The 72,089-nt window shown below is 38.4% G+C and overlaps 2 protein-coding genes and 1 long non-coding RNA gene across 3 annotated transcripts; all 3 read left to right on the top strand.

The window, feature by feature from the left end:
* Positions 1-29,909: 29,909 nt before the first annotated feature.
* Positions 29,910-52,377, top strand: LOC126607090 (diacylglycerol kinase 7-like). The gene is made up of 12 exons (XM_050274528.1): positions 29,910-30,349; positions 31,253-31,375; positions 31,494-31,631; positions 31,716-31,801; positions 32,642-32,732; positions 40,106-40,181; positions 40,649-40,731; positions 41,116-41,186; positions 41,794-41,871; positions 50,065-50,152; positions 50,729-50,845; positions 51,861-52,377. Exons 1-12 carry the CDS (start codon positions 29,996-29,998, stop codon positions 52,023-52,025), a joined length of 1,470 nt encoding a protein of 489 aa, XP_050130485.1. The 5' UTR covers positions 29,910-29,995; the 3' UTR covers positions 52,026-52,377.
* Positions 52,378-52,524: 147 nt separating this feature from the next.
* Positions 52,525-60,203, top strand: LOC126607091 (uncharacterized). Its single transcript, XM_050274529.1, has 2 exons — positions 52,525-53,913; positions 58,320-60,203. The coding sequence occupies exons 1-2, from the start codon at positions 53,050-53,052 to the stop codon at positions 58,425-58,427; spliced, it is 972 nt and encodes a 323-aa protein (XP_050130486.1). The 5' UTR covers positions 52,525-53,049; the 3' UTR covers positions 58,428-60,203.
* A 1,508-nt stretch (positions 60,204-61,711) lies between these two features.
* LOC126606725 (uncharacterized) lies at positions 61,712-68,497 on the top strand. The gene is made up of 2 exons (XR_007617345.1): positions 61,712-61,938; positions 67,561-68,497. It is a non-coding gene; the product is annotated as an uncharacterized LOC126606725 (long non-coding RNA).
* The last annotated feature ends 3,592 nt before the right edge of the window (positions 68,498-72,089 follow it).

The following is a 72,089-nucleotide window of genomic DNA, read 5'->3' as shown; positions in this document are numbered from 1 at the left end:
ACTTGTGAGTGGCGAAAACAAAGCTTTTGAAAACATCATTCCTCTTCTCAAGTAATAACCCATCGCCATAAACCATGTATACCTTCCCAAAAAAATAGCATGCATATATATATATATATATATATATATATATATATATATCAAAACCATATTCAACAAAACCACAAAATACCATATCAAACATCTCAGCAAAGAATAAGTAAATCAGGTGAATTAAATCAATATGAAATGGTATGCCAGCCGGAGTCACCTAACATGACTTGTACGGTTGAGCCTATAGCTCATCAAATATCCCTGTGCACGAGTCGGAACCACCTCTAGTGGTCTGTACGACAGGCTGCATGTAAATAAATACGCTCAAATGCTACAAGTCGGAACCACCTAATGTGGTATGTACGACAGGCTGGCACCTACCTTGGAATCCAAGGTGAGCATGTGGTGTGGGAAGTGAACGATCACGTGAAGGCTAGGCCCTATCCTCGGCCGAGAACACTAACACCGGGGTGCAGGTTTATGAGCACTAACTGCATCTGATATGACATTTACGACTCATGGGCAACCTGTACGACAATGTCGGAGTTGCCTAAAACATAACTATAGTCGTGACATTAACTCAACCATTTCCATTAACATCAATAACTCACCTAAACTTACTTGTGCGTCCTGCGTTCCTCTTCGTACTTCAAAGCATCCACAATGATTAAGTTCAAGTAATATACATATGAATATGCCATGATGCAATCTAAAACTCAACCATTTCATAGTATTTCCAAATATATATTACGGCATACTAACTATTAACTACCAAAACATAAAGTTAAAACACACATGATTCATGACCAACAATTAACCACACATGATTTATGACCAACAATTAACCACCAAATCATAAAACTAAAACTCACCTTTTTACCAATTTCCTTCACATTGCCCAATTTCTCAACAAGGCTTTTGTCTCAATTATTATATGGCTGCATCTAACATCTCGTTAGACTGCCTACGTACCCTAAACAGGGATCAAGCCATTCGTAGTTTACATTTCCAAGGTTCAAACCATATCCGAATATACTCATTTAATCCAACATATACTACATCGTATTAATATTCAAACCACAGCAATCATAATTAGAATAACGGAATTCATATAAAAATACAAAATGGCTCCCTGGCCGTGCGCAGCCGTGGGTGGCGATCGATGGCCCCGGCTCGCTGGAAAACTCAACTATTTTCTCAAAAATTATAGAAATGAAGATCTCAAAGAGTAGAGCAAACTTTATACCTACGGCCAAGTCCAATTTGGCCTGGAAAGGCTCCAATTTGCCTCGAACCCACTGGGAACCCTAGAAATGGGTGTTCTTAATTCATCATCAATTCAACTCCGACGCTCCAACCAATGATTGGGCATTGTTCTAGGCCTTAAGGGAAGTCTAATGGTGGTGGAGATCGACAGTAATTCATTCAAAAATGGCGGATTTCCACCATAGAAGCTTTTGGGTATCCCGCCACAAAACACTATAGTTTGGTCCAATTTCTATCCAATCTTGAATGAATGATGAAGGAAAAGGAGTATGAGAGTGATTATAGGTGGTATTTGGGTAAAATATAGTGTAAAATAATTAAAATAGTATTGCATTCCAAATACTTTCGGGTACGTAACTCAATAAAACTTTAACCGTAACTCCAAAATCACTTCTACATGTGCCTACGCGTCCATAAGATCGAGCTCTATCCGAATATGTCAAGAAACATGACAAAATATACGAGAATCACATATGTCCTCAGAAAATCACACTTTAGCCGTAGGGCATTTTTGTAATTTCACGCATTAAAATTATAAAAACCATAATTTTTAGGGACGGGCTGTCACAAAAACTATGTAACAATAAGAAAAAATAAATGGCAAAAGAATGTATCCATAGTGTTAAAAAATTTGGTAAATTTCACTTATAACAAAGTGATACATTAATAAAGAATAATGGGTACATTATAAATAAATTAGGGTACAAATAAAAGATTAAAAAATTATGAGTACAAATGAAATTTTAAAAATATAGACGCAAAAAGAAATTAATACGTGGGTACAAATTAAAACCAAAAATAAAATACTACTAATTTAAAAATAAAAAAAAGTTGCAAATTAAAAGTGGGTACAAACTAAAAATATAAATATATGATACAAAGTTTAGCCATAAAACATAAATATACCATATGTAATATTTATATCATTGATTGATTATACAATGTCACGTGACGGTAAACACATGGGCACAAATACAAATGAAACTTTAAAAAATATGGGTACAAAAAGAAATTAATATATAGGTACAAATTAAAACTGAAAAGAAAATTGGTAAAATTAAAAAAGGTTTGCAAATTAAAAATGGATACAAACCAAAAATAAAAATATATGATAAAAAATTTAGCCATAAATATAAATATACTAATTGCAACATTTTTAACACTAAATGAATATTTTAAGGTAAAAATATTTTATTATTGAAATAATTAATGATGTTATTAATACCTAAGAACTTTGATAAAAATTTGAAAATGAATAAGGTTTTAATCAATGGAGTAGCAAAAAAGAAGGATAGGAACCTTTTTTTTTTTTCCTTTTTCTTTAAACTGACTTATTGACTGACAGCTGTCTAGTCTATTCCTACAGATGTCTAGAATATTTCCTAACCATCCAGCATCTTTTTTAGTAATTATTTTCTATTAGACTTTATTTTGGATATTATTTTATAAATTTCAAGACACTCAATTCTATAAAATCACATTTTATAACTTTATATTATTTTTTCCTTAAAAAGTGATTGGCCAACAAGACGTTAAGTATTTTGTGTGTGTGTGTGTGTGTGTGTGTTTTTTTTTTTGTCACGTTATATTTTTTTTTCTTTAGATGTTATATTTTTTTCCTTAAAATATTACACTTGTTGCAATATTATTAACTTAGGAATATGATCGTGTAAATCATATTATATCTGGGATATCTTTGTAGCATTCTATCATATCTCTTAGATTTATCCTATTAAAGTTGTAATCTTATTAGGGTAAAAATTTTACATTTCCTACTACTATAAATAAAAGCGCGAGCTAGCATAACACACACATCATAATTACACATCTCTCTTCACAATTAGGATTCAGAAAGGTTTTCGTCAAAGGGGACTTTGAAATTGAAAGTTGAAACCTTAGCGAGTAGCGAGCAAAAGCTTATCTTCACTCTCTATTTGGCAGTAATAAGAAGGAGGACGAATGACCAACCTGCCATTTCTATTGAAATCACAATTCAAATGTGCTTCTGAATTGCAAGCTGAGCCCACTTTTTCTTTTTTGGGGCCATTAGTTTCAAGTTCAGAAATCGAAGCTGTTTTTTAAATTGAGTTCAATTTTAACATCGGTTTTTGTAAGATACTGATCGCATTTCGCAGAAATTACGTGCGGACCAAATCTAAGTCATCGGATGATCCGAATGGCCAAAAACAAATCAATTAAAGCAAGCTTAGAATGAAACTGGTTCATAAATGAGCCCTCACTAAGCTCAATAGATGACCTGACAACAGTTACTTTTCTTTTCAACTAAAACTCTCATCTCCTGAACAACAGTCACCTTTCATAAACTTGCCTTCTCCTTCGCCCGAAACTTTCCTACAAATGATTTGAAAAAGAATTCAGTTGACTTCCTCCTAATTCGAAACTCAAACAAAGTTGTCTAGTGCTTGTCGTTTCTAGCATGAAATTCGAAAATCACTCGACTCCACATTGTGTGTTCGAAAGAGAATGCTTTGAATGATGATTGAATGATGATTTTATTCTTCTCAATGAGAGGTATTTATACAAGGTGTACAACCCTAATGTAATAGGAAGAAAATTAATTACATGAGATTACACAGAATTGATATCAATTAGGAATCCTACTTAAAATACAAAGTCAACACTCTCCCTCAAGTTGGTGCATATATGTTACTCATGCCCAACTTGTGTACGAAACTTGAAAACTTATGACTTGAAACAGCTTTCGTGAGGATATCTGCCAACTAATCTTTTGTTCTTATTGTCAGTAGCTCAATTATTTTTCCTTCTAATTTTTCTTTGATGAAGAATCAATCAATTTCAACATGCTTTGTTCTATCATGTTGTACCGGATTATGTGCAATGTCACGGGCAGCTTTATTATCACAAAATAATTTCTTGGGTTGATCATGTAGTATACCCAAATCGCGAAGCAGGAACCTAAGCCACAAAATTTTACAGATCCCCTAAGCCATACCTTTATATTCAGCTTCTGCACTAGAACGAGCAACTACATTCTGTTTCTTACTTCTCCATGTAACCAAGTTACCCCCAACGAATGTAAAGTAACCTGATGTTGAGTGCCTCGTCAATCGAACCTGCCCAATCTGCATCAATATAACCTTTAACTCTAAGATGATTATTCCTTTAAAAAAAAAATTCCTTTGCCGGGACTTCCTTTCAAATATCTCAAAATTCTCATCACTGCATTCATATGTTGTTCTCCGAAATCATGCATGTATTGACTCACTACACTTAAGGCATAAGCAAGGTCCGGTCTTGTGTGTGCCAAGTACATTAAACGACCTACTAACCTTTGGTATCTCCCTTTGTCAACTGGTACTTGATTAGGATCAACACTAAGCTTCAATCCTTCCTCTAATGGTGTAGTTACTGGTTGAGAAAGCTAACATGCCAGTTTCGTGCAACAAATCAATAATATACTTCCTCTGTGATAAGAAAATTTCTTAACTATTTCTCGATACCTCAATCACCAAAAAATATTTCAAGGATCCAAGGTCCTTCATCTCAAATTCTGTAGACAAATATCTTTACAAGGCCGCATGTTCTTCTGGATCATTACCTGTTACCACCATATCATCTACATACACAATAAGTATAGTAAGTTTCCCATTTCATCTTTTTAGGAACAGAGTATGATCGGAGTTATTTTGTTTGTAGCCAAATGCTCTCATAGATTTTGTGAATCTTCCAAACCATGCCCGAGGAGACTGCTTTAAACCATATAAGGATTTCTTCAACGTACACACTTTTCTTTTTGTATTTATCTAAAGCATTACATCCTGGTGGAAGATCCATATAAATCTCTTCTGTCAAGTCTCCATGCAAGAAGGCGTTCTTCACATCAAACTGTTGTAAGGACCAATTAAGATTTGCAGCCAAGGATAACAAAACACGAACTATGTTGATCTTGGCTACAGGTGCAAATGTATCTGTGTAGTCGATTCCATATTTTTTAGTGTATCCTTTTGCTACCAGTCTTGCCTTGAAACGATCCACTGTCCCATCTGCTTTGTATTTCACAGTATAGACCCATTTGCATCCCACAGGTTTTTTGCCAGTTGGCAAATTTGTGATGTCCCAAGTAGCATTCTTCTTCAAAGACTTCAACTCTTCATTCATTGTTGCTTGCCAACGTTGATCAGCTAAAGCCTCCTGCACATTGTTAGGAATAGATACAGTAGATAATTGATGCACAAATGACTTATTTGATTCTGACAAGTGACTGGTAGACACATAATTACTTAATGGGTATAACACATTAGATTCAGGGTTGGGCTTACTCACTAGATACCTAGTTTTTCATTTAGGGTCAACTTCATAAGTAAGTTTAGGTATACCTTGGTTAAGGCAATCAGGGAGACGACGTGGTGGTGGTGCATCCGGGATCGAAGATGATTGATTATGGTTATTAGGACTCAAAATCGACTGTGAGGTAGCTGGCGACACATGGCTATCCTATGGTAAGGAAACTAGCAGTGAGTTATCTAGCGATGTCGACTCATCCCTTTCAAGATTTTCAACATTGTTTCCATGTGACTGATGTTGGAAATGTGCCCTAAAACCAATCATATGATGATACTTTACGGACATTTCACATGTTAAACTAATATAGTTTAATATCAAGGGCAAAGATTATTGTTTTAAGCCGTCTCATATAAATGTTATATGCTTAAACGATAAGTCCAAGGAATATGTAATTAGGAGAATGTAATTTAAACAAGTTAGATTATGAGACCATTCTCTTTCGTATACATATCCTAAACGTTCCTGATCATAGGATTGCCAATTGGGCATTGACAGTCCATTAAGATCAGTACGTGTTGTGTCTTCTCTCAGGGAGAGTGACTAGTCTCGAGTCATTGGTGTGTGTGACATCAAGACAAGTACGTAGGTGCTCAATAGAGAATGAGTTCACTGAACACAATCAACGAAGAGTTCTCATATTCATGTCACATGAGAACTCATGGTTGGGATAATGCAAAGTAGTCCTTTGACCTGAGGCATCATAGTTGTCTTGTGGTTAGGTCCTTGATCTTTGATTATGTCAAAGTCACCCCATCCGCGGGTGTCCATGGCATCGTCGGGGTTAAGCCACTTAGCCATGAAGGCAAGTGAATGCGCAACAAGGGATCTCTAACCTTCAAACCATTTGGGGGAGAATACTCTATGATATGATTAAAAATCTCTGGCCAGAGTATGAATGAGATTTAGGAAGTCGTTCCAAATCACATTCAAGGTAATCATATAAGCACACGAATCACATTGGATAGTAGACATAAATAAACTATCAAACCAAACAATGTGGTCAAGAGTATTGTATTAGAGAAAGACCGTATTGCATTTGTAATCCTAAACTGAATAGGTTCTCCACCTCTTCTGATTAGCTTGGGTGACCATGATATGCTGCTAGGTGTCACTCATGGTTTGTGGAAGCCCTAAACGTGTATAATCACTAAAGGGAGAATTGAAAGTAAGTTTCAATTCACAATCGATTTGAAATGGTTTTAATCGCCCACTGCCTCGCTAAAAGGAACCTAATGGATCGTACACCGTGTAAGGTGGAGATTGAAGAAACAATGGAGATGAGTATGAATAATTAAATGGTTTAATTATTTATGGCAAGGATTAATTAATATGTTAATTAATCAAACGAATAAGTTCGTTAAAGACCTCGGGATAGTTTTGGACCTTAAGGCCCAATGGGCTTTGAACGTCAAGCCCATTGACTTAAGTTGTATGACAACTTAATGAATAATGATTCGCAAAGGCCCAATTAGCCCAATAATACCCTAAGGCCGGCCATTTAGAGATGGAGTGAGTTTTAGACTTATTTACAAGTTTGCCACTCCAATGAATTAAGGTATAAATATGACTTTATAGCCAAAATTCATTTAGGGTTTTCTTTTGGGGAAAGGATGAGAACATAAGCTCTCCTTTCTCTCTAAAGTGGCCGGCCTCCTTGGAGGGTTTAGCTAGCAATCCTACTACTCCAAGGTGACTCATTTCTTCTCCAATCTAACCTTGGTGTGGAGACTTAGAGGTTCTCAATTTTGGGAACTTGGAGAACCATTTCATCCATCCAAATCCATAGATCTAAGATGCAAGGAATGAAGGCCCTCTCTTTGGGTGATTAGCCTTTGCTTATGCAAAGAGGAATCTACAAAGGTATAATTTCTCAACTAACAAATGTTGTTTTAAATTTCATGGTTGATGTTTTGTTTTTGAGTGCATGTAAGCATGATTCCGCCTTTAATTGTTAATTGCATGCTATATAGATGTTGCTCAAATGAACATGTTTTTCACAATATTTCCTTCAAATGATCACCACTTGTCTCCAAGACATTACCACTTAATTCCAATTCATTCACATCATTGTTTTCGTGTGAATGATCACCACTTATTTCCAAGACATCACCACTTAAATCCAAATCATTCACTCTATCTATATCTGGAATAGTATAATCAAGAGTTTAAACTTCTTTCTGATTCTCCCCCTGAAGTGAAGACTCGGGATTGGCAAAGTACATATCATTCTCATGAAACACAACATCCATAGTGATAAATGATGCGAAAATTATCTTAACACACAAATTTAACCCTTTTTGACAATTATAGTACAAGTATAAGTAAGGATTGTTCTGGACCGGGGATTAGGAGGGCTTGCTAATAACCTCTAAACTGACTCAAAAACATAAAACTAAATTTAAAAACACTTAACAAGACTCACAAGACTCAAAGCAAACTTAAAATACTCAAAACAGCTTAAAACAACTAAATAAACTTAAACTAGACAATAGGAATGACTTTGGACGAAAATTGACTTTTACTTGAATCAAAACATTTAAAAACACAAATTAAAACAGATTCTAACTAATTAGACACACTCAAGTAAAGGGGGATTGAGTTTTGGACGAAGTTGAAACAAACAAACAAGTATGAAAAACTAGACAGATTGTAAAACAAATTTGAGAAATAAGATGATGGATGGGATAGCTAGAGGCTTTTTCTCCACACATGATATGTATGCAAACAACTCGATTTCCAGTTACTACTTTATTGAATAATGAACGACAATACTCCAAATTAACCGTGACATCACTAATTAACTCTCAGATTTTCCTTGTTTTATTGGATTGGATAACATCATTCGACAACCCAAAACATTCTTCTAAAGTTCCCTACATGACATCATAATAGAGATACAATCAAAGATCATTACATTTAATGAAAATCATAAGCATTGACAAAGCACTTGCAACTATGGCATCATGTCACTCATGCTAGGAATTGAACTTAACGCGATCGTTTATAAGCGACCTTCACTACATGTGAGAATAAGTTTGTAACGATTATGTGAAACTTCCTTATATTCTAGCAACGAATTTATGCATGCCAATTAAGTGTCGACCCTTAATTAACAAATACAAATAAGTTATCAATCAAATAGTTAAGCCAATTGCATTCACGATTCAAGAGTTCATAACTAGAATTTATCAAATTATATTGCACACATAATCATGGCTTTGAAATCACCCCTAGCCAAGAGGGGTTTAGCCACTCATATTTACAACAAAACGAAAGGAAATGAATTTAAACATTAGAAACAAAAGAAAGAAAACACCTAAACGCTTCAACGATCCAAGTTGGACAGCAAGCATGTCCAAGCACTTTCCTTCCCTTCCTTTGCTACGGCACAAGGTGTTGGTGAGTGTTTGAAGGTTTGTTTGTATGGAGGAATGGATGTGAAGATGAATGGATGTGTTTGGATGAAGGTTGTGTTGAAATGGGAGTGAATGATCTAACAAAGTATGAACGAAATTTATGTTACACACACTTCCTTTTATAGAGGAAGTGCATGGCAATCGAGGGGAACATGGAGTGATGTAGCAATTGAGTGCAATGATGCATGAAATCTAAAATGATGGAGGGAACAAGGAATGGTGTAGCAATTGAGTGCAATGATTCAATGTAATGATGCATGAAATCTGAAATGATGGAGGGAACAAGGGAACAAGGAATGGTGTAGCAATTGAGTGCAATGATTCAATGTAATGATGCATGAAATCTGAAATAATGAAGGGGACAAGGGTGGTTATGCATGGCTTGGGTGGAAAGGTGAGTAAGTGGTGAATCAATGAGTGCAAGGAGGTGAAAAGATATTGTGCACATGGTAGACAAAGGAAAGGAAGTGGAATGATGCAACAAATGAGTCAATGGAGGGAACATGGATGATGATGCACGGTATAGGAATCCAAAGGGAGTGCAATGGTGTGCACGACAATGATGGAAAGGTGAATGGTGAAGTGACACCCGTTTGTGGTTGAGCTCTTTGTCCTTTTTACATTAATTCTTCTTTCTCTTTAACACATTCCTAGCCTCTTTAGTCTTTAATTTTGTCCATCCACCTTGCTCCATGCATGTGCTATTCATTCCAAGCCTACTCCAAAATGCACCAAAATGCATCTTATTGCTTTATAAGGCCTATGGACCTACAAACACACGAAAATAGCTTAAAATACATAATTAACTAAGAAATAACAACATAAATGCATGAGAACAAGCTAACTCAATCGCATAAATATGCTCCTATCAATAAACAACTTATTCGTCGAAGGGTGATAACAACGGTATCCTTTCTGCCTTGATGCATACCCCCACAAACACACATCGTAAGGCCGGAGGTTCAAGCTTACTTCGCTGTTGTTTATGAAGATGAACGAAGCCCACACAACCAAACACATGAGGTTGAAGGTTAAGGACTGCAAGAGCATCAACATGTGAAGAAAGTGCCTGAAGGGGTGTCTGAAAATCAACCGATCAGGATGGAACACAATTAATGAGATACGCAGCTGAGGTGAGAGCTTATCCCCAATAGGATAACAGGAGACGCGCCTAGAGTAAAGAAGCACAAACAACCTCCAGAAGCTGACGGTTCTTGCATTCGATAACCCCATTTTGTTGTGGAGTATATGGACATGTAGTTTGATGAATAATCCCATGATGATCAAGAATGGCACGAAGTTCAGAGTTAACATATTCGCCCCCATTATCACTCCTGAGAACCTGTATTTGTGACTTATATTGTACTTGTAGCATTTTGTAAAACTGTTGAAATAAAGAAGTAACTTCACTTTTGGATTTCATCAAACAAACCTAAGTCATACGTGTGCAGTCATCAATAAAAGTAACGAACCAATGAGCACCACCAAATGTAGTAGTTTTAGATGGACCCCAAACATCAGAATGAATTATCACAAATGGAATAGAACTTTTATTCAAACTAGATGGAAACGAAGCACGATGACTTTTAGCTAGTTCACAAACACCACATTTAAAGCTAGAAACAACCTCTGTAAATAGCTGAAAGAAGCATGTCCAAGTCGACGATGCCACAACCAAACCTTTAAAGCTTTAGTTAACATTTGGGTATTGTTCGATGTTAGCTTCAAGTAGAGCTTCCCCTTCCTAATACCATAACCAATCGTCTGGCGAGTCCGAATGTCGTTAAAAACACAAAAGAAAGGCAAAAAAATCAAAAGGCAATGTAGAGCGACAGTTATTTGAGCAACAGATAATAAATTATAGTCAAGAGAAGGATCAACAAGTACATAGTCAAGATTAAGGGTATCAAAGAGAGAGACATCGCCTTCCCCAATAATTGGGGCACCATTACCATTGGCAACACTAACTAACGACAGTTTGGTGGATGGTTTTAGGGTTTGTACGTGTCTAGAATCACAAGTCATATGTTCAGTAGCACCAGAATCAATTATCCATGACCTACTTGTAACAGATGTAGAAACATTTAAAGCCTTACCATCATTACCTATATGATCAGAATTTACCTTAACTTCGGCAATCAATGCACATGACTTGTCATAACGGGGGTCACGAGTCTTGTTCCAACTATCAGGATAACCAATAAGCTCGAAACACCAATTTTTCGAATGTCCTCCTAAACCGCAGTGAGAACATTTGCTAGGTGAACGATAAGAAGAACCTTCAAGAATTTTGGATCGGTCACTATTGATCCAACAAGTTAGGCCTACCATTGCTCTCGGTGCAAAGTGAGTAAGTGATGGATAAAAGCCCAATCTCCAATATACTTAGCCCAAGCATAGCAATAATCAGTATGGGCCAAAAAAGAATATAAAAAAATGCCTAACACCACCAATTCTTTTCTATTATGTTTTGATTATTCTCTTCCCTTTTTTTTTCTTCTTACTTTTAAACAGCAGCGGTGGTATGGTGGTTCAAGACTCCAGCAAGGACAGTAACAGCAATACAAAGTAGATTAGAGCAGCGGTGATGGTGGCTTTTTCGTGGCTAACAGAAGTTGTGAGTATGAATCAACAAACTCAGGGTTGCAGCAGTGCAACTGCGGGTCGGGGTTCGCTGTGGCTTCATGGTTCAAACAACAATTCCAGCGGGTTAAAATATGCTCTAATTCGTGGGTCGTCGGACCTCAAGTGGGTACGACGTAGCAACACAAGTTGTTTGGGCTGCAATATGTGCAATCCTTCATGGCTTCAGATCAAATCAGAAGCAAACAAGCCAATTGATCTGTCGTGTCACACAACAGAAAGTGAAATGATTCGACGAATTTAGGTCAACAACAACGACGTCTGTTCGTTTCAAATTCAGAAAGGGTAGCAACAACAACAGTCGCTCGCTAATCAAGGTCGGCGCACCAAACACGGCTGAGTCACAACAATGCTATCGCAGCTAGGGTTTTTTCCTTCTTTTTTTTGACCTGGCTCTGATACCAAGAAGAGAATGCTTTGAATGATGATTTTATTCTTCTCAATGAGAGGTATTTATACAAGGTGTACAACCTTAATGTAATAGGAAGAAAATTAATTACATGAGATTACGGGAGATTGCACAGAATTGATATCAATTAGGAATCCTACTTGAAATACAAAGTCAACATGTTCGAAACTCAGGTGAACTTTGTTCGAATTTTGTCCAGTCAGTTCGACAGAAAGAACGTGGTGCTTCCTTCCTTCCAATCGCTTTCAAAGTCTTTACTTCCACAGTACTCGATGTCATACTTCATTCCCCGAAATCAATTTGAAATTTGGTTAGTTTTGAAATTTGGAACCCCATAAATAAATTAATTTATTTCTGTTAAATTTGAATAATTAATTTAGTGTTTAAGGCTCATTATGCATGTACGTTGACGAAATTAGTTGAAATTAGTGGATATTTGTGGAATTTTTGAGAAATTTGGGTGTGAAGTGGGCTTATGAAGTGTTGTTTTGTGTATGTGGGCTGTGTCATTCACTTCTGTTTTGTTGAAGTTATGTTGTTGAGTTTGGATTGATTTCTGTTGATGAAATCTTCTTTAATCTTATGAATTAACTTGATATTGCCTAAGTCATGATGCTTTTTTCACGGTAGATATATTAGTTATGAAAACTTGTTGACATGTTGTGTTAAGAGTATATATTGTTGAATTTGGTTGTGTTGAATGCTTATATTAATGTGTCCAAAAGACAAAAATTCACCGGGTTCAACTAGCAACAAAAAAAGAAGAATAGTATAGGGGAATGGTTAACAACCTATCTCAAGCAAGTCATGTGTAAGGAGTCATTTGTCAGAAGTTTAATGACAAACATCTTGCCGCCTTTAGGGCATCCTGCTTCGGCCACTTAGAGCATGTCAATCAATTGGCCTTCAGTGGCCAATTGGTGCATGAGTTATTGTTCCGAAGAGCGGCTAATCAAGGGGTAACTTAGAGGGACTCACCTATTTAAAAGGATGGTTCACAAAGGAAGACTTTTGCTTTATTACCGGACTTAGCAGTGGTGAACCCTATGATCTAGAAGTTGAGCCGGAAAGCATTTAGCTTTTAAGGAAAATAACTAAAAAATTAGGGTTTGTTAGAGAGAGTAGTAAAGGTAGGAGAGAGAAAACCAAAGGTAAAGCCAAGACCACCCCAAAAAAGTTAGCAAAAAGATATCGGTGAAGTGTGGGAGCTTGAAAGGGCATCTAAAGAATACAAAAACGAGGATGATATGTTCAAGATAAGGCTAGTATACTTTTCCGAGGTTATGTTAATAAAGGCAAAGAGTAATGTGGTTGTGAACTAGACTACCTCCACCTTGTTGAGGATATGGATAGATTCAATAGATCATGGTATGCCATTTCCTTTGAACAACTACAAGACACCTCTCTTTCACTGCTTTTAGGAGAGGGAGATGAAGAGCTAATGGTGATGTGGAAGGAGATGGGGATAAGGAAGAAGAAGGGAAGAGAAACAAGAAGAGGCAGCGATCCGAATGGGGCTGCAAAAGGTTTACATATGCTTTTCAGGTACTATGTGTTGTTTTTGTTGTTAATATTGGCTATATTACTGTGATTGATTACTAATTTAGTGTACGTGTCGGTATGGGCAAACAAAACAATTTCGTAACTGGAGAAGTTACACATTAACATAAAATGACAGATTTGACAACCATCTTGAGACTTCTCTGGTGGAAGACAACGAAGAAGCAGCCCACTTTCGAGCAGTTGAAGATGTACATAATTGAGAACTGAAAGGTCAGTCGATGAACTTATATAAATGTTATGTTGTATGTGAATAATATGAATGTTTATGAATATTTTAGTATGAATATGTTTGAGAAATTTAATTGTGGTTAGTGGCGTTAATAAGCAGCCTAAAGGGATTCGCAAAATTGTCCAAACGGAAGTGGAGAGGAACAAAGCTTATTGGACATGGGCCGATGACGAGAATGTTGTGATGCCTAACAACCTTACTCTTGACAAGAATGATGTCAGTGAGTTGAAAATGCAGATCCTAGAGTTAAAGATGTTTGTGGCGCAAATGGCGCATGAGAAGGCATATCTGAACGGACAATGTGGAAGAAGTTAGAAGAGTTGACCAAGATGGTGTAGGATTTAAGGAAGGAAGTTAAGCCAAAAGTTGTGGAGGAGTCCAATGAGGAAGAAGAAGTTGTTGAGGAAGAAATTGAGGAGGAAGAAGAAGAAGATGATGATGAGGAAGAAGAAGAGGAGGAGGAGGGTGGTGACAATGAAGATGAAGAAGAGGATGGTGAAAAAGATGGTGATGAACAAGGTGGTGTGGAAGAATGCGAGGAACAAGAGGAAGACGAGGATACAAATGAGGTGGAGCAAGAAATTAAGGGTCCAAAAGGGGGAAGAACCCAAGGGATCAAGAGGGAAAAAGATTGTAAAAGCTATGGGGGAAGAAGCTTTGAAGGTGGTTCAAGGGACTGTTGATTTGGACACTCCCTTAGATGTATGTGTTGGAAAAGATTCGGCAATATGGATGCTACTTCTCATACAACAAATCATATAAGATAAATATTAGTGCATAATAATTTACGTTGCCACAATTAATTAGAGAAAATAAACAAACACAATAAAATACTTATCTTTATGGGTAGAAACCGTTCTTTGTCTATATGGAAGGTAAAGGTAGAGCTTGCAAAACTTCTATTAAATGACTGAAGCAGCACTCGTGACGATGTGGATGACAATGACAACACTCTGATTGACGATTCTTCACATAATGTCAAACAAATGTGGGATTTGAATGAATTGACCTTAACAAAAACTAACATTCACGATCTACATTTCTTCATAGATGCCTGAATGGAGATCCAAAGGTTGTGGAAGAACCACCTTTGTCAACTCCAATTGAAATTAAGCTTCAATCCACCTAAATTGCCTCATCCCATCCTTCACCAACTCTCTCTCTCTCTCTCTCTCTCTCTCTCTCTCTCTCTCTCTCTCTCTCTCTCTCTCTCTCTGAGGCAAGCTTAAGACACTCTCTCCCTACAAAAATAAAATAAAATAAAAAACCATCTAGTGAACCAAAAAAAAGGTATAGGATTACTTTGGGTCATAAAGGCCCAATTTTACATGTGAGCTCGTTAGACCACAGCCGTTCGATTTTAGCATGCACGCAAGGTCCGCACTTTAGACACGGCCGTTATAACATACCTATATCATAAGAAGAGTACAAAATTTTCCAAGCAATACATATTTAAAATAGAATTGAATACAACCAATTATGAAGAGGTAGATTACAAACAAAAAACATATAATATGGGTAGTTAAAAACGATTTATTTGTGATATAGGTAAATTATTGATAAAAATCTATGATGTAGGTATATTAAATAAGTAAAACTACCGAAATTAACATGGTTGAAGGGATTTAGTTCTTATGATTTGGGATACTACAAACTTAACAAAACAAAAGGATAATAGTTATTAGACCTATTTTTCAAAAAATGGGCTATTCCTAAATTTGACAATAAAACTGATATGTACTAACTTTTTTGTTTGGATTCATAGATAATGACTGACAAAAGAAGGGATTCCTAGACAAAGAAATTTAGAAATCTGATATGGAAAGAACATGAAATTTAGATTTATGAATCCGCTCTTTAAATTTTATCTAAATAATTATCATTTGTAAAATTCTAAGAGAATGACAAAGTAGAAGTGAAAATTCAATCTATACTAAAACTGAAAAGACGCTGAAATATTGTTCATAAGGGCTGGTTTGGTATTGTTGTGCTTTGAAAAAAAGCTGCTGTGAGAATAAGCGGCTGTGAAATAAATCAGCAGAGTGTTTGGTAAACTTTTTTGTAAAAGTGCTTTTGGAAAAAAAAAAGCAGTCTGATAGTGGGTCTTTTTATTAAAGGAGCACTGTAGCTCCGTGTGCTTTGAAAAAAAAGCCAGTTTTCCAAAGCTTCAAACAACAGCTTCAGCTTTTTCCTTTGATTTCAGCTTATTCTCACAGCAGCTTCTAAAATAAGCCTTTTTTTTTCAGTTTACCAAACACCTAAAACCCTCACAGCTTTTTTTCATGGGTGTTTTTTTTTTAAGCACCTCACTCCCAAACCACTCCTTAGTCTCTTCTATTTCATTTATGCCACTAATCCCTTTTGACATCTGGGATCACACTGAAAGACTCACAGTGGCTCTCTTCGTTTCTGCTCTGCTGCAATTAAATCCAAAACTCCCTCATACGTCGCTCCTCTCCATTCCCGCGACTTCCCTTTCATCCTGGCCTCTACTGCAATCACGCTGCTTTCCCTGCTTCCGACATCGTCCTTTTTATTGGCCTTTGTAGAACTCATGCATGTTCTGTTTTCACTATCAATCACTCTCAATATTCCACAAAACAACATTTTCTGTTCACATATATGAGTAATTAATTTGATTAGGTTCTGGTCAGAGTTGCATTTTATATTCTGCATTTTCTTGAAGAATTTAGTGTCCAATTTGAAAAATTTAGGAAGAATATTTGATTTCGTCCAGATCCCATCTACTAAAATGTATAGATTTCTTAATGGACTGAAGGAAAAAGATGGTAATTTGGTTTATCCATCCCTCCAAATTTTGATATTACTAATAATATGCTGCCTGCAGAACTTGAATGTACCAACCTTAACTACATCAATAAGACACAATTAACATGAAAAAAAAAATTCAATATAATCATGAATGAACAAAAGGGATAGATAAGTGCCTGCAGAACTTGATATTACTAATAATATAGCCGTCAAAGTTTCTGCAAAAAAAAATATTTTCTCCATCTGCAGTAGGTTCAATCTGGTGCACAACATTAGCCAAATTCAAGGTTGTCAGATAAAACAGCATTTTCTGCTGCCATCGTTTGAAGTCTCCGCCCTTAAATTTCTCAGGCTTCTCAGAAAGAGGTTTAGTTCCTGATTGTTCCATACTGTTCGAAGATTGTTGAAGAACAATTCAAAAATAAATAGAATAACAGAAATAAACAGAACTTGAAATTCACAATTTTTATTTCACAAAAGGTACTTGCTATACAGAATGAAAAGTATACAATAAATACAGAAATTAATATAAGAATGTCAACGGTACTAACTTGATTACAGAAGGTAGAGGCTAGCGTAAAAGCTATGTCCTTCGAACAGTAATTCCGTCCCACTCTTGTACTTGTAGTTCTATAACGTCTGCTCGACCAGGATACAACTACCTAATCCTATAACCCGCACTGGATTATAGAATTCTAGCGAATGGCTTTGTGTGTTTACTCTCTCTGGAAAGTTTGTACGGAAGAAAAGAAAGAAGAAAAGATGATCCATTTGGATACCATGGATTGCAGATATATAGGCTGTTTCACACCCTTTCAAATACCAGTTCAGTGTATTTGAAGGTTCACAACTCTTTTCTAAGAGCTGTGTCTTTTAATCAAAACGTTTTTAATTAATAATAAATTAATTAAAAACTTAATCCGAAAATTAAAATTAATGAATCAGATTAATTTTAAATTCCAAGGCCCAAGACCCTTGTCTTGATTAATTAATATTAATTGTATTTAGGCTATATTATACAAGCCTAATCCACACAACCATAAGGCCCAAGCCTTCAATCCATTTCCAAATGGCCCATATTCTAATTACTAGACTAAAGCACTAAATCTATATAAAGGCCCTTGAGAATCTTGTTTTCCCCAATGTGGGACAAGAGTCTCAAAACTTCCAACAATACCCCACATTTTGAGACGACTGTTTGGTCCTAGAGAAACTGAAACACGAGAGTAAACAATAGATGTGACATACATCAGGAAATGTGTCTTTTGGACTTGAACCTACCTTAGTATATACTTATCGGATTTACTAGATGACGCAGTGAATATAAAATCTTGAACTGTTTATCTCCGCAATAAACCAAGACAATAAGCAAAATATATGTCCCACCAACACATTGCAAATTCATACGTTTGTGTTCATTTTGGTCCTGAACAAATCTTGGATTCATGAGAGCTTTAGAGAATGTAGCCATGTAATTCTCATAAATGCGACCCCACATTTACTCTCATATAGGTGATATTGATTATGAATAGGCTGCTACTATTCCACTTGATTTACAAGTACCAATATCATTAAACTAATGTATCATGCACCATCAGCAGTCACCACACTTCTTCCATCATAGGAATGGGTATGTAAGTATGTTTCTTCTTGAATCTAGCCAAACCAGTTTGCCTATTGAACCTAGACCATGGGATCTCCAATCAACTAGGTTAGGTTTCTGTTTGGCAGTTTCATTTTACTCTATTGGCTTTAAACCCATTCCCCTCGATGTATGCTTAACTTGCTCTCTAGATAAGCCTTTAGTAAGCGGATCCGCAATATTATCCTTTGACTTGACATAGTCAATAGAAATTACACCACTAGAGAGCCATTGCTTTATTGTATTATGTCTTCGTCTAATTTGTCTAGACTTCCCATTGTATACACTATTTTTAGCTCGATATTGTGCAGCTAAACTATCACAGTGTATACATATTGTCGTTACAGGTTTAGGCCATATAGGAACATCTTCCAAGAAATCTCTTAGCCACTCAGCTTCTCCTCCAACCATATCGAGAGCTATAAATTCCGATTCCATAGTTGATCGGGCTATACATGTTTGTTTGGAAGATTTCCAAGATATTGCTGCTCCTCCCAAAGTAAATACATATCCACTTGTGGATTTCATATCAGTACTATCCGATATCCAATTCGCATCAGTGAATCCTTCGAGCACAGGAGGATACCTCGTATAATGCAATCCATAATTCATTGTATGCTTTAAGTATCTCATAACTCGAATTAAAGCTTCCCAATGATCATGCCCAGGATTGCATGTATATCTACTCAATCTACTCACGGAGTATGCTATATCAGGCCTTGTACAGTTCATAATGTACATAAGGCTTCCAATGACTTGTGAGTATTCACGTTGAGATATAGCATCACCTTTATTTTTCTTAAGTTTGCTATTGGCATCAAAAGGAGTAATTGCATCCTTACTTTCCAAATGACCATATTTCCTAAGTGTAGCTTCTATATAATGGGACTGAGTAAGAATATATCCTTCTTGGTTTCTTTTTATTTTTACACCAAGAATCACATCAGCTAGTCCAAGATCTTTCATATCAAAATTTGATTTCAATATCTTCTTGGTCCAATGTATTATCTCTTTGTTAGTTCCCATTATAAGCATATCATCTACATATAAACACAACATAACGCAAGCATTATTTTGAGTTTTTGTGTAGACACACTTATCACACTCATTTATCTTAAAACCGTGTGTGATCAGAACATGGTCAAATTTTTCATGCCATTGCTTTGGAGCTTGTTTAAGCCCATAGAGCGATTTCACAAGTTTACACACTTTGTGTTCTTTACCTTTAACTACAAACCCCTCGGGTTGTTCCATATATGTTTCCTCATCTAAGTCTCCATTTAAGAATGCAGTTTTTACATCCATTTGATGTATTTCCATGTTATGGAGTGCAGCTATAGCAATCAATAATCTTATTGAAGTAATTCTCGTTACAGGTGAGTATGTATCAAAGAAATCCAAACCATGTTTTTGACGGTATCCTTTAGCTACCAAACGAGCCTTATATTTGTCAATTGTACCATCTGGTTTTAATTTCTTCTTAAAGATCCATTTGTACCCAATTGGCTTATTGCCAGGGGGCAAATCGACTAATTCCCATGTATGATTTTGCATAATGGAATCTATCTCACTGTTAACTGCATCCTTCCAAAATGGAGCTTCAGGAGTGGACATGGCCTCCTTGAATGATTGAGGTTCTGTCTCGGTTAATAAAGTCACAAAATCAGGCCCAAAGTCCTTTCGGATTTTTGTCCTTTTACTTCTTCTAGGTTCAAGTTCTTCTTCTTGAACTCTAGACGAGGTTGAACCATCATCATGTTCTCTAGGTTCATTAGTAACCTCAGATACATCATCATGTATTCTCTTTTTCAATAAATTAGACTTGCCTATTTTGTATGGAAAAATATCCTAAAAAAATATTGCATTTATAGATTCTATAATAGTATTGACATGTATATCACTTATTTCGGAATGAAAAACTAAGAATCTATAAGCCGAACTATTAGATGCAAACCAATAAAAACACAATCAATAGTTTTAGGTCCTAATTTTGTTCTTTTTGGCAATGGAACTTGTACTTTTGCCAGACAACCCCACACTTTAAGCAATTTAAATGTAGGGGGTTCTTCCTTTCCATAATTCATATGGTGACTCCTTTCTCGTTTTAGGTGGAATTCGATTCAAAATTTTATTTGCAGTAAGTAAAGCTTCACCCCACAAATTGTGTGGAAGTCCAGAACTATTCAACATAGAATTGATCATGTCTTTAACAATCCTATTTTTCCTTTCGACAACACCGTTTTGTTGTGGTGTATAGGGGGTTGTTGTTTGATGAATTATGCCATGTGTGGCACAAAATTTAGCAAAAGCATGAGACTCATATTCTCCTCCCCTATTGGACCTTAAGACTTTAATCTTCTTGTTAAGTTGATTTTCAACTTCTGCCTTATATGTCTTAAACATATCCAAGGTCTCATATTTGCTATGAAGTAAATAAACATAACAATACTTACTGAAATCATCTATAAATGTTACATAATAATTTTTTCCACCACGAGTTGGATATGATCTAAAATCACACAAGTCACTATGAATTAAATCTAACAAATCATTGGATTTTTCATGCACTGATTTAAAGCTTTGACTTGCAAATTTCGATTATGTACAAGTTTCACATTTAACATTATCTAGATAATCAATTTTGGGCAACAAACCTAAATTATGCATTCTAAAAAGAGAACGAAAATTTACATGTCCTAACCTAGAGTGCCATAAATTAGACGAATCAACAATATAAGAAGAAGCATTATTTATTTCATTCATAGCATTAGCAAGTACATTGAGTTTGAATAATCCATCAGCAAGGTAACCCTTTCCCACAAACATTCCCCCTTTCGTTAATACAAACTTATTGGACTCAAAAACTAGTTTGAATCCTTTATTACTAAGGATAGGACCAGAAACAAGATTCTTCCTTATATCGGGGACATGCAGTACGTCAAGAAGGGTCAATTCCTTTCCAGAAGTGAATTTCAGAACACACTTCCCTATTCCAGCCACAACAGATGAGGATGCATTTCCCATAAACAGCTGCTCGTTTCCCTCTATTTTTTGGTACGAAGAAAACATTTTTCTGTCACCACAAACATGGCGAGTCGCACCGGTATCTATCCACCAATCAGCGTGGTCAGATATAAGGTTGATTTCAATAATCATTGCAGCCAGGGCATCCACATTGTTTTGAATCAGGTTTGTGCGGTTGTTGTTGCCTTGATTTCCAGGACCTTGATCCCTTCGATGGCGACATTCTTGAGCTCTATGGCCTTGCTTTCCACAAACCTAGCAACTTCCCTTGATTTTCTTGAAGTCTTTGCCCTTCGCACCAGGGATAAAGTGGCTTTCCTTCTTCTTAGTTTTCTGGAATTTTGGCCTTTGCTTTGATGAACTTCCTTCAACAACATTCGCCTTGGCTTCCATACTCGAAATCAGGCCCTTCTCATTCTTTCTGTTATCTTACTCAATTCTCAGCCTTACAATGAGATCCTCAAGGGTCATCTCCTTTCGTTTGTGCTTGCGATAACTCTTGAACTCTTTCCAAGAAGGTGGCAGTTTTTCTATAATGGACGCCACTTGGAAAGACACATTGATTACCATCCCTTCAACATGAATGTCATGGATGATTTTCTGGAGATCTTCAGTTTGAGAGACAACAGACTTGGAATCCACCATTTTGTAGTCCAAAAATTTGCCCACGACAAATTTCTTTGAACCAGCATCCTCGGTTTTATATTTTTTCTCAAGTGATTCCCAAAGTTCCTTGGCTATTTTGCACACCACGTAGACATCATACAATGAATCATGTAATGCATTAAGAATATAGTTTCTGCAGAGGAAATCATTATGTTTCCAGGCATCTACTACAGAAAAAATATTTTCTCCATCTGCAGTAGGTTCAGTCTGGTGCACAACATTAGCCAAATTCAAGGTTATCAGATAAAACAGCATTTTCTGCTGCCATCGTTTGAAGTCTCCGCCCTTAAATTTCTCAAGTTTCTCAGAAAGAGGTTTAGTTCCTGATTGTTTCATACTGTTCGAAGATTGTTGGAGAACAATTCAGAAATAAACAGAATAACAGAAATAAACAGAACTTGAAATTCACAATTTTTATTTCACAAAAGGTACTTGCTATACAGAATGAAAAGTATACAATAAATACAGAAATTAATATAAGAATGTCAACGGTACTAACTTGATTACAGAAGGTAGAGGCTAGCGTAAAAGCTATGTCCTTCGAACAGTAATTCCATCCCACTCTTGTGCTTGTGGTTCTACAACGTCTGCTCGACCATGATACAACTACCTAATCCTATAACCCGCACTGGATTATAGAATTCTAGCGAATTGCTTTGTATGTTTACTCTCTCTGGAAAGTTTGTACGGAAGAAAAGGAAGAAGAAAAGATGATCCATTTGGATACCATGGATTGCAGATATATAGGCTGTTTCACACCCTTTCAAATACCAGTTCAGTGTATTTGAAGGTTCACAACTCTTTTCTAAGAGCTGTGTCTTTTAATCAAAACGTTTTTAATTAATAATAAATTAATTAAAAACTTAATCCGAAAATTAAAATTAATGAATCAGATTAATTTTAAATTCCAAGGCCCAAGGCCCTTGTCTTGATTAATTAATATTAATTGTATTTAGGCTATATTATACAAGCCTAATCCACACAACCATAAAGCCCAAGCCTTCAATCCATTTCCAAATGGCCCATATTCTAATCACTAGACTAAAGCACTAAATCTATATAAAGACCCTTGAGAATCTTGTTTTCCCCAATGTGGGACAAGAGTCTCAAAACTTCCAACAGATATTACTAATAATATGCTCGCACACTGCTGCAGAACTTGAATGTACCAACCTTAACTACATTAATAAGACATAATTAACATGAAAAAAAAAATTCAATATAATCATGAATGAACAAAAGGGATAGATAAGTGAATGGTGTCGGTAAAATAAGCAGCTTAATTTTTATATACGTTCAACCGAGCTAATTACAAAACCCAAGAAATCACCAGAATTGAAAACCAGCGCCACTGGGATCATTCACACAGTGACAAACTCCGATCACTTTCACCTATTGAAATTCAATTTGAACAGAACTATAGAGAAAGGTAATGATGAAATTTATTCCAATCTTAGAAAACAGAATCAAAACAGGGAACCAAAAAATGAAAAATTAACTATCCAAAAACTCTAAATCACTCACCTTTGACACAGGAAATCTTGAAAGAGAAATGCACCAAAGAGGAGGAGCAAAACACTTTCAAATCCTGGAAGAAAAAAATAACCAGCACTTATTACCAAGTCGAAAATTGTAGTCCAACGTAATAAAACAGAATCCAAAAACTGGTAAGAGCTAAAAAAAATTATAATAGCATTCTAATTCACATGCTAAAAACAACAATGACTGCAAACAAAACACAGTTAATCTCCATACAAAAAAGAAATGGAATCACCAATAAACACCAGGAAAATAAGCAATAAAGATATGAAACAGAGGGCAAAGAAAATTCAAAATAATTTGAACAATTAACATTAAAAACCACATAGCACCAATCGAAAGGACAAAGCAGCACTCTTGACCTCTTTTCTTTTGCCTTTGTATTAATTGCGAACAAAAATTATTTGCCTTCAGCCTGGACACAGAGTTAAAAAATTTCAGACACCTATATACCAAAGAAATTTGTTACAATACATTGACAAAGCAAATAATCATTGATTAAACATAACTAACAAATATGTACCCATGATCTCTTTCCAACCATACGGTTTATCTTATCACTTGTTCCCTACTGCCCTCTAACTAACAAAAACTATTTTACCTAATTAATAGAGTTTAAACAATTAACATTAAACAAACCATATAGCACCAATCGAAAGCACAAAACAAGAGTCATAAAATTTTTACCTCTTTTCTTCTCCCTTTGTATCAATTGCAAACAAAAATTATTTGCCTTCAGCCAGGGCACACGATTGAAATTTTTAGACACCTATACACCAAAGTAATTTGTTACTGACAACGCAAATAATCATTGATTAAATCTAATTAACAAATCTGTATCCATGATCTCTATCCAACCATATGGTTTATACCTTATCGCTGGTTCTCTACCGCCCTCTAACTGACAAAAACTATTTTTCCTAAATAATAAAGACTAATTATACATGCATATAACCAACCAATGATTATGTAAACAAATACACATGTGGAAATTCAGCAAAGAAAAGAGAATCTAGAAACCAAACCCATCAATCAATCCATAAAATCAATTGCTAATCACAAAATTACCTGCCCAATTCTGCCGTAAAACTTACCAGGATCCTCCGCTTTTCTGTGTTTAAATTTTTCTTCGAATTTTGGGTCGGCGTTGTTCTCGTCGTCAATAAACTAGGGGCTTGATCAACATCCGTCAAACTCCCACTTCAATTTTACAAAAGCTGCACTGAGAAAAATAATAAAAAACACAAAACAAAGTTTGACAAAGGGGCACGACGACAACAAAGTTGCAACAGATTGAGGAAAAATGTTCAATCAAACCATTGGATAACATTGGTATGGAAACAATTTTTGACATCTAAACTGCCTAATAAGACATGTCACCTTTTTTTTTAATTGTCAAACCAAAGTGGAAGATGCAAAACATACACAGCAACATGATACCCTTCTCAACAGAGTCACACATATACATATTTAAAACCAATCGGTAAAAGATAGACACACACGGGAAATGAAACGCAGATTAATCTACAAAGACTCTTAATTAATCACTTTGTTGTCCAAAAATAAAGACGAAATGAAAAACATTTTGTAGAACAATACAAAAATATTCAAGCCCATACCTAGCAAAAGGGTCTCCCACTAATTCCTTTAAATGTTCTTTGTACAATTTTCTAGTTCTAAAAATTCCCGCTTAACGCGGCCTAGGCCCCATCTAGTGCGGTCTAGGTCCCATCTAGACAGTAAGTGGCTAATTACTATCTCGATTAATCTCTAGGTGTTTGAAAATTATGAAATGACGCCTAGAGCGCCTAGACACCCACCCCCTAGGCACCTGCCTAGGTGGCAACTTAGACAGAAAATAAATAATTTTCATTTTGCATTTTATTTGATTTTTAAATAAATTGTAAGAGACATGTTGAATATTTAGATGAACACACTTTATATGCTTGTTCCTTATGTTTTCATTATGTTCTAATACTTTATAATTTATATGTCATTTTATTTTACAATTTATGTACCCTAATGAAATTATGTATTTTTTTAAATACAATCAGACACTTATTTATACGATATATAATAAATTTACCTAAATCTGCCTAAAGCCCTACCTAGCCGTCTAAGCGCTAGGCTCTAGTCTGCTGCCTAAGTGCTAAAAAGTCAATCATGGTTGACACACCCCGACCTAGATCGAGGCATACTGGCCGGCCCGGACTGGGATGTGACATTGGTACTATTCACTTTACCCTTTTTTTGTCTTTATTGTTAAAACTCAAAGTTTTTAAGCACTTTTCATTAATTTTTCTTAAAAATAATGATAAATTGGTAAACAGCGGAGTTATTACCGCAACATTCTCTTGTCATTACCACCTCATTCTAGTTCACGTACCCTTTTTTTATCAAACACTTTACTGAATTTTTTTTAGTAAATGCTATATTCTACACTTATCTATAGTAAGGGAAGTGGGAAAGTTTGAATCCAAGATGCAACAGTCAGTTGAAAAAGCAAGTCCTAACCATCCGCCACTTGCTTTTAATAGTTTCGAATAGTTGTTTTTCTTTTAATAATAATAAAAAAAAGAAGCCAAAAACAAGGTTCTAAAAGACGTTAGGCACTAGTTGGGTCGTGGGCTAGGGCCTAGCACTTAGTTGGATTGGCGTCGTCTCCCTCGGTCGGTGTCGGGAGGAAGTCGAGAGGAATCGCCCTAGTCAAACCATGTGCAATTTAAGGGATAAAGCACTCTAATTTCAATCTTTTATTGTTAACTTGAATCGTGTTTACATATTTAATTAAGACTTGTTTTTGTTTTAGAACGAGAGAAAAGATTGGGATTTGGTCGAACAAAAGAATCTCATCCCTGGCGTCCATGTGAAGCATCGCAAGGGATGCCCGCCCACAAGAGAATCTAAATACAAATATATCATATTAAATGCAATACAAAATTGTTTTACACATGATTATAGATTAGGCTCGACGGTTAAGTAATATTCTTTTTTATTTGTAATTGAAATATTTTATGCTATAGTATTGTGGATGACAATTCTCGACTAATTTATTTCACTGGTCCCTTGGTATAAAAATATAGTTGTATGACAGAATATTATAGATTAGACTATTCTCGTGTTAATCTTACTGCACTTCTAAGCATATATCTTGAGCTACGCATAATTAGCAACTTCAATGTTTGAATTGCATTCTCCTTTATGTACAGCATTTTTAACTATAGTTCAAAGTTTTTAACAGTTAGATCTTCAACTGTTAAATTTAACGTTTGAAAGTTTTCGAGTACAAAATATTATTTTTTATTTTTTATGACAAACGATAGATAACTTGTATTTAAGTCATAAAAACTACTAGGAGGGGGAAGGATCTGAACCAGAATTTAGTAAATTGAAAGAAAAAAAAAAAAACTCTATGTACCAAGACAAGACAAGTATAAAATATCGCCGTGCATGATAGGATTTATGTATATAAGTGAAAGGGTAGTAGCGTCGGTCATAAAGTGTGATGGTTTAGGAAGCAATAGCATTAATTGATGTTTCGTGTCGTTCCGTCACTTTTCACTCCCCACCCTCCGCCCACTCATCCACCCATTAATCTCGGCAGTTAGTGGACGTGGATCTGCCATGGACAGTTGAGAACCATTAATATCCATTATTAAATTGTAAGGAGAAATATCTCATATTCCTCTTCACATGTAAGTGAAAAGTCTTAAGTTTGAATGTCATGGATGACAAATTTAATACCAAATTAAGTTGCACATTGTGTAGCTTAAACAAACTTTCCCCTTCTCTTAGTGTAAAATATATTGAAGTACTCAAATTTTTTTTTTTTTTTTGTAAAGGAGATGGAGAAAGGGATATTATTAAGGAGAAGGAGAAAGGGATGTTAGACCATCTCCAACCGGAGGAGGAAAGAGGGCTCGTTTTAGCCATCTGGCCTTTCAAGAAATTAATATTTTAATGAACAGTGGATGACCATATTTCTTACCGTCTCCAATCGAGGGCCAGGTCAAGCATAACCCTATCACAAAAAACCATCTCCAACTGAGGCCCAAAGGGCCATAAGGCGAAGGATAATTTATTATTTTAATTGAATTACTATGGTTACTTAAATTAAATTACCTCAATAATTTTATGTTCTGGATTGTCAATAATTCTCATGTTGTTAAATGTTTTTAATAATGTTGTTAAATTTTTTTTTATATTGTTTAATGTTACTTAATGTTATTTAATGTTGTTTAATATTGTTTAATGTTGTTTCATGCTACTTAATGTAAAAAAAAATAAAAACAAATGTGACGTCAGCATGTGGCCCGGCTTGAGCCGACTGGCTCGCTCATTTGGGCCTTATTTCATTTTTTTTTCTTCCCTTTATTGAAATGCAACACTTATAACTAAAAGTTATGTGAAACGTGAATAAACGTGATTGTGGGGGAAATTGTACGTCAATACTAGTTTAAGAATGAATTTGTAAAAAATAAGTTCATATATGAAAAGTTTAGGGAGAAATTGACAAATATTTATAAAAAAAAGAATTTAGTAGAATTATATTAAACAACTCATGCACTTAATTTTTGTTTTTTGGAAACCTTTATATATATATATATATATTTACACTAAAGGGTCAGAGAAAAAATTAGTATCAAACTTGCTATGCATGAAATTCAAAATTAAGAGAGTGTATTGTATGTGGAGTTTGATAGAATTTGTTTGACTCTCAAATTCAAGTGTAATCAATATAGACTTTTAAGAAGTCTACAAAAGTCATCAATATTGCATAAAGACTTTTTATGACTTCTTAAATGTCTACCGTAATTCAAATTCAAGTGTTTCATAAGGATTCGACGTGATCATGGAGTGCCGGCTGTCGACTACCTGACGCCCTCCCCCTCCTCCTTTATCCGGGCTTGGGACCGGCCATGTAAGACATAAAAAGAAAAAAAAGTGGATTTCAAAACTACACGATATTCCCCAAAACTCCCAAACAACTCAACTGCAAGTACCCATCCTTGTTGCACGCTCCTTCTCTGTCTATTGTCTCTCCAACTTCGTCATCCAAAAAGGAACTATGATTCCATTAGATTTCAATCATTGACTCTATTTGATTCGTTTGACTGGTATTCGATTAAATTCGTTAATTTCAATTTACTCTCACTAGTTTCGTCGATTCCATTTCAATTCGATTGAATTCAATCGATTCAAAGTTCAATTTTGTTAAAAATAATTGTTAAATCGTGTTAAGTATTGGTGTGTATTCTCTCCGATGATGATCATGATACTTGGATGATCTCAGAGGTTGATGAGGAAGGAAAAGAGAGAGAGAATATGAGGCACCCTTACAATGACCACTATTAACACCACCATCACCATCACCACCATCCCCATCCCTACTCCACTACCTCAACACCACCCGGTCACCATAATCACCAAATTAAAACACAAGCTTTACCATTTTGCCAACAATTACCTCGTGACACTTCCATCACCATTGTTGCTACCATCACTTCATAAAACCACTTTGTCATGGCCATGATCACCATTTCAGTAATGAATACTTGAAAAAAAAAAAAAAAAAGCTTATCAATAAATTGGTCATTAAAAATTATATGACAACCCACTATCCTAAAGATTCTAGCATTGAAGCCTTCAAAATTCTAGAAACGCCTATCATTTGACTCATTTCCCACAAAATATATCCTTTAAAAATTTATAGAAGTTTATGAAGTTTACAATAGTCAGTAAAAGTCGACTAAATTTGTGAAAATCTATCATTATATAAACTAAAAAAAGGTCAATATAAATCTTAACATACTACACCCTCTGAATGATTTTACAAAAGGAAAACTAATGAAAAGGGCTTAAAAACTTTGAGTTTTAATGATAAGGACAAAATAAAGGGTAAAGTAAATAGTACCATGATTGACTTTTTAGTGTAAAAATGTGGTTTTTCGTTAAAGTGAACAGTACCTGGTGCTTTTCGTTAAAGTTCCATTTTACAAATCAAGAGAAATATTACTAGATTGTATTACTATATAATTTGTTTATTTGAAACGTATTACTATTTCACTAGTAACATGATTAAATTATTCCACGCGCATCGCATGTGTATATATAATTGTTCTCCCTAATTTTTCATATTAAATAAAAAGAGGCGTGTAATGTCAATAATTAAAAAAAAAGGCCTTTTGCATGAGCATTAGCACGTGCAAAGAGACTATTTTGAGAAATTGAGATAAGATGTCTTAACCACAGAGTATTGACGGCCAAGAATAGAAACTAAATATATATTATATTTACCCAATAAATAATAAATAAATAAATAAAATATTGTTGAATAATGTTGACAGCTTGACCACATCATTCTCTCCCATTGGCACTCTTTGAAAATTCAATTACAAACGCGCTTTTTAGAGAGGGAGAGAGGAAGAGAGGGAGAGAAAAACAGAGAGAGAAAGATAGAGAGCGAAATGGATTCGCCGTCGTCGTCGACGACGCGGATCACTGCGCGGTCGTCGATGATTGACTCTTTCCGGAGCTGTACCCTATCGGGTATGACGATTGATAAGGAGGACCTCAAGAAGAAGCTCTTGATGCCGCAGTACCTCCGCTTCGCTATGCGCGATTCCTTACGGTTTAAGGACCCAAGAGCCGGCGAGAGCTGGCTTCCGGGAAGGCGAGACCTCGTCGCCACCGCTGCCGTCGGGAATGTGGAGGAAAACTCGCCGGAGTCGCCCATGGTTGTGTTTATAAATCCGCGTAGTGGTGGAAGGCACGGCCCTATGCTCAAGGAGAGGCTCCAAATGTTGATGGGAGAAGAACAGGTACCTTATTTTCCTTAAAGTGTATTTAATTTACATTAACTGCCCCCTTTTAATTTGCATTAACCGACCCATTTGAATTTTTTGGTTTTTCTGGTGACCCATTGAATAATATGATTTATAAATTAACTAAATTTTCTCAGGAACTGGAAAAATTCATTTATGATTTATGTGTGTGTGTACATGAATTTTACGTGTTCGTGTCTGTTTTCCTTATGCTCACGTATGGTTATGGGGTTTTTGGTTACGTATGATAATAATAATAATTATATTTTTTTTAAATTTGTTTTTGTTTTATGTAGATTTTTACTTTTGGGTTTTGATGGGTGAGTTTATCCTGCTAGTTCATGTAATGTTACGAACCTTTTGGGGTTTGTTTGAAGGAAGCCAAGATTTATCAAATTTGCTTTTAGATAAAGGAAGCAGAGGAAGAAAGTGGTGTAGGACTGTTTTGCAAGTGTTGCAATCTTTGCTAGTTAACCTTAGTTCTGCTATCGATACGACTGTAGTGAGGTCGGAAATGCTTTGAGGATGTGACTGAACAAGCTTGGCTAAAATGGTGCCATCATTTTCTTGTTCATGTTTTAGATTCAAGTAAAATTGAATTACTCCTCATCGTTACGTTTGTTTGTGGAATCGATTCTGTAGTCAAAGTGGTTACTTTCTCCTAGATTACTAAATGCTGAATGGAAAAACACGTGGAATTGAAACCTTCTAGTCGAATGTATGTTTAGCGTGAAATTGTGCATTTTGATGTAGGCTGACCTTTCTCATCTAAGTAGTAATTTTATTTTGTTCTTCTGTTTTCTTAGTCCCTTTTCTTTGTTTTCTATAGAGGCTTTCTTCATATTTCTTGTATTTGTGTAAAGTTTGGTTTGCTTGAATTTGAAGTAATTTGTTATGCAGGTTTTTGACCTCTCGGATGTGAAGCCTCACGAATTTGTTCAGTATGGGTTGGGTTGTCTAGAAATATTGACTGATCTTGGTGATGTTTGTGCCAAAGAGTGTCGTCAAAAGATCAGGGTTATGGTATGATTGCGGCACATTTACTTAAAGCTCATATCACATAATTACTCTGAGTTTAGCATCTAGTGAGATCCCTACACTATTTTAGTTTGACACGCAAGATATTGGAATGATTGGGCAGGTTGCAGGGGGTGATGGTACAGTCGGTTGGGTACTTGGTTGCCTTTCTGAACTCCAGAAACAGGGTCGGGAACCAGTTCCTCCAGTAGGAGTTATTCCACTTGGCACGGGAAATGATCTTTCCAGGAGTTTTGGTTGGGTAAGCCTTCTTTTGCAATGAATTTTTAGTTTGTGGAAGATTTTTCTTGCATTATTGAGCATTGGGTATATATGTTTTCATCAGGGTGGTTCATTCCCTTTTGCCTGGAAATCGGCCATTAAAAAAACTCTGTTCAGGGCTACTGCAGGTCCAATATGCCGTTTGGATAGGTAAGCTTATTAGGTAACAGTTGTATATATTTTTAGAAAGCAGGTAGAATTGAAGTCTTTCTCTAATCATGTCTAGTAAATGATTGTGCCTAGCTAGTGACTTAGTGGTCAGTGAAATTAGAATTTGTGTCACTCTCATGTCCTGGTTAGGTTTTATTAGAGAATTGTTTGCATTTGAGATGTGGGTTCCTTCTTTCCCCTCTTTTCCCCTGCAAACATGTTGTGGTTCCAAAACATAGGGAATTGAGTTGAAATCAATCTGTTGCATTCTACTATCATCCTTTAAATTGCTTTTGATTTTTACCTTCCTTTCTTTACCCCCCCCCCCTCTCTCTCTCTCTCTCTCTCTCTCTCAAAAGGAAGAGAGCAAGGACATTTTATTCTTCTGTACTTTTTATTTTTCCTAAAAGGATCTTACATAGTAAATATTTTACCTAATGGATATTTGGTGGTCAGTCTGGATTTCTGTTATGTTGAAGGCAAGTTTAACGTTGTGCTTGTATCTAGCTTCAGAAAGGAAAGTGATGAATATATATATATATATATATATATGAAACTTATTGTAAGGTTCCAGTTGGTTTGCAAATATTGTTATAATGAATAATGACAACCCACATAGTTTCTAAAATGTCTTTTGTGTTTCATGTGTTATTCTCTGTCCCTCACTAGTTTATACATGGCCCAATATTTTGCTCCTTTCTTATCTGTATATAAATAGGGATAAGGTCCCATTATTAACTAACTGTGATTGTACTAACAGTATAACTATTTTAGTTTTATTTATTTATTTTTTTCTTCCAGCCAGCAGTTTTATCAATATTTGCTTTTCTTATGGTGCAGTTGGCATATTGTGCTGTCAATGCCAGCCGATACAGATATGGATCCACCCCATTCTTTGAAGCTTACTGAAGACTGCACTCTTGATGAGACTGTAAGTCTAGTTACTCTTGATTTGCTACTCTTACTGGGTTTACCTTTTGGATGCTTAATTTCTACAAATAAGAGTTTTATTTAGATACCAAATACTGTGAAAATACATGTTCCAGTTTTTGAGTTACTCTGCTGGGTAAAATGAATGTTTATATTGCTCAATTCTCTGAACCGATGACATTATCTCTTCTAAATAGGATAATCTCTTGGAAACTAAAATAAGACTGTTTCTGGCAAAGCATTTTGTATTATTGTTGTAAAGCCTTATACAAGGAGAGGACCGATGAAAATGGTGAAAGGTATAGAAAAGCGAAGCAAGAGGCGAAGAAAGCTGTCAGAGAAGCTAAGTTAGCGGCTTACGACGATATGTATAAACGACTAGATACCAAAGAAGGAGAGTTGGATATCTATAAATTATCTAGAGCAAGGGAAAAGAAGACAAGGGACCTAAACCAAGTGAGGTGCATCAAGGATGAGGATGGAAAGGTTCTTGCTACAGAGAACGCGGTTAAAGACAGATGGAGAGGTTATTTTCATAATCTTTTCAATGAAGGACATGAAATGAGTGCTTCTTTAGGGGAGTTGAGTAACTCAGAAGAGTGTAGAAACTACTCTTTTTATCGTCGAATCCGGAAGGAAGAAGTGGTTGTAGCTTTGAAGAAGATGAAGCATAAAAAAGCAATAGGCCCAGACAATATACCAATCGAAGTGTGGAAACTTTTGGGAGAGACAGGTATAACATGGCTCACTGACCTTTTCAATAGGATTTTGAAAACGAAGAAGATGCCAAATGAGTGGCGAACGAGCACTTTGGTGCCTATCTACAAGAATAAGGGCGACGTACAAAATTGCATGAACTATAGGGGTATTAAACTAATGAGTCATACAATGAAGCTCTGGGAGAGAGTCATTGAGCATAGATTGAGGCAAGAGACACGGGTTTCGGACAACCAATTCGGGTTCATGCCAGGGCGCTCAACCATGGAGGCAATCTATCTCTTACGAAGATTGATGGAAAGATATAGAGATGGGAAAAAGGATTTACACATGGTCTTTATAGATTTGGAAAAAGCGTATGATAGGGTCCCAAGAGACATTCTTTGGAGGATTTTAGAGAAGAAAGGAGTACGAGTAGCATATATCCAAGCTATAAAGGATATGTATGAAGGAGCAAAGACTGCCGTAAGAACTCATGAAGGACAAACCGAAAGCTTTCCTATAACTGTAGGATTACATCAAGGCTCATCCTTAAGTCCTTACCTTTTTGCGTTGGTAATGGATGAGTTAACAGGACATATTCAAGATGATATTCCTTGGTGTATGCTTTTCGCAGACGATATAGTGTTGATAGATGAAACTCAGGAAGGGGTAAATGCAAAGCTTAACCTTTGGAGAGAAGTGTTGGAATCTAAAGGTCTTCGCCTAAGCCGATCAAAGACAGAATATATGGAGTGCAAGTTCAGTGCAAATGGAGGCCAAAACGAGTTAGGGGTGAGGATCGGAGATCAAGAAATACCAAAGAGCGACCGTTTTCGTTACCTAGGATCTATCTTGCAAAAGAACGGAGAATTAGATGGAGATCTCAACCATAGAATACAAGCTGGATGGATGAAGTGGAAGAGTGCATCCGGCGTGTTGTGTGACCGCCGTATGCCACTGAAGCTCAAGGGAAAATTTTATAGGACGGCAATAAGGCCGGCGATGCTGTATGGCACAGAATGTTGGGCGGTGAAACATCAACACGTACACAAAATGGGTGTAGCGGAGATGAGGATGCTTCGTTGGATGTGTGGGCACACGAGAAAGGATAAGATTAGGAATGAGGATATCCGGGGTAAAGTAGGAGTAGCCGAAATTGAAGGAAAGATGAGAGAAAATCGGTTACGGTGGTTTGGACATGTGCAAAGAAGGCCTACTGACGCTCCGATTAGAAGATGCGACTATGGGACAGAGGTTCAGGGCCGAAGGGGTAGAGGAAGACCTAGGAAAACTTTGGAAGAGACTCTAAGAAAAGACTTAGAGTACTTGGATCTAACGAAGGACATGACACAGGATCGAGCACAATGGCGTTCTAAGATTCATATAGCCGATCCCACTCAGTGACTTGGATTTTCCAAGTCTCCAACCGAGAAGTTTTCCTCACTCGGGAAATTAAGGGAACACTACCCCAACCTACATGCTCCACCAAGAAAGCTTCAACATACAGGCTTCAACAAAAGAAAATTCAAAGAACTTAGCGAAGAAGGCTTTGGTGTATTTAACACAATACGTTGAAATTAAGGAAAACTTATTTATTGATATCCCCGATAAGCTACAAATATGTACATATACATGAGTCAAAATAAACACACAAGAGGGAGCCTTCACAAAGGTTGCTTAGGAGAAGTCTCAGCAGTCGGTAGAGCCCCAGAAAGAGAAGGCACCGGAGGGGGATCATTTGGAGCCTCAGTACTGGACAGAACCCTAGAAGGAGGAGGCATCAGAGGTTGATCATTCGGAGCTTCATTACGCGGTACAGCCCCAGAAGACGAAGGCAATAAATGCCTTTGGAACAAACCCACAAATCTCTGATGATCAAGTAAAACCTGACCATCAGATTCCTTCATCTGGTCAAGCTTCCTCTTCATGTTTGTAGCATAGTCATGTGCGAGCCGGTGCAACTGTTTATTGTCATGCTTGAGCCCTCTAATCTCCTGTTTGAGACTCATCACTTCAGCCGCCAATGATTCAACTTGGCGGGTTCGAGCAAATAGGCGTTGGGCCATATTAGACACAGAACCTGCACACTGAACACTGAGAGCCAGCGAATCCTTAACAGCTAACTCATCAGACCGTTTGGAAAGTAGTCTGTTATCTTTGGGAGTGAGAAGGTTCCTGGCCACCACCGCAGCGGTCATATCATTCTTCATCACGGAATCCCCAACGGTAAGAGGACCAGTAGGGGAGACGAAGGATGGGCGCCATATGTTGTCTGGAGAAGGCGGGGCTGCCTCTTCAACAAGGTTCAAGTCAAAATGACGGTCGGAGGGGCCAGACATTTTCAAAGGTGTTGAAGAGAGAAGAGGTCGGACAAATCAAGATCTTAGAAGTGCAAGAATGAAGCTTCTACTGGTGGAGATTCAAGTGTGCTTTGGAACTTAATGCCAGCCCCTATAAAAATCTGCACTCGACGGAGCTTCAGAAATCGAAGAGGCGCCTGCTCAGAAATCGAAGAGGCGTTTGCTTTCTCAAAAGCTGGGCTGCTTAGAGATCACGAGGGTTGATCTCAGAAATCGAAGAGGCGTTTGCTTTCTCAAAAGTTGGGCTGCTCAAAGACCACGAAGGCCGATCTCAGAAATCGAAGAGGCGCTCGCTTTCTCAAAAGCTGGGCTCCCCAGAGACCACGAGGGCCGATCTCAGAAATCGAAGAGGCACCTACTTTTCCAGCCTTGTCAGCACCTGTCACACGCACACTCAGCTTTGCGAAAATTATGGGCATTCTGTCGAAGACTTCTGGGGAAGTAGAAAACACATGAATCTTACTGTTCAATCACCCACTTCCCACACGCAACAATAGCTCATGGGTACCACAGATAACTTTGTCAAAGTTCTCTGCCAAAGTTGAGCACGTGAAGCTTGCAGCTCCCACTACATCGCTCTGACCAAGAAGGGTAAAAGAATAGCAAAGAAACAGCACTAACAAAGTTTAGACCCATAAATTTTGAAGGTCTAGCTACCATATTATTACCCATAAGGGTAAAGGAACAGTACCACTGCTGGATAATTGGAAAGTCCCTGTGTGTCAACCTCTGTGCTTCGTGGCAAGGTAGACTAGCAAACATGCCCAACCTTTACTCACATTCGAGAAAACACTCCCAACAAGATTGCTTGCTCCGAAATCGAAGAGGCACTGTCCTCCGAATCTCGAGAGCCAGACTCCCAACATGCCTACTTTCTTAAAAATCGAAGAGAGGGTAAAGGAACAGTACCATTGCTAGATAATTGGAAAGTCCTTGTGTGTCAACCTCTGTGCTTCGTGGCAAGGTAGACTAGCAAACATGCCCAACCTTTACTCACATTCGATAAAACACTCCCAACAAGATTGCTTGCTCCAAAATCGAAGAGGCACCGCCCTCCGAATCTCGAGAGCCAGACTCCCAACATGATTACTTTTTCAAAAATCGAAGAGACACTGCTCCCCGAATCTTCGAGAGCCAGACCCCCAGCATGATTGCTTTCTCAAAAATCGATGAGGCATCGTTCTCCGAATCAATCGAAGAGGCGCTCGCTTTCTCAAAAGCTGGGCTGCTCAGAGACCACGAGGGCCGATCTCAGAAATCGAAAAGGCACCTACTTTTCTAGCCTTGTCAGCACCTGTCACACGCACACTCAGCTTTGCAGAAATTATGGGCATTCTGTCGAAGACTTCTGGTGAAGTAGAAAGCACATGAATCCTACTGTTCAATCACCCACTTCCCACACGCAACAATAGCTCATGGGTACCACAGATAACTTTGCCAAAGTTCTCTGCCAAAGTTGAGCACGTGAAGCTTGCAGCTCCCACTACATCGCTCTGACCAAGAAAGGTAAAAGAATAGCAAAGAAACAGCACTAACAAAGTTTAGACACATAAATTTTGAAGGTCTAGCTACCATATTATTACCCACTAGGGTAAAGGAACAGTACCACTGCTGGATAATTGGAAAGTCCCTGTGTGTTAACCTCTGTGCTTCGTGGCAAGGTAGACTAGCAAACATGCCCAACCTTTACTCACAATCTCGAGAGCCAGACTCCCAACATGACTACTTTCTCAAAAGCGAAGAGAGGATAAAGGAACAGTACCATTGCTGGATAATTGGAAAGTCCCTGTGTGTCAACCTTTGTGCTTCGTGGCAAGGTAGACTAGCAAACATGCCCAACCTTTACTCACATTCGAGACAACACTCCCAACAGGATTGCTTGCTCCAAAATCGAAGAGGCACCGCCCTCCGAATCTCGAGAGCCAGACTCCCAACATGATTACTTCCTCAAAAATCGAAGAGACACTGCTCTCCGAATCTCGAGAGCCAGACCCCCAGCATGATTGCTTTCTCAAAAATCGAAGAGGCATCGTTCTCCGAATCTCGAGAGCCAGATACCACAGACCACTTTTTTAAAGTGCTCTGACAGAGTTAAAACATGTGAAACTGGCAGCTCCCACTCCTGTGCTATGACCAAGCAGGGTAAAGGAATAGCATTACTACTTGTTGTTAGGGAGACTCCTATATATGTCGACCTCCATCCCCAACGGACAGGCAGACCTGCAAAAATGCTCAACCCTTCATCATATTTGAGAGGGCACTCCCAACGAAGCCTTTCGAAATATTCAGCTTTCTTTCCCCCCGATAATACCTTTGCAAACAAGCTATACTAGAGCAAGAATATCTCATATCATCAGGGTTAAAAGCAAGAGTATCCCATATCATGCTTTTTCCCTGTCTTTTCCTTTGACCTTGTTTTTACCTGCAAGACAAGGAGAAAGAGAGCAATCAGTCAGCACTTGGAATCAAGCTTCCAGCCAGGAACTGACTGCCTGGAACCCCTTACCTGATTACTTACCTGGCATTGCTCTCGAGTACTCATCTTCAACATCTTATGTTTCCAGGGAAGATTCCGCATCTGCTTGAGGAACAGATAGGGCAAGTGCGAAGGATACAAGGAAGCATGTGGAGACAAGCGTAACAGCACACGTGCCGATACATCCATTACTCTGTCAAAAGCAAAAGTATCCCATATCAGCAGGGTGGAACGTACTCTAGATTTGATGGACTTGTTTTGACCCTCAAATTCTTCAGTCGGCCTTATACTCTGGAGGAAACCAGAAAACCCTCCAGCTCAGTTCAAGAATAAGCCTGTGGAAAGTTACTTCTTCAAAAGCAAAAGTATCTCATATCATCTCTTCTCATTTTTCTTCTCTTTATCCTTCATGCTGCTGCAAGATGGGGAGAAGGTGAACAATCAGTCGGAGCTCTGATTGCTTACCTTGTCTGTCACCTCTTTCAGCAGACCCCCTAGCTCAGCGACTTGGGGGACTCCTACTACATGGTTTGTATCGCGCTTGACCAAGCCTGAAACTACAAGTAAGCTTCAAGTGAAATTGATACATTACCTTGTGCATCTCCACCAGTTAAAGATACCACCCCTGGATGGAGGAAGAGTACTTCCAGAGAAGATGCCACATCTACCTATGAGACAGATAAGGCAAGTCAAGACGACACCACACTCCGATACTTAGAAGTTTCGTGATTACGAGATCATTCTCCCACAATATTTCCTAATGTCATTTGTACTAAATCATTCACTTGTACTCACTAAAGGAGAGCTTGAGCCTATGTACTTGTGTAAACCCTTCACAATTAATGAGAACTCTTCTATTCCGTGGACGTAGCCAATCTGGGTGAACCACGTACATCTTGTGTTTGCTTTCCTATCTCTATCCATTTATATACTTATCCACACTAATGACCGGAGCAATCTAGCGAAGATCACAAAAAGCGACCGTTTTCGCTACCTAGGATCTATCTTGCAAGAGAACAGAGAATTAGATGGAGATCTCAACCATAGAATACGAGCTGGATGGATGAAGTGTAAGAGTGCATCCGTCGTGTTGTGTGACTGTAGTAGGCCACTGAAGCTCAAGGGAAAATTTTATAGGACGGCAATAAGGCCAGCGATGTTGTATGGCACAGAATGTTGGGCGGTGAAGCATCAACACGTACACAAAATGGGTGTAGCGGAGATGAGGATGCTTCGTGGGATGTGTGGGCACACGAGAAAGGATAAGATTGGGAATGAGGATATCCGAGGTAAAGTAGGAGTAGCCGAAATTGTAGGAAAGATGAGAGAAAATCGGCTCCGGTGATTTGGACATGTGCAAAGAAGGCCGACTGACGCTCCGGTTCGAAGATGTGACTACGGGACAGAGGTTCAGGGCCGAAGGGGTAGAGGAAGACCTAGGAAAACTTTGGAAGAGACTCTAAGAAAAGACTTAGAGTACTTGGATCTAACGGAGGACATGACACAAAACCGAGCGCAATGGCGTTCTAGGATTCATATAGCCGACCCCACTTAGTGGGAAAAGGCTTTGTTGTTGTTGTTGTTGTTGTTTTGAAAAATGAATATTAAGTGCTGATGAAAGGCGCCCTTCATATCTCCATCTTCACTTTTACCTTTTTCTCCTTGTGTAATCTTTATTTTGTCAACTTCTCTGCACCTAATAAATGTCTATAGCGTTAAATTTTGTTCTAATTTCTAAAATTTCTGAACCTAATAGGCCTACATCAGAGTCACCTACATCACATGCCGAAGGATACCATGATTTTATACTTTATGTTTGACACTTTTTAGTGACTGCAGGGATTGGAAATTCAAGGGGATTTGCCTGAGAAAGCTACTTGCTACGAAGGAGTGTTGTATAATTACTTCAGTATAGGTATGTTGTCTTCATTGGTTTATGGTTTTATTTGAACATATACTCTAAAGGGGTGTTCGAACTAAGCATTTTAGATTTTTAGTAGAATTTTAAACGACGTACTGAACACATATACTCTTGTGCTCAGGCCATGTTTCTTTTTTACTATTCCAGTAAGGAATTGCACTTCTAGAGATCACCCTATCATATAGACAATGGATTTAGTTGGATTCAATTGCATATTCTACATGCATTGTTCAGGTGTCGAGATGTCCATACCTTTATCTTGAACAATTATCTCTAGATGTCTTGAGTAAAGAGTGTTTTACATCTAAATCTTGGCCTTGTCCCCAAACCCCGTCACCTAAGATTAAATTCTGTTTGCTAAGATATTCTTATCAGAGAAAGATGATTTATACCGTAAAAATATGTTTAATAGGTTATTGTTGTACGTTATGTGATCCTGTTTCCGTTATTTGGTTATACAGGAATGGATGCCCAAGTTGCTTATGGATTCCACCATTTACGAAACGAAAAACCCTATCTTGCACAAGGTCCAATTTCGAATAAGGTCTGGTCGAATATCTTTTTACTTTTACATATGATTTGAATTCCTGTGGGGTGCAGGTTTATCAATTATTTAATTTGCATGGTAATCTGGGAATATTAGAGCTGAGAACAGTGTCCATTTAAGCAACGTGTATAATAATAATTTTCTTCTTGGAACAGAAGAAAACAGTGTTAGAAGCTTGTATGCTACTTTTTCTTATAAGAATACTACAAATCTTATAATGTGATTCTCACATTTTTATTCAATTTTTACATCCTATCAATTTTTTTTTATTATTATGATGGACCATAAAATCTTAATCTGTTTTCCGGTAATGAAATGCGGCTGTATTTGATAATTGATAACGAAGAATTTATATTGTAACTGATCAATCTGTTATTGCAGTTGGTTTACTCAGGTTATAGTTGCACTCAAGGTTGGTTTTTCACACCTTGCACTAGCGATCCAGGTTTAAGGTTTGATATCTTTAAACTGATACAGTATTCTATTTATTTGCTTTGTTGGTTGCTCACCTTGTTATTTTGTTTTATACTGACAATTATATGTGTTGATTAAAGGTGATTTCTTTTTTTAATCCGACTCTAATTGCCTTTTGATTTTCCAATATCAATTTTTTAAAAAATGGACTGTTTAATATTCACTTGTAGTTCGGCTTCTTGCTTGCTCAAAGAATATAACTCTTGTCCCTGGTTGAAATATGTCCTTGTGTTTGTGCGGGAGGGAGTAGAAGCGAGCCCCTCCCCTCAAAAGAAATTAAATTATGTTTTCATGCCAGATGTGAGTAGTGTGCTTGTAATTGAATAGTTCTGGACACTTTTCTAACTGGGATAGTTTTTACATCCTTTCTTGTTCTTTTGTTGAATGAATCACATAAGCTTCGTGATTGTATTTTCATCTTAAGCCATAGCACCAAGAGTGTGTATAATTATCGATTATGTGGAGGCAAAATTTAAGATACGGAGGCTACTTTTCACATCATGTAAAATTGCCAAAAGCTTTTAATGCTTTCTCTTCCTTTTCGTCCCTTTTCTGATGTGTATCCAATTATTTTTCTGGTTGTAGGGGACTAAAGAACATCCTAAGGATGCATGTCAAAAAGGTAAATTGCTCAGAGTGGGAGCAGATTCCAGTGCCTTCAAGGTACAGTTCTTTTCTTTCCTCTTTTTTCTTTTGCACATATAATAGCTCCTGGTAATCTCTTTGTTTTTTCAAGCTTGCCTCCCTTTCTTACTTGCCTTATATTAAAAACAAGTTATCTATCACTTAAACCCAGGAAATTTAAACTATTCATCACTCATTTGGTCCTCATCCATTTGTGTCCACATGCATACTTGTTCCTTTTATAGTCTGTTTTTCTTCTTTTGAACGTAAGATAATTTAAACTAAAATGTTGCCAGATATGGAGTACTTTTAAGGGAAAAATTTGTCCTTTTGCTGTAGGGAAATTGTTATTGGCATTCCAAAAACCTCATTTTGCACTCCAAATTTTCTATAATTAGAAAGGAAAATGCAAACTCCGCCGTGTAAGTTTATCTTACATTGCCGGTCCCAAGTCCGGATAAAGGAGGAGGGGGAGGGCGTCAGGTAGTCGACAGCCGGCACTCCATGATCACGTCGAATCCTTATGAAAATGAATCCAGAACGAAATCGCGCTAAAGCTAGGGCGTCACCCGTAAGTGGCGCGCTGTGTGGCCTGAGCACAGTGATAAGTGAGCAAGGGTCGCTGTATCTCCATCGGCACCCGGATACAGTGTTAAATGAGCAAGGGGGCTATAGAAACTTCTTTTCGAACGACTCCACTCAAAGTTGTTTGGGAGCATATGCTCCTATCAACTTTACACGGGACACACAAAAGAAGTACTTTGATCCTATTAGACGGGGAAGGGTGAAGAAGCTAGGACAGAAGGGTAGAGTTCAAGAGAGCAAAATGCGTTTAGGAACGTGGAATATAGGAACCTTGACGGGAAAATCTATGGAAGTAGTAGAAGTTATGGTGAGGAGAAGGATAAATATTATGTGCCTACAAGAAACTAAGTGGGTTGGTCGTAAGGCAAAGGATCTAGAAAACTCAGGGTTTAAACTATGGTATTCGGGCACAAATAGAACGAGAAACGGTGTTGGCATCATCGTGGACAAGACCTTGACACAAGATGTTGTAGATGTCAAGAGGGTAGGAGATAGAATCATGGCAATCAAGATTGTAATAGGACAAGAACTTATCAATGTGATTAGTGCGTACGCACCTCAAGTAGGGTTGGATACGAGTTCGAAGGAGAAATTTTGGGAAGACCTTGGAGACTTGGTGCAAGGAATTGTTCAGACGGAGAAGTTATTTATAGGAGGAGATTTAAATGGACACGTGGGCAGGGAGACAGGCAACTATGGAGGTTTTCATGGTGGCCATGGTTTTGGGGAGAGAAACGAGGATGGGGAAGCTATCTTGGATTTTGCAATGGCATATGATCTCTTCTTAGCCAACACCTTCTTTAAGAAGAGAGAAGAACATGTGATCACCTACAAGAGTGGGTCGTCAAAAACACAAATAGATTTTCTTCTAATGAGGAAAGGGGATCGTATGACTTGTAAGGATTGCAAAGTTATACCAGGAGAGAGCGTGACTAATCAACATCGCTTGTTGGTGATGGATGTACATATCAAAAGAGTGAGAAAAAAGAACAAGACTTGGAAGTGCCCAAGGACTAGATGGTGGAATCTAAAAGAAGAAAAACAAGCAATTTTCAAAGAGAAAGTAATCACCCAGTGTGTGTGGGATAGAGAGGGGGAAGCTAACCAAATGTGGGATTCCATTGCTAGTTGTATCCGAAAAGTAGCAAAAGAGGTATTAGGAGAGTCCAAGGCTTTGCCCCACACCAAAAGGAATATTGGTGGTGGAATGAGGAGGTACAAGCAAAGGTGAAGGCTAAGAAGGAATGTTGTAAAGCCTTATACAAGGATAGGACCGATGAAAATGGTGAAAGGTATAGAAAAGCGAAGCAAGAGGCGAAGAAAGCTGTGAGAGAAGCTAAGTTAGCGGCTTATGACGATATGTATAAGCGACTAGATACCAAAGAAGGAGAGTTGGATATCTATAAACTAGCTAGAGCAAGGGAAAAGAAGACAAAGGACCTAAACCAAGTGAGGTGCATCAAGGATGAGGATGGAAAGGTTCTTGCTACGGAGAACGCGGTTAAAGACAGATGGAAAGGTTATTTTCATAATCTTTTCAATGAAGGACATGAAAGGAGTGCTTCTTTAGGGGAGTTGAGTAACTCAAAAGAGTGTAGAAACTACTCTTTTTATCGTAGAGTCCGGAAGGAAGAAGTGGGTGTAGCTTTGAAGAAGATGAAGCATAGAAAAGCAGTAGGCCCAGACGATATACCAATCGAAGTGTGGAAAGTTTTGGGAGAGACAGGTATAACATGGCTCACTGACCTTTTCAATAGGATTTTTAAAATGAAGAAGATGCCGAATGAGTGGCGAATGAGCACTTTGGTGCCTATCTACAAGAATAAGGGCGATGTACAAAATTGCATGAACTATAGGGGAATTAAGCTAATGAGTCATACAATGAAGCTCTGAGAGAGAGTCATTGAGCATAGATTGAGGCAAGAGACACGGGTTTCGGACAACCAATTCGGGTTCATGCCAGGGCGCTCAACCATGGAGGCAATCTATCTCTTACGAAGATTGATGGAAAGATATAGAGATGGGAAAAAGGATTTACACATGGTCTTTATAGATTTAGAAAAAGCGTATGATAGGGTCCCAAGAGACATTCTTTGGAGGATTTTAGAGAAGAAAGGAGTACGAGTAGCATATATCCAAGCTATACAGGATATGTATGAAGGAGCAAAGACTGCCGTAAGAACTCATGAAGGACAAACCGAAAGCTTTCCCATAACTGTAGGATTACATCAAGGCTCATCCTTAAGTCCTTACCTTTTTGCGTTGGTAATGGATGAGTTAACAGGACATATTCAAGGTGATATTCCTTGGAGTATGCTTTTCGCAGACGATATAGTGTTGATAGATGAAACTCAGGAAGGGGTAAATGCAAAGCTTAACCTTTGGAGAGAAGTGTTGGAATCTAAAGGTCTTCGCCTAAGCCGATCAAAGACAGAATATATGGAGTGCAAGTTCAGTGCAAATGGAGGCCAAAACGAGTTAGGGGTGAGGATCGGAGATCAAGAAATACCAAAGAGCGACCGTTTTCGTTACCTAGGATCTATCTTGCAAAAGAACGGAGAATTAGATGGAGATCTCAACCATAGAATACAAGCTGGATGGATGAAGTGGAAGAGTGCATCCGGCGTGTTGTGTGATCGCCGTATGCCACTGAAGCTCAAGGAAAAATTTTATAGGACGGCAATAAGGCCGGCGATGCTGTATGGCACAGAATGTTGGGCGGTGAAGCATCAACACGTACACAAAATGGGTGTAGCGGAGATGAGGATGCTTCGTTGGATGTGTGGGCACACGAGAAAGGATAAGATTAGGAATGAGGATATCCAGGGTAAAGTAGGAGTAGCCGAAATTGAAGGAAAGATGAGAGAAAATCGGTTACGGTGGTTTGGACATGTGCAAAGAAGGCCTACTGACGCTCCGATTAGAAGATGCGACTATGGGACAGAGGTTCAGGGCCGAAGGGGCAGAGGAAGACCTAGGAAAACTTTGGAAGAGACCCTAAGAAAAGACTTAGAGTACTTGGATCTAACGGAGGACATGACACAGGACAGAACACAATGGTGTTCTAAGATTCATATAGCCGATCCCACTCAGTGACTTGGATTTTCCAAGTCTCCAACCGAGAAGTTTTCCTCACTCGGGAAATTAAGGGAACACTACCTCAACCTATATGCTCTACTCACAAAGCTTCAACATACAAGCTTCAACAAAAGAAAATTCAAAGAACTTAGCGAAGAAGGCTTTGGTGTATTTAACACAATACGTTGAAATGAAGGAAAGCTTATTTATTGATATCCCCGATAAGTTACAAATATGTACATATACTTGAGTCAAAATAAACAAACAAGAGGGAGCCTTCACAAAGGTTGCTTAGGAGAAGTCTCAGCAGTCGGTAGAGCCCCAGAAAGAGAAGGCACCGGAGGGGGATCATTCGGAGCCTCAGTACTGGACAAAACCCTAGAAGGAGGAGGCATCAGAGATTGATCATTTGGAGCTTCATTACGCGGTACAGCCCCAGAAGACGAAGGCAATAAATGCCTTTGGAACAAACCCACATATCTCTGATGATCAAGTAAAACCCGACCATCAGATTCCTTCATCTGGTCAAGCTTCCTCTTCATGTTTATAGCATAGTCATGTGCGAGCCGGTGCAACTGTTTATTCTCATGCTTGAGCCCTCTAATCTCCTGTTTGAGACTCATCACTTCAGCCGTCAATGATTCAACTTGGCGGGTTCGAGCAAATAGGCGTTGGGCCATATTAGACACAGAACCTGCACACTGAACACTGAGAGCCAGAAAATCCTTAACAGACAACTCATCAGACCGTTTGGAAAGTAGTCTGTTATCTTTGGGAGTGAGAAGGTTCCTGGCCACTACCGCAGCGGTCATATCATTCTTCATCACGGAATCCCCAACGGTAAGAGGACCAGTAGGGGAGACGAAGGATGGGCGCCATATGTTGTCTGGAGAAGGCGGGGCTGCCTCTTCAACAAGGTTCAAGTCAAAACAACGGTCGGAGGGGCCAGACATTTTCAAAGGTGTTGAAGAGAGAAGAGGTCGGACAAATCAAGATCTTAGAAGTGCAAGAATGGAGCTTCTACTGGTGGATATTCAAGTGTGCTTTGGAACTTAATGTCAGCCCCTATAAAAATCTGCACTCGACTAAGCTTCAGAAATCGAAGAGGCGCCTGCTCAGAAATCGAAGAGGCGTTTGCTTTCTCAAAAGCTGGGCTGCTCAGAGACCACGAGGGTCGATCTCAGAAATCGAAGAGGTGTTTGCTTTCTCAAAAGCTGGGTTGCTCAAAGACCACAAAGGCCGATCTCAGAAATCGAAGAGGCTTGCTTTCTCAAAAGATGGGCTGATCAGAGACCACGAGTGCCGATTTCAGAAATCGAAGAGGCACCTACTTTTCCTGCCCTGTCAGCACCTGTCACACGCACACTCAGCTTTGCGGAAATTATGGGCATTCTGTCGAAGATTTCTGGCGAAGTAGAAAACACATGAATCGTACTGTTCAATCACCCACTTCCCACACGCAACAGTAGCTCATGGGTACCACAGATAACTTTGCCAAAGTTCTCTGACAAAGTTGAGACACGTGAAGCTTGCAGCTCCCACTACATCGCTCTGACCAAGAAGGGTAAAAGAATTGCAAAGAAACAACACTAACAAAGTTTAGACACATAAATTTTGAAGGTCTAGCTACCATATTATTACCCACAAGGGTAAAGGAACAGTACCACTGCTGGATAATTGGAAAGTCCCGGTGTGTTAACCTCTGTGCTTCGTGGCAAGGTAGACTAGCAAACATGCCCAACCTTTACTCACATTCGAAAAAACACTCCAAACAAGATTGCTTGCTCCAAAATCGAAGAGGCACCGCCCTCCGAATCTCGAGAGCCAGACTCCCAACATGATTGCTTTCTCAAAAATCGAAGAGAGGGTAAAGGAACAGTACCACTGCTGGATAATTGGAAAGTCCCGGTGTGTCAACCTTTGTGCTTCGTGGCAAGGTAGACTAGCAAACATGCCCAACCTTTACTCACATTCGAGAAAACACTCCCAACAAGATTGCTTGCTCCAAAATCGAAGAGGCACCGCCCTTCGAATCTCGAGAGCCAGACTCCCAACATGATTACTTTCTCAAAATCGAAGAGAGGGTAAAGGAACAGTACCACTGCTGGATAATGGGAAAGTTCCTGTGTGTCAACCTCTGTGCTTCGTGGCAAGGTAGACTAGCAAACATGCCCAACCTTTACTCACATTCGAGAAAACACTCCCAACAAGATTGCTTGCTCCAAAATCGAAGAGGCACGGCCCTCCGAATCTCGAGAGCCAGACTCCCAACATGATTACTTTCTCAAAAATCGAAGAGACACCGCTCTCCGAATCTCGAGAGCCAGACCCCCAGCAGGATTGCTTTCTCAAAAATCGAAGAGGCATCGTTCTCCGAATCTCGAGAGCCAGACCCCCGACAGGTCTGTAATCTTCACACGCAACATCAGCTTTCCAGACACCACAAACCACTTTTTCAAAGTGCTCTGACAGAGTTAAAACATGTGAAGCTGGCAGCTCCCACTACCGTGCTATAACCAAGCAGGGTAAAGGAATAGCATTATTACTTGATGTTAGGGAGACTCCTATATATGTCGACTTCCATCCCTAACGGACAGGCAGACCTGCAAAAATGCTCAACCCTTTCTCTTATCTGAGATGGCACTCCCAACAAAGCCTTTCGAAATATTCAGCTTTCTTTCCCCCCGATAATACCTCTGTAAACAAGCTATACTAGAGCAAGAATATCTCATATCATCAGGGTTAAAAGCAAGAGTATCCCATATCATGCTTTTTCCCTGTCTTTTCCTTTGGCCTTGTTCTTACCTGCAAGACAAGGAGAAAGAGAGCAATTAGTCAGCACTTGGAATCAAGCTTCCAGCCAGGAACTGACTGCCTGGAACCCCTTACCTGATTACTTACCTGGCATTGCTCTCGAGTACTCATCTTCAACATCTTATGCTTCCAGAGAAGATACCGCATCTGCCTGAGGAACAGATAGGGCAAGTGAGAAGGATACAAGGAAGCATGTGGAGACAAGCGTAACAGCACACGTGCCGATACATCCACTACTCTATCAAAAGCAAAAGTATCCCATATCAGCAAGGTCGAACGTACTCTAGATTTGATGGACTTGTTTTGACCCTCAAATTCTTCAGTCGGCCTTATACTCTGGAGGAAACCAGAAAACCCTCCAGCCCAGTTCAAGAATAAACCTGTGGAAAGTTACTTCTTCAAAAGCAAAAGTATCCCATATCATCTCTCCTCATTTTTCTTCTCTTTATCCTTCATGCTGCCTGCAAGATAGGGAGAATGTGAACAATCAGCCGGAGCTCTGATTGCTTACCTTGTCTGTCACCTCTTTCAGCAGATCCCCCAGCTCGGCGACTTGGGGGACTCCTACTACATGGTTTGTATCTCGCTTGACCAAGCATGAAACTACAAGTAAGCTTCAAGTGAAATTGATACATTACCTTGTGCATCTCCACCAGTTACAGATACCACCCCTGGATGGAGGAAGAGTACTTCCAGAGAAGATGTCACATCTACCTATGAGACAGATAAAGGCAAGTCAAGACGATACCACACTCCGGTACTTAGAAGTTTCGTGGCTACGAGATCATTCTCCCACAATATTTCCTAATGTCATTTGTACTAAATCATTCACTTGTACTTCCTAAAGGAGAGCTTGAACCTATGTACTTGTGTAAACCCTTCACAATTAATGAGAACTCCTCTATTCCGTGGACGTAGCCAATCTGGGTGAACCACGTACATCTTGTGTTTGCTTTCCTATCTATATCCATTTATATACTTATCCACACTAATGACCGGAGCAATCTAGCGAAGATCACAAAAAGTGACCGTTTTCGCTACCTAGGATCTATCTTGCAAGAGAACGGAGAATTAGATGGAGATCTCAACCATAGAATACAAGCTGGATGGATGAAGTGTAAGAGTGCATCCGGCGTGTTGTGTGACCGTCGTAGGCCACTAAAGCTCAAGGGAAAATTTTATAGGACGGCAATAAGGCAAGCGATGTTGTATGGCACAGAATGTTGGGCGGTGAAGCATCAACGTACACAAAATGGGTGTAGCGGAGATGAGGATGCTTCGTGGGATGTATGGGCACACGAGAAAGGATAAGATTGGGAATTAGGTTATCCGAGGTAAAGTAGGAGTAGACAAAATTGAAGAAAATATGAGAGAAAATCGGTTCCGGTGGTTTGGACATGTGCAAAGAAGGCCTACTGACGCTCCGGTTCGAAAATGTGACTACGGGACAGAGGTTCGGGGCCGAAGGAGTAGAGGAAGACCTAGGAAAACTTTGGAAGAGACCCTAAGAAAAGACTTGAGTACTTGGATCTAACGGAGGACATGACACAAATGAGCGCAATGGCGTTCTAAGATTCATATAGCCGACCCCACTTAGTGGGAAAAGGCTTTGTTGTTGTTGTTGTTGTTGTTGTAGAAAGGAAAATGCACTTGTGAGGAGTGCAGAATGAGATTTTTGGAGTACTGCTACTAATAAAACTTCTCTTGCTGTATTTGTTACTGTTTTGCAATAGCTTATGTTATATCTTTTTTCAGTGTACGGGCAATTGTTGTTCTAAATCTTCATAACTATGGGAGTGGAAGAAATCCATGGGGTAATCTGAAGCCAGAGTACTTGGAAAAGGTATTATATTATTATATGGTGTTTGCCTATCAGACAGAGAGGGACTGAAACATAAAGAGAAACTCAATAATTGCTTTCATCGATTATCTAATGAGTACAGCACTATATATGTTGCACTTCAGGAATGAGTCGAGTAATAGCTTAAGCGTTAATGAATCTGTAACAGTGGCTAACTACTCATAACAAATCTAATCAAACAGTTTTGACTACTAACCAATGGAATATGAGTGGCTAACTAACGGGTGACTGGCAACTCTGTTGTCTTTGGATAGGCTATCAACACAAACATGTTTTGTTTTGTTGTTTGTGTTTAAAGGTGGGAAGTTTACTTGTGCAATTTTGGGCTCCTAGCTGTCTTTTGTTGAATGCCTGGAAGTAGGTCCTGGAAGTTTGGTTCATGTTTGTATACTAGTTACTTTGTTTTCATTAATTTTGTTTACACTGGAATTATGCTAGTAGAATCTAAAGTTTTGGTTATCATGCAACTTTTATTCAATGTGCTCACTGAATCCTGCTTATCAGAGTGACTGCTGAATTGCAAGCTAATAATAGTTATCTTAAACTTTATTGTTTCAGAGAGGATTTGTGGAAGCCCATGCTGATGATGGCCTTCTTGAAATTTTTGGCCTGAAACAAGGATGGCATGCATCTTTTGTTATGGTTGAACTCATCTCTGCGAAACACATTGCTCAGGTACTGCAATAGTGTCTATTTACTTGCTATCATCTCAAGGTTTTACATGGCATGCAGAAGTGTTTTAGCATATTGATAGCATCAGAATGCTTTTGTATAAAATCTTAATTTTTGGGATGCATTTTTGTACTCGAATAATGGCATTTTGTCTTCTGCTCGTCCTAGTTGGTCAAAGTATATATGTTCAACGAATTAAATTTCCTTCTATCTAAATAATGGATAATGCTAGGAGACCAAATTTGTAAACCAAATGATGTGTCACCAATAAGAAACAAGCACGTTAATCGACACTTAGTTAATAATCCAATCCTCTACAGCCACATCATTTGGTTTAAAAAATTTGGTCTCCCTAGCATTACTCCTAAAAAATTTGTAGTTGATAAATGAAATTTAAGAATATACTCCTGTGGCTGTGGTGCAGGACAATTTTGATGCGGTCTTATGAACTTGCCTAATAACAAGATTCAGATGACAGCTGTTTATTTAATCATGTACATGCATATTGAGGGTTTACTTGAAAAAAATGAAGAAAATAACATGCAACTGTCGTCTATTTGGGAATGCTTCATCTGTTCCCTCTTGGCCAAGGCTCTTAGAAAGGGAATCTGGATTGCTAGTCAATATTTTAAAAGAATTGGAAATTCCTTTTAGGTTCATATTGTCGAGGGTATGAACCTTTAGCCACTGTAGAAACTGTGAACGCTGAGATTGATGTTTACATATGCTCATGATGCTTTTAGTTGTTAGTGTAGTACACTTTATGGTGCAGGCATATTAGATCGATAATCCTAATCTGTTACACATTTTGTGTTTGCCTTTTGAAGTCGGTTATACAATTCTCAATATATATATTTTTTTCTTTGTGAATGGAGGATGTTGTGCCTTTTCCTGTTAATTTGTCCAGAGTGACTGACATTGTTTATTTTCTAAGGTATAAGCATGCATTGTGATTCAATATGCTGGAAATTTGGTACTCTTTTATTTAACAACTTAAACTTACTCTGGTATTGATTAGGCTGCTGCAATTCGGTTGGAAGTTAGAGGTGGGGAATGGAGAAATGCATATATGCAGATGGATGGGGAACCATGGAAGCAGCCAATGCATGAGGAGTATTCAACACTAGTGGAAATTAAGAGGGTTCCGTTTCAATCACTGATGATTCATGGAGAAGACCACTGAGATAATTAAGGAAGACTAACTTTACTAAAGCTGGCCTTCTACTCGGGTGTGATTGTTTTATAGCTTGTTTTTCATACGATAGTGGCCTTATCGCCTGAGGGTTTGTATATTGTACCTCATTGGTATTTGGCAACTATATTTAAATCTATTGTCGGTCAAAATCTGTGTGTAAGTAGGTTACATTATCAGGTGAGGATTAGTGGGTCAATACGTTGTTAAGCGAAAAATGTCTTATGTAGGATTCCTCTGTTGTTATGACAATGTTTGAACTGGTGATGGTAAAAATTGGTACTAAGATCATCCGCTGTGCTGATTTAACGATTTGGTGTTAAAAGTAATTATTTATGTTTTAGTTCTCATTGTGTAAGTAATCGATCACTCCGTTTTATTTTAATTTTTGCTCGTTATATGCTGTTTATTTTTATTATTTTTATGTTAATGAATTTGAGTTAGCTAGATGTGCAGGTGATGATGAGTCTGATGCAAACTGATGGCTTGTATAGGCATTCTTACATAGAAGCTCATGCCCAGCAGATAGACAGGGACAGAAAAGACAGTACAGCTTTTTTCACCTTTTTCTTGTATTTTTATTTTTATTTTTACAGGCATTTAAACTTATGATATGTGCTTAAGATTCATTTGAGATGAAACTGTGTAAGTTTCGTGTTGAAATCGGTAACCAAATGCCTGGAAGAATCAGGAATTATATCAACCAGGGGCCTTTCTTACTTCCCCCATTTCTATCTTTGTCAATTTTTTACTTTTCTCGTTTTTGTTTAGTAAACATGCCATCATGGATAAGTTTAAAAAACTAAAATGACCGACATGGTGACGAAGAGGTTTTGATCTTTTCTCGTTTTGAGTCAGTCTACGGTGGTTGGTTAGGTGGACCAAAGGTCAATTCTGATCTTTTCTTTGATCGATTGAGACTGACATAGGTTGACTCGTGTGCGAAGCTCCAACCTCATCTCTACAGATCTCTTGTCTTGTGAAGCCTTGTTCTTTGCCTCTTCTTCGGTTGCCGATGGTGGCGGCGGCAATTGTTACGGCAGAGGAGTATGTACGAGTAGCATATATCCAAGCTATACAGGATATGTATGAAGGAGCAAAGACTGCCGTAAGAACTCATGAAGGACAAACCGAAAGCTTCCCCATAACTGTAGGATTACATCAAGGCTCATCCTTAAGTCCTTACCTTTTTGCGTTGGTAATGGATGAGTTAACAGGACATATTCAAGATGATATTCCTTGGTGTATGCTTTTCGCAGACGATATAGTGTTGATAGATGAAACTCAGGAAGGGGTAAATGCAAAGCTTAACCTTTGGAGAGAAGTGTTGGAATCTAAAGGTCTTCGCCTAAGCCGATCAAAGACAGAATATATGGAGTGCAAGTTCAGTGCAAATGGAGGCCAAAACGAGTTAGGGGTGAGGATCGGAGATCAAGAAATACCAAAGAGCGACCGTTTTCGTTACCTAGGATCTATCTTGCAAAAGAACGGAGAATTAGATGGAGATCTCAACCATAGAATACAAGCTGGATGGATGAAGTGGAAGAGTGCATCCGGCGTGTTGTGTGACCGCCGTATGCCACTGAAGCTCAAGGGAAAATTTTATAGGACGGCAATAAGGCCGGCGATGCTGTATGGCACAGAATGTTGGGCGGTGAAGCATCAACACGTACACAAAATGGGTGTAGCGGAGATGAGGATGCTTCGTTGGATGTGTGGGCACACGAGAAAGGATAAGATTAGGAATGAGGATATCCGGGGTAAAGTAGGAGTAGCCGAAATTGAAGGAAAGATGAGAGAAAATCGGTTACGGTGGTTTGGACATGTGCAAAGAAGGCCTACTGACGCTCCGATTAGAAGATGCGACTATGGGACAGAGGTTCAAGGCCGAAGGGGTAGAGGAAGACCTAGGAAAACTTTGGAAGAGACCCTAAGAAAAGACTTAGAATACTTGGATCTAACGGAGGACATGACACAGGACAGAACACAATGGCGTTCTAAGATTCATATAGCCGATCCCACTCAGTGACTTGGATTTTCCAAGTCTCCAACCGAGAAGTTTTCCTCACTCAGGAAATTAAGGGAACACTACCTCAACCTACATGCTCCACTCACAAAGCTTCAACATACAAGCTTCAACAAAAGAAAATTCAAAGAACTTAGCAAAGAAGGCTTTGGTGTATTTAACACAATACGTTGAAATGAAGGAAAGCTTATTTATTGATATCCCCGATAAGTTACAAATATGTACATATACTTGAGTCAAAATAAACAAACAAGAGGGAGCCTTCACAAAGGTTGCTTAGGAGAAGTCTCAGCAGTCGGTAGAGCCCCAGAAAGAGAAGGCACCGGAAGGGGATCATTCGGAGCCTCAGTACTGGACAGAACCCTAGAAGGAGGAGGCATCAGAGGTTGATCATTTGGAGCTTCATTACGCGGTACAGCCCCAGAAGACGAAGGCAATAAATGCCTTTGGAACAAACCCACAAATCTCTGATGATCAATTAAAACCTGACCATCAGATTCCTTCATCTGGTCAAGCTTCCTCTTCATGTTTATAGCATAGTCATGTGCGAGCCGGTGCAACTGTTTATTCTCATGCTTGAGCCCTCTAATCTCCTGTTTGAGACTCATCACTTCAGCCGCCAATGATTCAACTTGGCAGGTTCGAGCAAATAGGCGTTGGGCCATATTAGACACAGAACCTGCACACGGAACACTAAGAGCCAGAGAATCCTTAACAGCCAACTCATCAGACCGTTTGGAAAGTAGTCTGTTATCTTTGGGAGTGAGAAGGTTCCTGGCCACTACCGCAGCGGTCATATCATTTTTCATCATGGAATCCCCAACGGTAAGAGGACCAGTAGGGGAGACGAAGGATGGGCGCCATATGTTGTCTGGAGAAGGCGGGGCTGCCTCTTCAACAAGGTTCAAGTCAAAACGACGGTCGGAGGGGCCAGACATTTTCAAAGGTGTTGAAGAGAGAAGAGGTCGGACAAATCAAGATCTTAGAAGTGCAAGAATGGAGCTTCTACTGGTGGATATTCAAGTGTGCTTTGGAACTTAATGTCTGCCCCTATAAAAATCTGCACTCGATGAAGCTTCAGAAATCGAAGAGGCGCCTGCTCAGAAATCGAAGAGGCGTTTGCTTTCTCAAAAGCTGGGCTGCTCAGAGACCACGAGGGTCGATCTCAGAAATCAAAGTGGCGTTTGTTTTCTCAAAAGCTGGGCTGCTCAAAGACCACGAAGACCGATCTCAGAAATCGAAGAGGCTTGCTTTCTCAAAAGCTGGGCTGCTCAGAGACCACGAGGGCCGATCTCAGAAATCGAAGAGGCACCTACTTTTCCAGCCCTGTCAGCACCTGTCACACGCACACTCAGCTTTGCGGAAATTATGGGCATTCTGTCAAAGATTTCTGGCGAAGTAGAAAGCACATGAATCGTACTGTTCAATCACCCACTTCCCACACGCAACAGTAGCTCATGGGTACCACATATAACTTTGCCAAAGTTCTCTGACAAAGTTGAGACACGTGAAGCTTGCAACTCCCACTACATCGCTCTGACCAAGAAGGGTAAAAGATTAGCAAAGAAACAACACTAACAAAGTTTAGACACATAAATTTTGAAGGTCTAGCTACCATATTATTACCCACAAGGGTAAAGGAACAGTACCACTGCTGGATAATTGGAAAGTCCCGGTGTGTCAACCTCTGTGCTTCGTGGCAAGGTAGACTAGCAAACATGCCCAACCTTTACTCACATTCGAGAAAACACTCCCAACAAGATTGCTTGCTCCAAAATCGAAGAGGCACCGCCCTCCGAATCTCGAGAGCCAGACTCCCAACATGATTACTTTCTCAAAAATCGAAGAGGGTAAAGGAACAGTACCACTGCTGGATAATTGGAAAGTCCCTGTGTGTCAACCTCTGTGCTTCGTGGCAAGGTAGACTAGCAAACATGCCCAACCTTTACTCACATTCGAGAAAACACTCCCAACAAGATTGCTTGCTCCAAAATCGAAGAGGCACCGCCTTCCGAATCTCGAGAGCCAGACTCCTAACATGATTACTTTCTCAAAAATCGAAGAGAGGGTAAAGGAACAGTACCACTGCTGGATAATTGGAAAGTCCCTGTGTGTCAACCTCTGTGCTTCGTGGCAAGGTAGACTAGCAAACATGCCCAACCTTTACTCACATTCGAGAAAACACTCCCAACAAGATTGTTTGCTCCAAAATCGAAGAGGCACCGCCTTCCGAATCTCGAGAGCCAGACTCCCAACATGATTACTTTCTCAAAAATCGAAGACACCGCTCTCCGAATCTCGAGAGCCAGACCCCCAGTAGGATTGCTTTCTCAAAAATCGAAGAGGCATCGTTCTCCGAATCTCGAGAGCCAGATCCCCGACAGGATTGCTTGTTCGAAAACCGAAGAGGCACCACTTTCCCAACTTCAAGAGCTGGATCTCCTTGGATAAAGCTTGTCTGTAATCTTCACACGCAACATCAGCTTTCCAGATACCACAGACCACTTTTTCAAAGTGCTCTGACAGAGTTAAAACTTGTGAAGCTGGCAGCTCCCACTACCGTGCTATGACCAAGTAGGGTAAAGGAATAGCATTATTACTTGATGTTAGGGAGACTCCTATATATGTCGACCTCTATCCCCAACGGACAGGAAGACCTGCAAAAATGCTCAACCCTTCCTCTTATCTGAGAGGGCACTCCCAACGAAGCCTTTCGAAATATTCAGCTTTCTTTCCCCCCGATAATACCTCTGTAAACAAGCTATACTAGAGCAAGAATATCTCATATCATCAGGGTTAAAAGCAAGAGTATCCCATATCATGCTTTTTCCCTGTCTTTTCCTTTGGCCTTGTTCTTACCTGCAAGACAAGGAGAAAGAGAGCAATCAGTCAGCACTTGGAATCAAGCTTCCAGCCAGGAACTGACTGCCTGGAACCCCTTACCTGACATTGCTCTCGAGTACTCATCTTCAACACCTTATTCTTCCAGGGAAGATCCCGCATCTGCCTGAGGAACAGATAGGGCAAGTGAGAAGGATACAAGGAAGCATGTGGAGACAAGCGTAACAGCACACGTGCCGATACATCCATTACTCTGTCAAAAGCAAAAGTATCCCATATCAGCAGGGTCGAACGTACTCTAGATTTGATGGACTTGTTTTGACCCTCAAATTCTTCAGTCGGCCTTATCTCTGGAGGAAACCAGAAAACCCTCCAGCCCAGTTCAAGAATAAGCCTGTGGAAAGTTACTTCTTCAAAAGCAAAAGTATCCTATATCATCTCTTCTCATTTTTCTTCTCTTTATCCTTCATGCTGCCTGCAAGATAGGGAGAATGTGAACAATCAGCCGGAGCTCTGATTGCTTACCTTGTCTGTCACCTATTTCAGCAGATCCCCTAGCTCGGCGACTTGGGAGACTCCTACTACATGGTTTGTATCGCGCTTGACCAAGCCTGAAACTACAAGTAAGCTTCAAGTGACATTGATACATTACCTTGTGCATCTCCACCAGTTACAGATAAAGGACCACCCCTGGATGGAGGAAGAGTACTTCCAGAGAAGATGCCACATCTACCTATGAGACAGATAAGGAAAGTCAAGACGATACCACACTCCAGTACTTAGAAGTTTCGTGGTTACGAGATCATTCTCCCACAATATTTCCTAATGTCATTTGTACTAAATCATTCACTTGTACTCACTAAAGAAGAGCTTGAACCTATGTACTTGTGTAAACCCTTCACAATTAATGAGAACTTCTCTATTCCGTGGACGTAGCCAATCTGGGTGAACCACGTACTTCTTGTGTTTGCTTTCCTATCTCTATCCATTTATATACTTATCCACACTAATGACCGGAGCAATCTAGCGAAGATCACAAAAAGTGACCGTTTTCGCTACCTAGGATCTATCTTGCAAGAGAACGGAGAATTAGATGGAGATCTCAACCATAGAATACAAGCTGGATGGATGAAGTGTAAGAGTGCATCCGGCGTGTTGTGTGACCGTCGTAGGCCACTGAAGCTCAAGGGAAAATTTTATAGGACGGCAATAAGGCCAACGATGTTGTATGGCACAGAATGTTGGGCGGTGAAGCATCAACACGTACACAAAATGGGTGTAGCGGAGATGAGGATGCTTCGTGGGATGTATGGGCACACGAGAAAGGATAAGATTGGGAATGAGGATATCCGAGGTTTGGACATGTGCAAAGAAAGCCTACTGACGCTCCGGTTCGAAAATGTGACTACGGGACAGAGGTTCAGGGCCGAAGGGGTAGAGGAAGACTTAGGAAAACTTTGGAAGGGACCCTAAGAAAAGACTTGATTTTGGATCTAACTGGAGACATGACACAAAACCGGGCGTAATGGCGTTCTAGGATTCATAGCCGACCCCACTTAGTGGGAAAAGGCTTTGTTGTTGTTGTTGTTGTTGTGGTTGATCTCTGTCTTTACTTTGTGCTTAACTTCGTATGTGGACCTATCTTTGGTTTTGTTAATGAATTATCATTTTCCAAAAAAAATAAAAAAATAAAAAAACAAAATAAAAATTAAGGTTTGTTTTGTAGTTCTACCATTTCTTCAGGCATCTTCAGGATTGCTCATAGGAATGTGATACCATGGGAATCTCATGACCTTCGATCCTAAGGAATTCTTCTTTTCTCCACTAATCTAAGCATTTAATGGATTTCCTTTTGACTAATTTACCCTTTATAAAATTTGAATCCATTTAATAGAATGTTTGTATCTAGTGGTATTTTTTCGATTCAAATTTCGTGAATAAGAAATTCGATACCAAACGAGCCTAGTATAAAGAAGAGTGTTCTAAATATACTAAATCAACCAAGTGAGGCCTCTAATTTGGCAGTCGTTTGTAGTCTCTTACTTCAACATATTTTGAATCTAATGGACTAGCCTATTAAATTCAATTTTTACTTACCAAAAATGTATTCAGAGTGTAAACATTATTTAAGGGCGATTAAACAAAAGTATTTTTTTCTTATGTTAAAATAAAGCATATGTATTGCGCAACTGTCCCTGGCAGAAGAATCATATATGAAAATAAATGTGTATATACATTGCCCAAGAGATCGAGAGACTTAACAACCCAAATCTATCACTTTTGTTTGTAGAACGCAGTGGCAGATTTATAAATTTATTTTGGAGAAATTGCATGTAAAAGTTTCTACATTTTTTTTTTTAAATACCCTTAAAAATCAAATATATACCATTATCTGAAACAATACAAACTACAATTGTACCGGATGAGTTTCATATTCTCCAAATGTTGCATTTTAATTTCAATATCAACAAAACGGTCCGCACGATAGTGATAAGCGTTTGTCGTTCTTTGAGCTCTAAGCAACATCTCCCTCAAGCTACATATGCAGCATTCATGTTAGGAATTTTAATATCATATTTTTATTCATAAATTAAAGATACTTGATCACAATTTTTAAAATATCGCTATCGATGAAAATATCAATATGTCAATTTGTGAAAATATCCATAGATATATCGAATACTAATATCAATATCAATTGTTTTCGGTGGAAATGATAGAAATTTAAAATGAAACTTTAAGGATTGTCAAATATTAGTTTGGACGAAATACAAGCATTTCTCTAATATTTAACAAATGAGTTAGGAATATGGACGATATATGTCGATTTTAGCCTAAACTCAAGAGTTTCTTCGATATGAGGTGAAGTTTAGACTTCAACCCCAATTTCCATATCTTTCTCTGACTTTTTTTTATATTTCCATGGAAATATCGACCTTATCGGACAAACTTTAAACTCCGCTTCATTGTGAAAAGACAAAGAGGTGCCCAATTGGTGATATATTTTGTTGATGCACAAAATCAGTGAGGACTTTGGTACAACAGAAAGTGTTAAGTTTGTGACATTCGCTAGATTGCTTCGGTCACTAGTGTGGATAAGTATGTAAATGGATAGAGACAGGGAAGCAAACACAAGATGTAAGTGGTTCACCCAGATTGGCTACGTCCACGGAGTAGAGGAGTTCTCATTAATTGTGAAGGGTTTACACAAGTACATAGGTTCAAGCTCTCCTTTAGTGAGTACAAGTGAATGATTTAGTACAAGTGAATGATTTAGTACAAATGACATTAGGAAATATTGTGAGAGAATGATCTCTATTTATAGAAGAGAGTTTCTAGTTTCATTCTGACATTGACACGTATCGTGTTGTGATTGGCTTCTGATGTTGACACGTGTCGCGTTATGATTGGATTCTGATGTCGACATGTGTCGCGCTGTGATTGGCCTCCTGGTTGGAAGGAAACTCTTCTGGGTCCTTGACGGTATAACGTTGACCGGTGTTTAATAGTTTCGGGATTGGTCAAGTATGGTACAAATAGTGCTCCCCTAAGTTCCCTAGTGAGGGAAGCTCATCGGTTGGGGAATTGCAAGATCCAAGCCGCTGAGTAATCACGAAACTTCTAAGTATCGAAGTGTGGTATCGTCTTCACTTGCCTTATCTGCCTCATAAGTAGACGTGACATCTTCTCTAGAAGTACTCTTCCTCCATCCAGGGGGTATCTTTAACCGGTGGAGATGCACAAGGTAATGTATCAATTTCACTTGAAGCTTACTTTTAGTTTCAGGCTTGTTCAAGTGTGATACAAACCATGTAGTAGGAGTCCCCCAAGTTGCCGAGCTAGGAGATTTGCCGAAGGAGGTAACAGACAAGGTAAGCAATCAGACTTCCAAGCAAGCAACCTGGATTGAAGGTTCGACTTCGGCTTCCGGTTGATTGTTCTCATTCTCCTCGTGTCGTAAACAGCAACAAGGATAAGGAGAAGCAAATGGAGAAAAGATGATATGAGATACTTTTGCTTTTGAAGAAGTAACTTTCCACAGGCTTTTTCTTGAACTGGGCTGGAGGGTTTTCTGGTTTCCTCTAGAGTATAAGGCCGATTCAAGAATTTGAGGGTCAAAACAAGTTCATCAAATTAAGAGTGCGTTCGACCTTGATGATATGGGATACTTTTGCTATTGACAAAGTGATAGATGAAACGACACGTGTTCTGTTGCACTTGTCTCCACATGCTTCTTTGTATCCTTCTCACTTGCCCTATCTGTTCCTCGGGCAGATGTGGTATCTTTTGTGGAAGCATAAGATGTTGAAGATGAGTACTCGAGAGCAATGCCAGGTAAGTAATCAGGCAAGGGGTTCCAGGCAGTCAGTTCTTGACTGGAAGCTTGATTCCAAGTGCTGACTGATTGCTCTCTTTCTCCTTGTCTTGCAGGTAAGAACAAGGGCAAAGGAAAAGACAGGGAAAAAGCATGATATGGGATACTCTTGCTTTTGACCCTGATGATATGAGATACTCTTGCTCTGGTGTGGCTGGTTTGCATAGGTATTATTGAAGGGAAGAAAGCTGAGTATTTCAAGAGGCTTCATTGGGAGTGCCATCTCAGATATGAGGAAACGTTGAGCATTTTTGCAAGTCTGCCTGTCCATGGAGGATGAAGTTCGACATATATAAGAGTTTCCCTAACAACAAGTAGTAATGTTATTCCTTTACCCTTCTTGGTCATAGCAATGTAGTGGGAGCAGTGATAGGAGCATATTTATGCGCCTTAGTTAGTTAGTTCTTATGCATTTATGTTGTGTTTTCTTAGTTAAGTTAGTCTTTTTAAGCTATTTTCATGTGTTTTCAGGTTTTAGAGACAAAGTGAGTAAAAGGATGCAATTTGGAGCATTTTGGAGCAAAATTGGGCTAGAATGAAGTTCATGCACATGAAGCACAAAGGATGGACGAATTTGAAGGATTGATGAAGCTAGGAATGTGTTTCAAATTTGAAGAATTGAAGATACAAAGTTTCCTAGTTGAAGTAGGAAAGGGCTTAAAGTGAAGGATTCCTAAATGAAGAAGGATTCCTAATCAATGTAGGAGTCCTAATTGAAGATGGATTCCTAGACGAATGAAGTTTCCTACTCAAGCAAGGTTTCTTATATGAAGAAGAAGAGTTAAAGCCAAAGAATCAGCTCAAGATAAGGATCTTATCCAAAACATTATCCATAACCTTATCTTAGCTTATCTTATCCAAACAAACCTTATCCTATCCTATCTTATCCTAATCCTAAACTATCCACATTTCAGCCACTTAGGAGGGTTTCTAACTAGATTAGGATGCTTAAAATCAGATTTCTAGAAGACCTAATCTTATCCTACAAAAATGGCGCCTAGGAGCCTTTCTAGAAGTCTAAAAATCTGCCTTGTATTTCTTTCTAGAAACTATCCTTTTGCCGTGAGTTTTCACCCATTTCCTTTGGGATTTTGGTTTCTAGAAGCCTTATCCTTTCACACTCTTTGTGCCGCACATTATCTCCCATTCCTTTTGGGTTTTTGACTTGTTTTCCTTATAGGATTGTATGTTATTATCCTATGCAGTTTAGGCCTTTAAAACCTTGTCCTTGGCTACCTAGGAGAGGGGATTTTCAGCCTATAAATACAAGCCTATGCCGCACCCTTTCACTCACCACCCTTTACCATATTTTCACTACATCATTCACCCAAAAACCCCTCATTGTGCCGTGAGTTTGCAAGGAGAAGAAGGAAGGAATCTGGAGCCGTGCATGCCATTCAAGGAGCTTGGATTGTTGGAGCGATTCTAGGTGTTTTCTATCTTTATGTTAATGTTTAAATTTATTCATCTTTGTTTATTTGCGAACATGAGGAACTAATTTCTTTATAGTTAGAGGGGAATTCAAAGCCATGATCATATGTTTTATATGACTTGATTACCTCCAGTTATGATTTCATGAATCGTGAATGTGGTTTACTTGTCTATTTGATTGATAACATGTTTATGTATGTTAATTAAGGATGCATACTTAGTTCGCATGCATGAATTTGACGCTAGAGTATAAGGGAATTTCATCTAATCGTTATTAACTTATATTCATAAGTAGTAAAAGTCGCTAGTCACGATTGTGTTAAGTAAATCCTTGGCAAGAGTAACATGCGTATCCCATAGTTATGAATGCCTCGTCAATGCTTATGATTTCCATTGAACTTAATGATCTTTGATATGTGTCTCTATCATGCGTATTCCATAGTTAGGGTCCTTGATAAGAATAATTTGGTTGTAATGCGTATTCCATTCAATTCAATGAATCTAGGGAAATCTGAGAATTAATTGGTGCAATCTAGTTAATTTGGGGCATTGTCATTCATGGTTTGTTGAAAGAGTAACTGGAAATCGAGTCGTATGCATATGTTTCATGTGTGGAGAAGGAACCTTCTAACTAGCCTTTCACCATTCTATTTCATCAAAATCGTTTTCATTAAAGTTTGTTTTCAAAGTTTATGTTTTAAAGTCCAATTTCGTCAAAACCAATCCCCTTACTTTTAAGTCTTGTTTTTAGAGTCAAAACTTGTTTCTTTTAAGTCTTTTGAGTCTTTGAAGTTCTATTTTCGTCCAAATCACTTGTTAGGTCTAGAATTGAGTCTTTTTGGTTGTTATTTGCTGTTTTGAGTGTTTTGAGTTAGTTTTGAGTCTATATAGTCTAGTTTAGTGTTTTTGAGTCTTATTTGTGTTGATTAGCATCCCTAGTTAATCCCCGGTCTAGAACGATCCCTACTTGCATCATTACTACAATTGTCATCAATAGGGTTTAATTTGTGTGTCAACTTAATTTTCACATCAAATTTTGGCGCCGTTGCCGGGGATTAGCAAAATTGCTAATCCCCCTTTATTTCTGTTCGTGTCTTTTACTTTTGATATTTGATTTAGTTTTCTTTCTTTGATTTTAGGTACTAGAGAAGCAAAATATGGCAATTGCTAACATTCAAGCTCAAATAGCGAATCTTACTTCTCAATTGTCGCAGTATGCCGAAAGGACCACAAGGCAAAGTGTCCCTACATTTGGTGTGTCTTATAGGCAAGAATATCAAGCAAATCAACGTTCACAAAGAGATTGGAGTGGTCATTCAAACTCTATGTGGTGGGAATCTCAACAAGTTCAACACGAAGGATATTGGCAGCCATATGAGGAGTTCTATTCAAGTCATGCGTAGCCACCACAACCTCATATACAATATGCCCAACCAAACTCAGGTTCATCAATCGATTATAATCAAATTCTTGAGGAATTAATTTCTTTGGCGCAGGGCTCACAAAATCAAGCCAAGGAGGCTCAACAAGGAGAATATTGGCAGCCATATGAAGGGTTCTATACAACGCCATATGCACCACCACAACCTCCCCCACAATCTTCCCAAACAAGTTTAGGTACGTCCTTGGATAATGATACACTTCTTAAGTTACTCACCAATTTGTCTCAGGGGCAAGAAAATCAAACCAAAAGGATGCAAAATCAAGCCAAAAAGATGGATGAATTAGAGAAGCAAGTTGGGCAGATTGTGGAGTTCATGGCACAAATTCAAGAACAAAGTGAATTCTCCAACACAAACATTGTAAATTCAATGGAAGATTTTGAAATTACTGAAGCCATCACTTTGGGAAGTGCCATGGAGGTTGGAGCTGAACCAAGGGCGTCAAAACAAAGCCAAGAGGAGGACGAACATCTACTAATTGAGGAAGAGGAAGAAGACACACCCACGGCAAGGGTAGAACAACCCTTGCCGCAACCTCCTATAGTCCCTATGCCGTCCAACTCAGGTAAGGTGGTTCCAAATTCAATTGCTTCTTACCCCATTCCACTAGATGTTCCTTTTCCTCGTAGGTTTTTGATTCCTAAGGAAGAAGAGAGTGAAAAAGACATCGTGGAAGCCTTTCCCAAGGTGCAAAGTGATATCTCACTTCTTGGTACACCAAAACAAGGTCCAGATTGTGTTGAATTCCCTGAAGCAAATTGTACACCAAGAAGAAGGATTCAAGAGAAGGAAGTGGCTGGGGAACACCAAGAATTCATCAAAGAGGATGTACTTGGCACAACCAACCCCAAAGAAGTTGCATTTTATGATACAGGACAAGACTCAACCCTCCCACTAAATCTGGCCAAGTCCAACATTCCAGAAACTTTCAAAGAAGTAGTGTTTGTCCTTGAGTTCTTTTCAGAGCAAACAGGTAAGCCACCTACTCAAATTTCAATTTTGTTTTATACTAATATGTTGTTAATGATTCAGGCACCCACTCTAGAATTTAAACCATTACCGGATCATTTCAAGTATCACCTCCCATTCAAAGATCAAATCCATGCTGTGGGACCTATGGGAGTTTAAAGGGAGGTATCGTCCGGCTGGAAGACGTTAAAGCAAGCGCTTCTTGGGAGGCAACCCATGCAAATAAAGAGGACCTAGGAAGCTCCAGCATCATAATCAGATTTGCGTTCCTAAACCCTACTCTTTATTGCTTTGATTTTGCCATATTTGTCATGTTTGCTAGTTGTGTTGTTTGCTTGTTTTTGTGTGTGTCTATGTTTGAAACATTGAAGACAATGTTTGGTTTAAGTGTGGGGGGGTAAACAAAGTATTTTTGTTGCAAAATTCGTAGGATTTTCCACCTAACATTTCAAAGGTTGTTTTTCATTGTTTCTGAGTGTTTTTAGTATGTTTTGATGTGTCTATATGTGGCTTTAACAGGAAATACGAAAATTCAAGAAAAAATTCGAAAAAGTTTTGAAAAACCCAAAAAAAAGTCGTTTTACAATTGTTTTTGTGTGTTTGTGTCTTAGGGTACCTTCCAACACAATGATGAGGATTCGGTTTTTAATTGTATGACTGTTAAAGAGAGTTATAAACATGGATGAACGTTTGATTTACTCTTTGGTTTATGCTTGGTTGTGGTTATAACTTATGAATTCACATGTAATCACAAAGGAAAAAAATCAGTTTTTGTAACATGCTTGAAGGAAGGAACTCAAACTAACGCTACAACCCTGAGAGACTTGAGCCTAAACGTTTATTTGGAGAGTTAATAATCTGTGATTTGTTGTTTTCTAAAGTCGTTGCATGATCTCAATATTCTTTGCTTGGTTGCTACTTAGAATGCATTTTATCACTTTAGTTCCAAATACTAGAACTCATGCCCGTTTCATTCAAAGCTTAAAATTGAGTGCATAACATATAACAAGATGAAGTTGTTTAGTAGTTACCACCAGAGCCAAAAAGCCTTCATACCATGCATTTGTTTTGTAGGTTTACCCTTTTGAGCCTTAGTTAGCCATTTTCTTTGTTAGCCACATTATCCTTACCTAGCTTAGATTAGGACTATCCATACCCTTGTTCTTAAAGGATAATAAAGCATGACTTAGAGGGAATTCCTTTTGATCAACATTTTGCAGAAAAATAAGTGTGGGGGAAGGGAAATTTTGTGTGCCAAAAGAAGTAGAAGGGCACGGGTTAAAAAAAAAAAAAAAAAAAAAAAAAAAAAAAAGGAACAAAATTCGTAGAAAAAGAAAAAATGAAGAAAAAAGTGTGAAAAGAATGGAAAAAGAGTTGAAAAGAAGTGAGAATTACCTCACATGTGTTGGTTGTTGAAGAAAGGGTCCAGAAAATTGAATTTGACCCTAAGTATTGCATGAATCCTACCTTGTGTTTAAAAGTTGATTTCTGCGCTCTAAAGTGAATTCTAAGTGTCAATTTCATTACTTTGCTTATTATTCTTTAAGAATGTTTGTTTATCCTTACCTTTCTTTGTTAGCCAATACCTTAGCCCTGTTACAACCCTTTGCTTCTATCTTGATTGTTATGTGTTTCAATATGTGGAGTTTGGAATTGGTATGAGCATATGATATCCTTGGTTCTCGCATCTAAGTGGTAGCATTCCATTCATGAGATCATATCTAAATGCTTATTAACTCCCGAAAATGCTTTTTTTGTTATACATATATGTGAGCGTTCGTTTTCATATTTACATCAATCTTCTCACATATAACTAGTACAGGGTGTGGAGTTAGAAAATCTGTGTGAAAATTGAGTGCATATCTAGTAAGGAATTGAGCAAATTCTCTAAGGCATGTTACTACATTCAAAATCATGTTTTAATTGGTTAAATGTGAACTAGTACGTGGTGACTATGATTAAGTATGTGCTTAAGTATGAAGATGACTAAAATCTATGGGAATGATGATTTTTAATATGTCATGTGAATTGGGAATCCCTGAGGCAAACATTGGAAGGTTTAGGTTATGTTTTGATTATTTTGTTTTGTTTAGTTTTGTTTCTTTGTTTTGCTCAAGGACTAGCAAAAGCTAAGTGTGGGGGAATTTGATAGGAGCATATTTATGCGCCTTAGTTAGTTAGTTCTTATGCATTTATGTTGTGTTTTCGTAGTTAAGTTAGTCTTTTTAAGCTATTTTCATGTGTTTTCAGGTTTTAGAGACAAAGTGAGCAAAAGGATGCAATTTGGAGCATTTTGGAGCAAAATTGGGCTAGAATGAAGTTCATGCACATGAAGCACAAAGGATGGACGAATTTGAAGGATTGATGAAGCTAGGAATGTGTTTCAAATTTGAAGAATTGAAGATACAAAGTTTCCTAGTTGAAGTAGGAAAGGGCTTAAAGTGAAGGATTCCTAAATGAAGAAGGATTCCTAATCAATGTAGGAGTCCTAATTGAAGATGGATTCCTAGACGAATGAAGTTTCCTACTCAAGCAAGGTTTCCTATATGAAGAAGAAGAGTTAAAGCCAAAGAATCAGCTCAAGATAAGGATCTTATCCAAAACATTATCCATAACCTTATCTTAGCTTATCTTATCCAAACAAACCTTATCCTATCCTATCTTATCCTAATCCTAAACTATCCACATTTCAGCCACTTAGGAGGGTTTCTAACTAGATTAGGATGCTTAAAATCAGATTTCTAGAAGACCTAATCTTATCCTACAAAAATGGCGCCTAGGAGCCTTTCTAGAAGTCTAAAAATCTGCCTTGTATTTCTTTCTAGAAACTATCCTTTTGCCGTGAGTTTTCACCCATTTCCTTTGGGATTTTGGTTTCTAGAAGCCTTATCCTTTCACACTCTTTGTGCCGCACATTATCTCCCATTCCTTTTGGGTTTTTGACTTGTTTTCCTTATAGGATTGTATGTTATTATCCTATGCAGTTTAGGCCTTTAAAACCTTGTCCTTGGCTACCTAGGAGAGGGGATTTTCAGCCTATAAATACAAGCCTATGCCGCACCCTTTCACTCACCACCCTTTACCATATTTTCACTACATCATTCACCCAAAAACCCCTCATTGTGCCGTGAGTTTGCAAGGAGAAGAAGGAAGGAATCTGGAGCCGTGCATGCCATTCAAGGAGCTTGGATTGTTGGAGCGATTCTAGGTGTTTTCTATCTTTATGTTAATGTTTAAATTTATTCATCTTTTGTTTATTTGCGAACATGAGGAACTAATTTCTTTATAGTTAGAGGGGAATTCAAAGCCATGATCATATGTTTTATATGACTTGATTACCTCCAGTTATGATTTCATGAATCGTGAATGTGGTTTACTTGTCTATTTGATTGATAACATGTTTATGTATGTTAATTAAGGATGCATACTTAGTTCGCATGCATGAATTTGACGCTAGAGTATAAGGGAATTTCATCTAATCGTTATTAACTTATATTCATAAGTAGTAAAAGTCGCTAGTCACGATTGTGTTAAGTAAATCCTTGGCAAGAGTAACATGCGTATCCCATAGTTATGAATGCCTCGTCAATGCTTATGATTTCCATTGAACTTAATGATCTTTGATATGTGTCTCTATCATGCGTATTCCATAGTTAGGGTCCTTGATAAGAATAATTTGGTTGTAATGCGTATTCCATTCAATTCAATGAATCTAGGGAAATCTGAGAATTAATTGGTGCAATCTAGTTAATTTGGGGCATTGTCATTCATGGTTTGTTGAAAGAGTAACTGGAAATCGAGTCGTATGCATATGTTTCATGTGTGGAGAAGGAACCTTCTAACTAGCCTTTCACCATTCTATTTCATCAAAATCGTTTTCATTAAAGTTTGTTTTCAAAGTTTATGTTTTAAAGTCCAATTTCGTCAAAACCAATCCCCTTACTTTTAAGTCTTGTTTTTAGAGTCAAAACTTGTTTCTTTTAAGTCTTTTGAGTCTTTGAAGTTCTATTTTCGTCCAAATCACTTGTTAGGTCTAGAATTGAGTCTTTTTGGTTGTTATTTGCTGTTTTGAGTGTTTTGAGTTAGTTTTGAGTCTATAGAGTCTAGTTTAGTGTTTTTGAGTCTTATTTGTGTTGATTAGCATCCCTAATTAATCCCCGGTCTAGAACGATCCCTACTTGCATCATTACTACAATTGTCATCAATAGGGTTTAATTTGTGTGTCAACTTAATTTTCACATCAAATTTTGGCGCCGTTGCCGGGGATTAGCAAAATTGCTAATCCCCCTTTATTTCTGTTCGTGTCTTTTACTTTTGATATTTGATTTAGTTTTCTTTCTTTGATTTTAGGTACTAGAGAAGCAAGATATGGCAATTGCTAACATTCAAGCTCAAATAGCGAATCTTACTTCTCAAATGTTGCAGTATGCCGAGAGGACCACAAGGCAAAGTGTCCCTACATTTGGTGTGTCTTATAGGCAAGAATATCAAGCAAATTAACGTTCACAAAGAGATTGGAGTGGTCATTCAAACTCTATGTGCCTCTTCAATTTTTGAGCAAGTAATCTTGTTGGGAGTTTGGCTCTCGAGATTCGGAGAGCGGTGCCTCTTCGATTTTTGAGCAAGGAATCTTGTTAGAAGTGTTTTCTCGAATGTGAGTAAAGGTTGGGCATTTTTGCCAGTCTACCTTGCCACGGAGCACGGAGGTTGACACACATAGGGACTTTCCAGTTATCAAGCAGTGGTGCTGTTCCTTTACCCTTGTGAGTAATAGTAGGGTAGCTAGACCTTCAAAATTTATGTGTCTAAACTTTGTCAGAAATCTTTGGTAAAGTTATCTGAGGTACCCGATGAGCTGATGTTGCGTGTGGAAAGTGGTGCCTCTTCGGAATCCGAAGAGTGGTGCCTCTTTGATTTTTGAACCAACGGCCCTGTTGCCCTTTCTTTTATAAGGGCACCAATTGTGTGCAAGAAGTACATTTAGAAAGTTATTGCTTGTAGGATTTTTTCCTTTACTTCAGAGATTTATTGCACCTTATTTCTCCTTCATCATTTCTGAGAATGTCTGGCCCATCGGACCGTCATTTTGACTTGAACTTTGGTGAAGAGGCAGCCATGCCTTCTCAAGACAACATATGGTGCCCATCCTTCTTATCCTACTGGTCCTTTTACCGTTGGGGACTCTATGATGGAATGATATAACCGCTGCGATGGTGGCCAGGAACCTTCTCACTCCCAAAGATAACAGACTACTTTCCAAACAGTCTGATGAGTTGGCTGTTAAGGATTCTCTGGCTCTCAGTGTTCAGTGTGCAGGTTCTGTGTCTAATATGGCCCAACACTTATTTGCTCGAACCCGCCAAGTTGAATCATTGGCGGCTGAAGTGATAAGTCTCAAACAGGAGATCAGAGGGCTCAAGCATGAGAATAAACAGTTGCATAGGCTCGCACATGACTATGCTACAAACATGAAGAGGAAGCTCGACCAGCTGCAAAAATCTGATGGTCAGATTTACTTAATCATCAAAGGTTTGTGGGTTTGTTCCAAAGGCATTTATTGCCTTCGTCTTCTAGGGTTGTACCACGTAATGAAGCTCCAAATGATCAACCTTCGGTGCCTCCTCCTTCTGGGGTTCTACCTGGTACCGAGGCTCCGAATAATCATCCTCTGGTGCCTCCTTTTTCTGGGGCTTTGCCGACTGCTGAGACTTCTCCTGAGCAACCTTTGTGAAGGCTCCCTCTTGTTTGTTTATTTTGATTCATGTGTATGTACATATTTGTAACTTATCGGAGATATCAATAAACAAGTTTTGCTTCATTTTAACGTATTGTGTTAAATACACCAAGGCCTTCTTCACTAAGTTCTTTGAATTTTTCCTTTTGTTAAAGGTTGTATGTTGAAGCTTTGTGAGTGAAGCATGTAAGTTGAGGTAGTGCTCCCTTAATTTCCCGAGTGAGGAAAACTTCTCAGTTGGAGACTTGAAAAAATCCAAGTCACTGCGTGGTTGTGAGACTTCCGAGTATCAATGTGTAGTAGCATATGGTAGGAGTCCCCCAAGTCTCTGGTCGAGGAAGTTGACGAATGAGGTGTCTTGCTAGTAGTCAAGTTTCCAAAGTAACAAAACTTCACCATTTTCCTTTCTAAGTGGTAGCCCAAAACTCCTCCTTCATATATATTTGTTATGAAAGTTGTTAGGCCCAAAGAAGAGGAGAGGCAATTTTTTTTTTTTGAATTTTTGAATTTTTGAATTTCCAAAAAAAGAAAAAAAAAATATATATATATTAAGCTTTATAGGTGAAGCTTTGTAGGTGAAGTTTTGAGGTTGAAGCTTTGTTGGGTACCATGAATTGATTTTGCTTCACACTATCTTGATCAAGATAGTGTGAAGCTTTTATAGGTGAAGCTTTTGTGTTAAAGCTTTGTAGGTGAAGCTTTTCTAGGTGAAGCTTTTGTGGGTGAAGCTTTTATGGTGGGTGAAGCTTTTGTTGGTAGAGCTTTTATGGGTGAAGTTTTTGTGGGTGAAACTTTTGTGGTGGGGGAAGCTTTTGTGAGTGAAGCTTTTGTTGGTGAAGCTTTTGTTGGTGAAGCTTTTATGGGTGAAGCTTTTGTAGGTGAAGCTTTTGTGGTGGGTGAAGCTTTTGTTGGTGAAGCTTTTATGGGTGAAGCTATTGTGGGTGAAGCTTTTGTAGGTGAAGCTCTGAAGTTGAAGCTTTTGTTGGGTACCATGAATTGATTTTGCTTCACACTATCTTGATTTTGCTCTAGAGTTGAAACAAATTGCTTTTGAGAATTTGTAGTTGTCATCCATTGATGAAGCTTTGTTGAACTTCCTAATTTTTTTTTTTTTTTTTGGGAAACTAGAAATTTGAAAATGTGAGAGAGACAACATATACAAATTTTGCTTCCACACTGTTGAGCAAGAGATTGTGATGCAAGCCACACCTTGTAGTAGTCGAAGGTTTCGATGAAC

This window comes from Malus sylvestris, chromosome 16, assembly GCF_916048215.2.
Source record: "Malus sylvestris chromosome 16, drMalSylv7.2, whole genome shotgun sequence".
Lineage (NCBI taxonomy): Eukaryota > Viridiplantae > Streptophyta > Magnoliopsida > Rosales > Rosaceae > Malus > Malus sylvestris.
The sequence above is the reverse complement of the archived record's forward strand: the minus strand, read 5'-3'. Positions and strand labels throughout refer to the sequence as shown.

Excerpts from the sequence above, each read along its gene's own strand:
- LOC126607091 (XM_050274529.1), top strand. The coding sequence starts at position 53,050 with ATGGTGGCGGCGGCAATTGTTACGGCAGAGGAGTATGTACGAGTAGCA. Across the intron at positions 53,914-58,319 it reads GATGCGACTATGGGACAGAG|GTTCAGGGCCGAAGGGGTAG; the intron begins GTTCAAGGCCGA and ends TACGGGACAGAG.
- LOC126607090 (XM_050274528.1), top strand. The coding sequence starts at position 29,996 with ATGGATTCGCCGTCGTCGTCGACGACGCGGATCACTGCGCGGTCGTCG. Across the intron at positions 31,632-31,715 it reads TTTCCAGGAGTTTTGGTTGG|GGTGGTTCATTCCCTTTTGC; the intron begins GTAAGCCTTCTT and ends TGTTTTCATCAG. Across the intron at positions 41,187-41,793 it reads ACTAGCGATCCAGGTTTAAG|GGGACTAAAGAACATCCTAA; the intron begins GTTTGATATCTT and ends TTCTGGTTGTAG.